Here is a 72,089-nt window from a genome sequence, read left to right as displayed (position 1 = left end):
AAATTGACCAAATGGCGAAATGACCAGGTTGCTATGATGTGCACTGACCACCAGGGGGCAGATGCTCAACACAGGAGCTGCCCTCTGGTGGTCAGTACGCTCTCACGGGGGGGGGGGGGGGGGGGGGGGGGGGGGGGGGGGCGCCACTCAGCCAGAAGCTGGGTTTATGGCTGGCAGAGAACATTCCCCAAGGAGTCCCAGACTGTGAAAGGGCACAGGCCAGGCTGAGGGAGCCCCACCCACAAGTGCATGAATGTCACGCACTGGCCCTCTAGTATATAATATTTTTATAAACTGGGTTAAATAATTTTACTGAAATTAATTTTACTAGTTTCTTTTTTAATGTGTCTATTAGAAAGAAATTCAAATTATATATGTGGTTCACATTGGTGGCTTATATTATATTTCTACTGGACAAAAAAAGATGTTCTCTAAATTTTTGCTGGGTAAGTGAATGAATGAATGATCAAGAAGGCCTTCAGAGTTTTAGAAGGACTAAAACCTGCCTTTTCTTTGTAGAATGCTACCTGACAACTTGATGACATACACAGGTCTCTTTACTAATTGAGAAGTCCAGAGGGTAATCTGGATATTATACCCCATGTTCCTTTGCAGCTAAACCACCAGTAATAGAGTTTGTAAGGCATAAGGGCTTGAAATACCCTATATTTTTCCCTGTCAAAAAAGAAAAAGTGCCAGTCATGTGTGGAAAAGCAAAGAAGATTACAATCTTATTACAAGATTAAAACTTCATAACAGAGTACATCCAAGCAGGCCAAACTGAAAAGGGTACGGAGAACATGCATTATATTAAACCATGAGTTATTTTATGCAAGCCTGAAACTGTGGGAAGGAAATGAGAAGGAAAATTACAGAGGCAATAGAAGAAAACGGAATTTTATAGCATTTGGGGATAATCTTTGAAGAAAAATGCTCAACGTAATGAAAAGAAAAAAATGCCCAAGGAGCTAATAATTTTCTAAGTTATCCAAAATTATCGCAAAATATATAAGAAGGAAAGAATTCAAATAGAAGAAAAAAAGGAAGGAAGAAAGAAAACACACCTGGAAACTCATATTTCAAAATTATTAACAGTGGGGCTTTCTAGATGGTGGCATTATAAAGATATTTTGGTGTCTCACTGTGCTTTTGTACATGTTTCAGAATTTCTAAAACCAAGTGTGAGTTTGTAATCAGAAAAAATGCAATAAGCCGTTTCTTAATTAAAAGAATAAAGAAAAGGATGAAGCTTAGCATAGTGACGGAATGACAAGCCAGAAATAGAATGGAGAATCTGTGACAAGCCTGGAACCAAAAACCATCAGGTGGCTGGGCAGAGTCTGACACGGAAAACCAGCCAGATCAAATAGCTGCAGGAATGATGGAGTGGGTACCAGCAGGGAGTGGGCCAATGAAAGACCACATGCAAGAAATTGGGACTCAACCTTCGAAGCTTGAGGTGACAGAGCTAAGGGAACAAGACAAATGAACCAACTTTCAAAGCTAAAATGATGATGGATAGACCTGGGAGCAGCCTAAAAAGGGAGGAAAGGTCCTGGAAAAAAAGTCCTGAACTTTATCAGATTCTTTTTCTTGTGGTTAAAAGAGAAGGTAGAGAGCGATCAGCTAATTGTATTGTATTTATTATGTGATTTAGTTAGGTATTCAGTTGGAAAATGTTAAGCTGCTCACACACCAAAACCTGTTAAATGCAAGGAAATATATCAAGACTTCGGTCTCCTTCTGACAAGACTGACTGTACATTTGTTTGGGGAATAATTTATTCCGCACATATTTATTAAGACCTTACTCGTTTCTGGGGACTGGGAGGGAAAGGTGTAGAATAGGAACCCAACAGCCCCTGGCAGCTCTGGTTTTGTGTCTCTATGAGTTGGACAAATGAAACAGCACATTATCTGGTAGGCACCAGGGTCTCCGAGCACAGAGCATTGCCCTGGTATGAATGTCTAAAGGGGTTTTAAAACTCCCAGTCTCTAAAAGACACTGGTCGATAAAAGTTCGATCCAAAATGATTTGGAACCACTGAGGAAACCATGGACCATGGTGCAGTCTCCATAGCATCTGTATTATTGTCCGGTGGTCTTTCTTTTCAAGGACAAAGAAGAAAAATCAGATTGAGAAGATCAGTGTCGTTTTCAGTCCTCTCCATGTAAACTAAATTCATCAGACAGAAAGTACATTGAAGCCGGTATATACAGATCTGAAAACCATCCACTTCCTAAACAGTACTGTCAAATACAAATGTACATTAAAGACATACATGCTCTTACTTCAGAGTTATTGAACATGGCTTTTTAATAAGTACCCTCAAATGCAACCTGAATCTTCTTTTAAAGTGTTCATGTGATATGTCCAGCAAATCTTCATTTTGTTTACATGATAGAAACCCAATTAGATACAAGTTCAATAGGAGGGTAGAGATCTCTATTTTACAATCATCCACAGATTTAAGAACAAAGGATCCTTACAGATGAAAATTCAGGAAAAAACCAGGATTGTTACATTTCAAGACAGAATGGCAGTCTGCTGCTGGATAGCAGAACTACCAAGACCTTTGAAGATGACCCAGGGATGTGTCTTTAAATTCCAGAACAGCCACGTTTCCTTCTTTTATTTTAATTTTCATTTTAATTTCTTTTTGCCCATTACATGGTTTGTCCATTAAGTGGTTAAAACTTAAGGTTACCCATCCAAGGAGTAGGAAATAGAGGTTCTCAGTTTGATGGACAACAGCTCAGAGATCCCTGATGTCCCAAAATATTAGGTTTCTCTTCTAATAATGTTGGAAATATTGCCTACTGTCATGATTAATCTGAGCCACAGCGCAAGCTGATTGCAGGTGACACAGTCACAGAGCAGCGGCCGTGTTGGTTTCCACACACCGTCAAATCTGCTACAAATGCAGGGGTGAGTGGGAGAGAACTGTGATACCAGGTCTCCCGGTGGCTAATAGATTGTGACATGAAAGAAGGAAACCTTTATTTTAATTCAAAAAACAAAAGCCAAATAGCAAAACTTATGTGCGTGCTGAACTTTTTTTTTCTTCCTCAAGTGGAAAACATTGACTTGCTAACAACTCTTGGCTGGCATCAAGGGAAAGGGGAGGTATTTGCAGATGTGGAGGAAGACACACAAAACATTTTTCAAATCAAAGGCTTGAATTATTGCACTGGGTTCACGAAGTTTCACAGGCATTCTAGACACACCATTGTCCGCACCCTGGAACAAGCTGCCCTTTCTACTCGGGAAAGAAAACAACCCAATGTTTCTTACAATCAGGTCTGTATGTATCAAGGAGCTATCTATATTTTGGAATTCTCTGCATTGTCTGTGGAAGGGTGTGCTTTTTGGACCCAACAATGGCAACATTGATTTTAGGATTTTTGAATTTGGGTTGTACAGAGCAAACAGTGAGAGAAAACTGCCGGCTTTCAGAACTGCAACAGCAGTGTTCTTACACAAACTCCCATCTCTCCTGGCTGTTTTACATAGCTGAAGATCAATACCGCTCATTCAGCCGATGCTATTAACCCCATTTATCAACTTCTCTCTTAAAGGGAAAGAAAAAAGAATTTGAAAGGATCTTGCCGACAAAGTTATGTCATCTTCCGCTCGCTCAGTCGCAGAGTGGATAATTCACTTTGTTGTGCACCCCCGACAATCGGGCCTTGTTTATGAACTTACATTTACTAAGTGAAAGTATTTGGAAACTGATGGTACATTCAAGCTGGGTTGCCATGGGCAGTAATCCTGGCAGAGAGTCGTGACCTCCCCGTTATGCAGCGAGTAACTAATTGAAATGATACAAATTACTCCGATTCTCTGTCTGCCAATTTAGAGCCTGGTTCTGGTCAAGGGTCAAATGAGCTCCTATTCATGCAGCTATGTTTGAAGTAGCTGCTGCCATGCAAGGGGGTTTCGTGTGGGCATCTCCGCTCCTTGGGACGTTACCACATACTGCGGGGAGACAGGAGAGCAGTAAGGGCCAAAGCCTACCTTAGCCAGCACATCAAAAGCGTACTGTTGTCATTCGGTTTGTGCTACTTGTCAACAGCATGGGACGTGCTTTGCTAAACTTTACTGCCTAGAAATAAATGTTGTATTTGGGAGCCACGTAGGGAAATCCGTCCTTTTTAGCCTGCATAGATTTCATCAGCTCTCCGCTATGCCCACGGCAGAGGAAAGCAAATGCCATAAACTCAGTACTGAGTGATTCTCAACTTATCAATTCCCATCAAGTGTCATCCTTTTCAGCTTCTCTCTGCCCCGGCCCATATACACATAGCTGCCTAATAAATGAGATAAATTAAGGCCTAAGAGGTATATAGCGTGCGAGTTCTTTCTTTAAAGCATAATCAGGATGATTATCTCTGTTTGAGAAATGACACTAAATGTTAATCTAATTGAATCTGGGAAATGTGGCAATAAAAAGTTAATAATTTACAGAGAAATTGTTCTTCAGAAAATTCTAAGTGAATGCCCACTAAATGAATTTCAGGAATTGTGCTCAAAGGCATCTAGGATATGCAACAAAGGAAACGGGTTATTTTGAATATGTTTTTCACACTACCAAAACTATTTGCTTTAAAGAACCATGCTGGAACACATATGTGTTTGGGGGCACACACACAAGTTGTCTGCAAAATACCTAGAGAAAAATGGAAAAGAATCTTCTCAAGCCAGCTGAAAATACATAGGCAGCAACTCGAGTGTTTAAGGGACTTTAGCCTAAAGGCTGGCTTCAGGGGTGTACCCAACACTATTTCCAAAGTCAGATTTGCCTACAATTAATGCATAAAGAAAAAGCCTTATATATTCCCATTTAATTCTTTCTTCTTTTATTTTATTTTTTTAAAGAAGAGGGTTGATTTTTTGAGAGAGCAGATGGGAGAAAAGAGAAATACCGATGTGAGAGCATAACATCCATTGGCTGCCTCCTGCACACCCCCTACCAAGGATCCAGCCCACAAACATGGCATGTGCCCTGACTGGGAAGAGAACCAGCAACCCCTCAGTGCACAGGATGATACCACACCAACTGAGCCACACCAGCCAGGGCTTCCTCTTTTTGTTGTTTTTTGTTTTTGTTTTGTTTTGTTTAATAGCAGAAATTTTGCATAGAATTTTTAAGGTGATTTGAATTTACAAACAAGGACGTGCAAGGTTAGGTGGGATATCCACGGTAGCCAATCTATGCCAGCAGCCCAGCAGAGATTACCAAACTTAGAATATCTCTCATCTCAACTCTCAGAAACCAGAGGAAGGCAACGGCCTTGGTGAATCCATTTCACTTGACCTTAAGAAGCCATCTTCAAATTTGCACTAGAACAAGCTAATAAAAGTAGCTACAATAGCTGAAACCGGTTTTGCTCAATGGATAGAGAGTCAGCTTGGGGACTGAAAAGTCCCAGGTTCGATTCCAGTCCAGGGCATGTACCTTGGTTGTGGGCATATCCCCGGTGAGGGGTGTGCAAGAGGCAGCTGATTGATGACTCTTTCTAATCGATGTTTCTAACTCTCTATCTCTCTCCCTTCATCTCTGTACAAAAATCAATAAAATATATATATTTTTTAAAAGTAGCTACAATATTAAAGTTCAAATTTTCCTTCCAAAGCCCAAGCCACTGTACCTCATGTGTCTGGCCTGCAGACCTTAGTTTGGGTCAAAGGTGGGACCTGGGTGCTCAGATTTGCACTTTTCATCAAATCAAGAGCACTACCCATAAGTCTCTGTGGGAATAATGGGTTCATGTTGAAGAACTCTGTTTAAAGAAGCAATTGTGTACCAGTAACCTCATGTCCCAATAGAATGGAGTGGTTAAAAAAATACTAACATTATACTCAGCCAGACCTGAGTTCACATCCCAAGTCTGCCACTTACTATGAATCCTGGCAGATAATTCCGTTTCTCTTGATATCAGCTTTTTTATCATACACCTACAGACAATTTTAATACAATATCTAACATAGATTAAGTGCCTTTGTCAATTATAGCTTCAATTATTACAGAAACGAAAGATTTCTGCCAAAAAAAGACAGTACTGAAATGCAATCCAGAACTTCAAAAAAAAAAAAAATTAAACATTCTAGTCAATTGCATAGTTTACTATTATTCTAACAGCTGTGGAAATCCACAAACACCATTTCATTGCAAAGATGCTAAATCTCAGAGAAACATTTAATTTTTTGTCCATTTGTTCAATAAACAGGCCCTGAAAACACAACAGTGAGTGAAGCCAGCTTGTTCCCCACCCTCCTCCAGCTTATAGCCCAGCAAACCAAGTAAATCACAAGTGTGAATGCTGAAATGGAGATGTATCGGGTGCTGTGGGAGTTCAGAGCATGGCACCTAATCTGCCTACTTACATCCTGAATAGGGTCTTACCACTTACTGTAGACTAGAAAAAGTGAGAAAGAATTTGTGTCATGGGTTTTCCTTCAAAAAGTCTTTTTTCCATTATAGGGCGACTCTCCCCAGGCACCAGGGGAGACAGTTACATTAAAGATTCTTTCCAAATGCCCACCCAGTCTTATTTCAAGCTGGGCTCTAGGCTATTTCCTGAGCCTCTTCACCTCTCTGCATTTCCTTGTGCCACCCCATTCCCTCTCCCACCCTGTGGTGCCTTTCCCTACCCTTCCATCCTCCAGACTCATTTCCTATGTCACTCATGAAAGTGTTATTGCCCAATTCCCCAAGCAAGTTGCTATCTTTCCTTCCTCTGGATTTCTCATATTCATGAGTTAGGAGCAATAACCTATTATATATCACTCCTTCATTTGAACAGGAGTATGGCCCTTGAGTAGATCTCTATCTCGTATATATCCTAGCAGACCATAAGCTTCCTAAAGGCAGGAATGAAGTCTCATGCCTAAACACCTAACACAGTGTCTCAAATTTGGGGAATTCAAAAAAATGTTCGCTAATGATGATGATAATACTCTCTCTTGTTTTAAACTTGGGTTTTTCAAGTGAGACCTCTGATTCCAAAAGAAATAAACAGACCACCAACATTACAGAGCCATTCCATCCTTCTAATAAATCCATACATCAGTCAATTCAGTCAACAAATACTTATCAAGTGTCTATTTCCAGTAATTGTGGCAGGCCGTGGGGATGCAGTAACTTGTGGAGTTTACACTTTCAAATTTAAGAAAGACATTGTAAAAAAAATGATTAAAACTACCAGAACCCAAATTCTTAAATGGATAAAAGACTGAACAGATATTTTACAAAATAAAATAAACCCAACATCATGAGTTAACAAGAAAATGTAAATTAAAACCACAAGGAGATACCAGCATATATTCATTACAATGGCAAAAACTGAAGCGACTGACAATACTTAGTGTTGCTGAGGATGTGGGAAATTGGAACTCTCATACACTGCTAGCAGGAATATAAAATGGGACAACTTCTGGGAAAATTTGGCAGTTTCTTATAAAGTTAAACATACTTTGTAACACAGCAATTCCACTCCTAGTTGCTTACCCTCCCAAAATGAAAACATACATCAACCAAAGGCTGTACTTGAAGGTTTAAAGCAATTTTATTGAAGGGGAGGTGAAGGAATAGGGGGATAAATGGTGATGGAAGGAGACTTGCCTTGGGGTGGTGAGCACACAGTACAATGTAAGATAATGTGTTGTGGAGCTGTGTACTAGAAATCTGTATAATTTTGTTAACCAGTGTGACCTCAATAAAGACAATAAAAAAGGAAAAAAAGTAAGCAATTTTACTCATAATCACTAAAAACTGGAAACAATCCCAATTTCCACCAGCAGGTAAATGGGTAGCTAAATTGTGATATATCCACACAATGGAATACTAATTAGCAATAGGATGGAATGGACTGCTAAAATGCAACAGGGTGGGTAAATCTCAAAAGCATTGTGCTGAGCAAAAGAAGCCAGGCACAAAAATAAATACATATTGTATGATTCCATTCTTATGAAATTCTAGTAAAAGCCAACTAAGCAATAGTCACAGAAAACAGGTCAGTGCTACCCGTGGCCAGGTATAAAGATAGGATGGCCTGCAACGGGGCATGAGGGAACTTCTGAGGATAATGGAAATGTTCTGTATCTTGATTATAGTGGTGGTTACACTGTGTATACATTTGTCAGAACTCACTGGAGAGTATACTTTATACGGATGCAGTATGTTATATGTCAATTAAATCACAATAAACTCGACTGTTTAAAAACTGCATGAGTATTGTCAAAAAGAAATATCAGATTCATTAATTGGTAAACTAGATCTTAAGATGAATAAAAAAATGCTTGCCTAACTATATAATTGAGGTAATCTGAATCTGAATTGTCTTAAAAAAAAGTTCTTTCCCAGTATGTGCTCCTTTCATAACCAAATTATCCCCTCTTTGAGGGCCTAAGAGGAAAGGAAATTCATGTTAATTAAATACCTTGTATAAGCCTGGCATTGTGCTAGGAGATTTATGTAGGATATCTCACTTAATACTAACATTAATCCTAAAAGACAGGTATTATTATCATCACTTTATTATAGTCAATGAAATTGGGTCTCAAAAATTAAGTTACTTACTCAAGGTCATCCAGTTTGCAAATGATGGAGTTTCAGTTAGAATCCAAATCTGTCTTTCTTCAAAGCCCAAACTCTTCCCTAGCACTCCTTGAGTGATCGTGATCGCATTTCTTCACGACTGTGTTTATCCTAGGACATTCCTTGGGCTCCACCCTTCCACCTGATTTCTTCCCCCTTCTTCAAGATCCACCTTAGGGCTCCTTTCCAGACATAGAGGCCTTACCTTCTCCTGAAGTCTCAGGCCAACAACTATCTGTGTGACTCATTTTGACATAAAATCTTGAAGTGGTTTATTTCAGCATCGAATTGTTTAATTGTATAGGTCTTGTCTCCACAACCAGCCTGTAATTTCCTTGCAGTCAAGAATATATTAGCTGTAAGCATAAAGACAGTGAAATTATAATGGTTTTAATGAATTTGTCACTCATACAAAGTTCACCAAGTCATGGTGGAGGAGGGAGTTTTCTGAAAGTTTGGATAACATAGTTCAACAATTGTGGTGCTCTTCACTGCACACATAATACGTACCAGCAGTGGACTAGATACTTCACAGATGTCAGCTCATATTTTTCTTTTACTTCATAAATTATTTTTTGAATTCTTATTGATTGATTTGAGAGAGAGAGAGAAACATAGATTTGGTTCCACTTATTTATGCATTCATTTGTTGATTCTTGAATGTGCCCAAACCAGCAATCAAACTCACAACCTTGGCATATGTGGACAATGCTCTACCCAACTAAGCTACCTGACTGAGGACTTTTTAAATTATTTCTTAAACGGTTTTATTGAGATATAATTTACATACTTCCAAATTCACCCATTTTAAGTGTAGGATTAAATGATATTTTTTGTAATGTACAAAGTTGTACAACCATCACCATGATCCTGCTTTAGAATATTTCCATTACTCCAAAAAGATCCCTCAAGTCCTTTTGCATTTGATCCCTGTTCTCACTGGCAGCCCCAGAAAAACCACAAATCTACTCTCTGTAGATTTTTCTTTTTCTTTTCTGGACATTTCATATTAGTAGAATGATACCATGTGTGGCTTTTTTCTGGACATTTCACATTAGAATGATACCATGTGTGGTGTGGTTTTTTATTTTTATTTTATTTTATTGATTTTTTTACAGAGAGGAAAGGAGAGGGATAAAAGAAACATCAATGAGAGAGAAACATCGATCAGCTGTCTCTTTCACACCTCCTATTGGGGATGTGCCTGCAACCAAGGTACATGCCCTTGACCGGAATCAAACCTGGGACCTTTCAGTCCTCAGGCCGATGCTCTATTCACTGAGCCAAACCGGTTAGGGCATGTGTGGAGTTTTTTATGTTCATCCATGATGTAGTATGCATCAGTAGTTCATTCCTTTTTATTGCTAAATAGTATTCCATTGTATATACATACACCACAATTTGTTTATCCAGTCACCAGTGGGTGGACATTTGTGTCCATCAAATTGAACTATTTTCCATTTTTTTGCTTTATGAATATTGTTAACTTACAATATCTCTGTTAGATATAGCCTTTGATATTTATTTTACAAATGAGAAAAATCAAGTCTCAGAAAATTAATTATCTTGCTCTAGGTCAAATAACTAAGTAATAGAGTCAGCTCATCCCTCTAATTCCAAAGACCTTGCTTTAAAACAGTCATTTTCAGATTTGCGAATTTTGCTAACATGAAAATTAAAGAAAGTAACACAGACACACACAAAATTTTTAATGTGAGAATAAACCTAAGTTTGCCATCTTTTGTAGTCTATAAAGGGCATCAAGAAGGAAAAACAACTGTCATCTACAATTAGCATCATTTCGTAAAAGAAAGTATATCTTTAACACCTAGAGTAGAAGAATAAATTAGGCTTTATAGAAAAGCTCGCTACATTGTCCTCAATTTTCTTGTTTTTCTGCAAAGAATTATTGAAGAGAAGCCCTCATTTAAGAATCAGTTTTCCTAGACACTAAGCTACATAATTAGAAGGGCCACAAACTGGATAAACTGAATTAGATAAAAATACTTAGAGCTTCTTCTAAAAATGGCATTGGATAAAAAGTCAAGGTCTTATTACCTTTATTTTAATTGTCTAAAACAGATTCCTCCCAAAGGGCTTGTTCTTTTATTAATATAACAGGGGAGTGCCATGAGGTGGCCTCTCTTTTCTAGAAACAGAAGTTTTTAATCCCACAATACACCTAGCAACAGTTCCAGTGCCCCGGAGCAAAGAACCGCATTCCAAACATCCAAAGACCAATCCTCCTGTAACCACACTGCAGCCAGATTCGCTTATATTTTCCTTTCCCGAGAACTGAGACCTATATAAAAGCCTTGCACTGTAATTCCATGGCAACAAATTTAAATCTCGGAGATCCCATTCAAACCTAGCCTTCGTGGAGGCTGAAAGAAACGCCGGAGTCTTGCTGACATTCGTTTTGTGGTTTCCATCCAGGTCCCAGTGGAACAAATGCCATAATTAGTCCTCAGAAGAGAGGCCAGGGATTGACTACAGGGTCCCTCCAGCCATGCCTGCGGGCCTTGCTGGACTGGGACGCTCACACTGTCGCTCTCTGCTTTGTAGCTGTTTGTGCAAGAACAAAAGGACTTCAGTCTCCCTTGCTATTAATCCAACTCCACAAGCATGAAATTTACAGACACATACAAGAATTCATCATTGAAACCTTTTCCCCTTGTCATGTTCAGCTGCTGAAAAGTGGCCACACTCTTGGATATGAATGTTAATAAAAAGAAAGGGGGGGAAAAAAGAATAGACAAGCTCTCTGAATCAGCTACAGTCTCCCTCTACCTCCACCACAACCACAGGTCAACATCTTGGGAGACTGATCTTTTGGGAAAGAATGTATGTCTGCCCACAAAACCTAGTTTGTGAAGATTTTGTAAAATGTTATTATTACTCTGAAATCCAACTCCTTCCACTTAGTAAATAAAATATACCCATAATGTGAGACCAATAATTCAATCTGTAAATTGAATGGGGGAAAAAAATAGCATTAAAGAGTCATAAAGTGAATACTGTCTGATTAGAACCAAACCAGTGGTATCAACTGGCTTTGCTCATTTAACCTGTCTCCTCCTCATCACATACCCATCATTTAGCTGCAGGGTGGATGTGTTCACACTGAACTATTAATCTGTTTCAAAATGCCATAACATTTCCATGAAGAACTTCCTAATTTTTTTTTCCAGAAATTAAATGTCTGTTTAAAGTTCATTCTCTCCTGCTGTAACTAATTGAAATGAGATTTGGTTTATCTTTATGACATGGAAATGGGATAGAGTTTCATAATAATAACAATTAGGATAACTCGATATATTTTAGGAGGAGGAGTTAATAATTGCCGTAATATGGGGGAAATTAGACTTTTCTATTGCCATCTAAACAGATCCCATTATTTGTGAATGAATGTCATGTGACCTACCAGTTCCTGATTTTGTTATTTGCTTGGACTGAATTTTAGAGCAACACCACAATGAACTGGAGTCTAAAAAAAAAAAATTGCCTCAACAATCAAAGAAAACATTATTAGTACAGTGAATGAGAAATAGGTTGAACTGCCTTGCAATTGTTATAGAAAAAAGCTGGTCTGGGGAAAATTCAAAAAAAAAGGCTTTTTTTTAGGCTCTTTTCCCATCACTATATCCAAGAGTAAGTCAAACCGAACTGTAGCACTTTGGAAATCACAATAAAACTTCCCAAATATTGCAGTTTCCCAAATACCAGCCCTCTGAGAGTGATAGTCTTATTTTCTCCCTTTTACAGAAGAGAATCAGAGAGATAAACGTCTTGTCCAAGGTCACAGAGCATGAAAGTGCCAGACTTAACATTGAAAGCCAGATATATCTGTCTCCAGTTTCTAGTTCTCTTCCTTTATCACCCTACCAAGAAAATCAGGGATTGTATATGTTCAGTTCAGAAGTCAATAGGCAACTTAGCTTTCCCTTAAACACTAACCCAAGTCAGCCTCCTGCTTCCAACACGAGGTTTATCTTATCCAGTAAATACACCAAGAACAACAACTTGCAACTGGTTTAGGGTTATACACTGTTCTGATTCATTATTAGACTACTGTCCCCCTCCTCAGGCCTGGTGCACAAAATTCGTGAACTTGGGGGGAGGGGAGGTCGACCTGCGCCCTCTCGCAGTCCGGGAGCCCTCAGAAGCTTGGTGTGTAGCAGGACTAAGCTGTCCATTGGACATCCTTAGCGCTGTGGCAGAGATGGGAGAGGCTCCCACCACTGCTGCTGCACTTGCAGCCATGAGCCTGGCTTCTGACTGAGTGATGCTCCCCAGTGGGAGCGCACTCACCACCAGGGGGCAGCTCCAGCATTGAGCATCTGCCCCCTGGTGGTCAAAGCACATTACAGCGACTGGTCAACCGGTTGGCTGTCTGCCCCCTGGTGGTCAGTGCATGTCATAGTGAGCGGTTTAGCAGCCTTAGCCTATTATGCTTTGATTGGTTGAACAGACAATCTGACGACCAGACACTTAGCATATTAGGCCTTTATTATTAGGATTGTCACCATATATATGGTTAACAGCCCATCATTTACTGAGTACCTACTCAATGCAAGATGCTGTGTATGTATCGTTAACCTTCATTTCACAGATAATTTATGTGGCTACAGGCCCTGTGTGACTTGACCTCTACTTTACTCTGTAGACAACCTCCACCTCATGCTCTTTGCTCCAGCCATAGTGAGCATCTCTGTCCAGTCATCAAAGACTCCAGACTCTCATTTATACAGGCTGTTTCCTCTGCATGGAGCACCCTTTCCCATCTTAGCCCTCCTCACTTCACCAATCTTTCTTCATGCCTCAGCTTAAATGATATTTCTCAGAGGCCTGTCCTGACTCTCAGACTGGGTTAAGTCAGCCCTTATGACATGCTCTCACAGCACTTCAAGCTCCCCCTCCCAGAGCATCTATTGTATTCTGTGAGAATCTGCCTTCCTGCTAGATTAGACACTTCATGGGGGCAGTGACTGTGTCAATTACTTATTGGAATTTTCCAAAATATAGATGGAAATAACACCATTAAAACAACAAATACGTATTGTTTGAATGAGTGGGTGAATGGGAAGAACCAAGGCTCAGAGAGATTAAGTAACTTAAGTGGCATAAGAGTAAGGATTTCTTTATTCAGATGTAACTGGATAGAGTTGAAAATGTAAAAAAAGTCTTTTAGCAATATACTATGATCATCCTGTTTAAGATTGCAGACATGGCCCTCACTGGTTTGGCTCCATGGATAGAGTGTTGGTCTGCAGACTGAAAGGTCCCAGGTTTGATTCGGGTCAAGGGCACATGGTCAGGTTTTGGGCTCAATCCCCAGTGGGGGGCATGTAGGAGGCAGCCAATCAATGATTCTCTCTCATCATTGATGTTTCTATTTCTCTCTCTCTCTTTTCCTCTCTGAAATCAATAAAAAAATATTTCAAATAAATAAAATTCTACATGCATATTATACAATAACTAGAGGCCCGGTGCATGAAAATTCCTGATCTACTGACCTCCCTCTGCAAGAGGCGGCCTGGATGATCAGGGGAAGGCGCTGCCCTCATCACCTCATCACTGCTGCTGCTGCCGGCCAGCGCAGCTGCCTGCCCTCAGCCCTCGCAGACTCCATGGCTTTGTCCAGAGGTTGTCCAGAAGGATATCTGGAAGGACGTTCAGCTGTCTGGTCTATTTAGCATATCATGCTTTTATTATTATAGAATGGGAAATAAAGAGGGGGGAAAATATTGTAAAAATGTTCTGCAGGTCTCCCTAACCTTTTTTTTTTTAATATATTTTATTGATTTTTTACAGAGAGGAAGGGAGAGGAATAGAGAGCTAGAAATATCGATGAGGGAGAAACATTGATCAGCTGCCTCCTGCACACCTCCTACTAGGGATGTGCCCACAATCAAGGTACATGCCCTTGACCGGAATCGAACCTGGAACCTTTCAGTCTGCAGGCCAAGGCTCTATCCACTGAGCCAAACCGGTTTCGGCCTCCCTAACCTTTTTACTTGGCTTTGTGCATTTTCATAAAACATATTACTTTCTAACATGTTGCTACTTCTAACACACATATAACTTTAGCTATAATTTCTTTATTATGATTATTATTTATTGTTTTCCCTCACTAGAATGTGAGCTTCATGAGGACAGAGATTTTGTTGTTACTGATTTCTCATTCTGAACAGTGCTTGCAATATAGTGGGTGTTTAATAAATACAGGAGTGGACAAAAGTAAGTTAATAATAATAATAATAATAATAATAATAATAATAATAAGTAACACAGTAATAAATAAATATTCCAAGAATAAACTCTGTATTTCCTATATTCACAACTGTAAACCTACTTTTGCCCACTCCTATATTCATTGGAATTGAATTGAAGGAATTCTAAGGGTCTAGATTTTCCTTAACATTCTGTAACATAAGGGTCATGGTCCTTGCCCCTCCCTCAACAGAAAGGAGTCAAAAATTTGTCTTAGTCCTAAAGACGATGAACCCCTTGATAATTTTCTACTGAGAGAGAAATAGAAGAAGCTTATTCACCTCAGAAACTCTGCAAGAGGCTTCGAAACCTGGGAATTCAACTAGCTCTCTTTGCAAAAATGTGCAGAGGTGATATTTATTAAGTACTTGACACTCCAGAGAGAATGCTCCTGTACAAATATGTCATGCTGCTTTGAACACAAGCAAAGCAGGAATCAGATTCTATCTCCTTGCTATATCCCAAGCAAGCCAAGGTGACTGTCGTGGCTTCATCTCAATGTATTTATCTCATCACCAGCACTCATCACCAAGGGAGCCAGTTCAGAGCTGAGCTGTAAAGATTGTGTCGGGAGGAGCACTCAGATGCACTGTATGCCATGCCTGATGTATGCCAATGAATTTCAACACTCATGCATTCCAGATGAGCACCAAACTCTGTGATGAATAATAAGAGCAGGAATTCAGATTGCAATGAATGCAAAAATAAATAAGCAAAGCAATACTAAAATTATTGGATGAGACTCCGGTATGGAAAACAGTTCTCTTTTCTCCAACCCCTATGCAAAGGCCACAATTCATTTTCATTGTCTCTTGCCTGAATTACTATGGCAGCTTTCTCATTGTTCTCCAGACCTCCAATTTACTCTCTATTCTGCAGACACAAGACTGTTTCTAAAATGCCTATCTGAACTTGTGACACACTTCAAAATCTCCCCAGCTCTTCCAGGAAAACTCCATAGCATGACCCATAAGCCCTTCATGATTTAGTCCCTGTCCATCTCTCCACACTCATCACCTCCCACTGCTCCCTATACTGTGCTCTAGCTACACTATCTATCATAACCATAATGCACACAGGTGTGGTTTTTTTTATGTTCCTGTGCCTTTGCATATGTTGTTCTCTCTGCCTAAAATGCTTTTCCTATACTTTATTCAACTCATTCATCATTTGAAATATATCTCATGTAATTCCATCCCAGTCTGAATTAGAGTCATTAAACAACTATTTCTTTAATTCAATACATATTATTGCCTGACTACTGGAGATATGTAGTAATTTAAAAAAAAATAATGGAAACTGGAGGTCCCTTACTATGCTAGGCATTAATTGTTTGGTTTTGGGGTCATGTATATATTTGTATGTTCTCTAACCCAAAAGAGACAAAAAGTGCTGGTATGCCATATCCCACACCATCAATTAATTTATTGAACTCTCTGCTTAACAAATATTGAATGCTTATTGCTTTAAGCCATATGAGAGATTGGAGAACCTTGAGCACGTACCCACTGAATCCTAGGTCTTATTGTCCACTGAGGAAGTGAGATGTGTACATGAAGAGTACGAAGCTGCCACAGTGCTAAGTTTCATGAGAATTGTTATATCCTCTGTCTCACCTGCTAGACTGTGGCAATAGGATTGGAAAAGGGAGAGAAATTGAGAAGATCAGGAAAGTTTCTGGAGGTAGTGGGAATCTTGAAGGAAGGATATTTCCATAGGGGACCTTATTCATCTTTGATTGCCCCCTAGTGTCTCAAACAGGGAATGTAAATGTGTGCAAACCACCAGACCCAATAACAGACAGCTAGTTGATGATGGCTCTGTTCCCAGATTCAGTCTGAGAAGCCTTCTCAAGACATTGATAGCCGTCGCTAAGTGATGAGAGATGACACATGAAATAAAACCTGTAAGCCATTTCTGGTTGTTTAACATCTTGGACATGCTAGGTGCTAGTATTCGATAATTAATCAATACCCCACCTAGGGAGAAAGAGAAAACCATTACTCTAGTGAGAAAATGGATGGTTTAGGAAGGATGCTTTTTTACAATGTGAAAACTTGGGTTTATCCCTTTACCCATGAGCTTCTTTCATTCATAGAGACACAGTCTCAGTTTGGGGCTTTGAAGTCAGACTGAGTTAGATTCGGATCCTGAATTTTTCATTTATAATCCACATAATCTAAATTAAGTTAATTCATCTCTCTGAATCTCAGCTTTCTCAACTATAAATGCCTATCATTATACAGTTGCCTCCAAATTTTAAAATCAAATGATGTTTAAGTCTTATTCCACAAATTCAGATATACAAGAAATGGCATATTGATTTATATGAAATCCGGTGTTAAAGCTTCAGCCCAACAGGCTGGAAATTCCATCTTTGTCATGAATGTGGAATCCACTTCACACTCCCATCTCCACAAGGCCACAGAAAGGACTCTCTAGGACACACCACCCAATCTCAGTGTATGACCCTCCACAAGGTCAATCAGAAAACATTCCTCCTGCCACTTCTCAGCCTTGTCACACACTCTGAGGACAGGAAATGCCCACCAGCTACCTGTGAGCCAGGAAAAATACAAAATGCCCACCAGCTACCTGTGAGTGGGCATCAAAAACAAACTAATATGTCAGTTAACGATCTTGCTCCATCTACGAAGCCTCTAACATACTCCCTGACACATGGTCTATGCCAATTATTTTTTCTTTTATCCAACAAATGCTTACAAGTCCCTACTACTTGCCAGACACCATTTCTGAACTGAGGGTTTGTCAACATCAGCACCATTATATTTTGAACTGCATTCTTTATTGTTGGCGGGGTGGGTGGTGAGGATTGATGTCCTGTGCATTATAGGATATTTAGCAGTATCCTTGGCCTTTATCCACTAAATATTGGTAGTAGGCCCCACCCCAGTCATAACAACCAAAAATGTTTACAGACATTGTAAAATGTCCCCTGGGGGCAAAAGTGCCCCTAATTTTAAACCCCTGAACAAAATAAACTAGAGAAAATCACCATTCCCATGAAGTTTACATTCTAGAGGGGAGGATAGACAATAAACAAACAAATACCTATACTTATAACATAAGTTCAGGTATGGAGAGGTGGCATGGTTCAGGTTTCATTCAGGTATGGAGAATTTTTTTTTTTTTTTTTTTTTAAGAGAGAGTGTGAGCTTGGGAGGCAGCCTGGTATAGAGCAGAGGTTGGCAAACTACGGCCTATAAGCCAAATCCAGCCCACTGTCTATTTTTTATAGCCCATATAGTTGATTTTTAAAGAGAAAGACAGGGAGAGGGTGAGGGAGAAAGAAACATTGATGTGAGAGAGAAACATCAATCAGCTGCCTCCTGACATACCCCAATCAGAGATTGGGTCTGCCACCTGGCATGTGCCCTGACCAGGAAAGGGGTTGGCAATGAAATTGGCAACCTTTTGGTGCACAAGATGATGTTCCAGATAGGGCTGAAACTCTTACTCTCTTAAGTCCTCCTGCAACTAAGTAGAATGAAGAGAATTCTAGATGGTAGAATTTTAGACTCTGGCCAGTTAAATAGGCTCAAATTTTTCAGCTGCCTCTGAAGCTCAGCCTCTCCCTCAAAAACCATGTGCAAAACGATGGCCTCTCATCAGTGCCTCTTTAATGTCTTTCCTCTAACCATAACTCTGCACACTGACTTTCAAAAAAGTTCTAGATTATTTCAAGATAAAGTCAGGTGCTAAATAATAAAGTTGGGCCATTCTAAGAGGGCAATTACCTAATCTGTTAATGAAAGAGCAGTCACATATCATAGCAAAATCTCCTCTGGTATATTCATTAAAGGCAAAATTAAGATAAGTGAAACTTGCTTTATCTCCTTATTAAGTCAGAAAAATGACTACATATCTTTTCCAGATAAGAAGCTGTTTAGAAGACGAAGCTCTATGATATTTTATAATGTAGTTTTCCTTTTCTTTCTACCAAGGAAATTCAGAATAACTTGCCTCACTGTAAATCACAGTAACTAGTTGTTTTTTCTCTCTCCAAATGAGACATTGCCTGACATCTAACATGTGGCAAGATCTGAAAAGTTTCCACAAATTGGTAAAATTCTTTTTACATGAATATGTAATGTAATCTTCTTGTTAAACAAGAATAGATAATTTCTCCCAAAATGAATGCAATAAAGGGGCATAGAAAGAATAAATAATTCTAATACTGTTCTTTAATTCTGCTTGTAATTTTCCAAATTCCAGACTGATGGCAACATAGTGGGCCTATTCTACTACACACTATTTCAAAATGTTCCTGTTTGTTGGACAAAAACATAGGGACAGTGGTTACTAAAAAGCCCCCAAATGCAGTAAACTTGCATAATTTTATAGCAAAATAAAAAAGTCAGTAATTTGACATATTTAGTTATATTATTTATGCCTGCATTCAACAAACATTTATTGAGCACCAGTTATAGGCCAGGCATTGGGGATCCTATAAAAATAAAGTTTTTGCCCTCAAAAAAATTACAGTTTAAATTATGAAGATGAATGATGATAACAGTATTGTGTTAATCACAGAAGCACTGATTATGTATCTGGCACTGTGCTAAATTATCTACTTACATAATCTCATTTAATGGAACCATTTCCCACCACCAAGAGGTAGGTGTTATTATTATTCCCATTTTACATATGTAAACACTAAGGCTGAGGTAGGCTCACTAACTAGCCCATGGTTATATAGCTAGTTAGGTAGGTAGATCTGGGATATAAACCCAAGAAGACTGACTCCAGGACCTACTAAACTAGAAGTTGTGCATAGATACTGATACTATTATATTCATTGGTACCTGTACTAAGAGAGAGGCAGATAAAGTGCCACAAAAGTTAAAGAACGAAGAGGTAACTTTAGATTAAGTCCATCAGGGGAGACTCCATGGAGCTGGGATAGAGAAAGCTTTGAAACAGGAAGAAGAGAAGAAGGAAATGCTAGGCAGAAGAAGCAGCACGAGCAATGGCACACAGGTAGGTCCAGTTTGGTGCCAACTGGACATTAATGGGAGAAGCGGGAACAAGGTAAAAAGCCAGGTGAGGCTGTAGTCATAAAAGGTCATTAAAAGTAGATATTTAGCCAAATATGGTTTGGCTCAGTGGTAGAGCGTCGGTCTGCAGACTGAAAGGTCCCAGGTTCGATTCCGGCCAAGGGCATGTACCTGGATTGCAGGCACATCCCCAGTAGGGGGTGTGCAGGAGGCAGCTGGTCGATGTTTCTCTCTCATCGATGTTTCTAGCTCTCTATCTCTCTCCCTTCCTCTCTGTAAAAAATCAATAAAATATATTTTAAAACAAACAAATAAATAAATAAATGTAGACATTTATGGCTGTGCCCTTGGCAGTTCTGGATCTATATCTTGCTTCAACAGTGTCTGGTCAGAACAGACCCAGGGTCACCTTTCTCTGAGCCTCGGTCCATTCTCCTGCACCTTATCCAGTCACCACCTTCAAAATCTCCTCCAGGACCAGCCAACACACAGTTTTGTTTTTCTTCCTTAGCTCCTTGTTGCCAAACAACCATAAGCTCTCAAATTCGTCAGAATTATTCCACCAAGGTAAATGCTTAGTCAATCCCTGGCCAACCTGCCTCTGCGGGCCCTCCACACCTACCTCTCTCTGGGCTTCCATTTTCACCCTGAGGATGTGGCTCTTAGGGTGAGGGCCACTTCTTCCTTGTGTTGGAGGAGAAAAAGCCCAAGAGCGCTGAGCATCTCTTAAAAGTTGCAAAAACAGTGCATTGGCTGCATTCTCTTCCTGGCCATGCTGAGCCTTCCAAGGTGAGGGGGCAAAACTCAGGCAGCCATGGAAGCCGCCCTGGCTTCGGAGAAGAACCTGAACCAGCCCTTGTGGAGCTGCAGGCCCTGGGTTCCACCCACACAGACCCCCATCCCTGTGGCTTCCGGGAGAACCACTTCCTGGATGAACAGGTGGAACTCACCAAGAAGATGGGCAATACCTGCCTCACCTCCACAGGCTGCCGGCCCCCAGGCTGGGCTGGGCGAATATCTCTTCGAAAGGCTCACCCTCAAGCATGACCAGGAGCCTTTGGAGCCCAGAGGCCTTTGAGGGGCCCCTCTGCATCCCCCTGGTGTCTGGCTTTTACCTGAGCTTCTCCCCGAAACTATTGGCCATTCTCTTAACCACCCTAAAGCTGTCTTCCATCCATTGGACCCAAATGAAACAATAAAGCTTTTTGCAGAAAAATAAATAAATAAACGTAGGCATTTACATGATGCTTTAATGTACAGGATCCTGTGTGACAGCTATTATCTTCACTTTACAAATGAGAAAAGTGAAGTTCAAAGTTTGCAAAGTTACCAGCCCAGGGTTATGTAGCCAGCAAGTTTTAGATCTCATTAATTTATTCAGAAGATATTCATTGGGACAGGTACTGTGCCATGTACTAAAAACAACCAAGAACCAGACATAGTCATCATGGTCTTCACAGCACCGCCAGTCTAGGTAGGAAAGACAGCCATTATTACAATCAGCTTTGGTGTGTGCTTCAGGGGAAGACGGGTGAGGAGCTCTGTGCCCCACCTGGAGGCAGGGAAGTCCTCAAGAATGAAGTTCGTTTAAGCCTAGATCTGAAAGATGAACAGGAGTTAGCTTGATATTGATGGTGGGATGGGGTATATGATAGAGAGCATATTTCAAGCAGAGCAATATAAATATGTGTGAAGGCCCAGAGGAGAGAGAAAATGTAGCATCTTACAGACAGTGAAGAGTTTAAAGAATGGAGGCAAGAAAGCAATAGCTAGCAAGATTAGTAGACACCAGATTCTGAGGACAGAGGGGCAGGCTTTGAAAGTTTTTAAGTAAGAGGTGGGTGGTAGGAGGGGGTGACATGGTTAGATTTAAGTATCAAAAGGACAGTAAACCTGTAGAGAGAGCCAGAATTAGATAGGGTAGGACAGGTGCCAATCTGAAGGCATTTGGAACTCAAATCCGAGACTGTTTGATCTGATAATTGTGGCCTCATCACTTTCTATCTACTCTTTCTTGTAAAGCTTTAGAGGAGATGAAGACATCAGCAGATTTGTGTATTGGAAAGATTAGCCTAGAGCTGCATGGAGGAATCAACGTTGATTCATTCATCCCTTTTTTATTCATTCATTAAGTATTTGTAGAGTGCCTATATATTATGCACTAGGTACTATATGGTAGTTTTAGGCCTAGATATAGAAAGGATGGTATAATAGTAGAGCTGCAAAGACACTTGTAAAGTCCCATGTCTAATATTCCTTTAAGAACCAATTTGAAACCCCTCATCCAAAGGCTTTCTTTCCCTGTGTCTACCCTTCCAACACTACTTAAAACTTTCCTTAGTGTAACCACTTAGTCTGTTCTATGAAATCACACAGCCCTGCTCCTACTACTTCAGACTCATTCACTAATTGCTGCACATGTGTCTTATCTCAAGTGTTCCTCGGGCCTTTCACCTGCATTGATTTTAAGTTCTGGAGTGCCCAATGAGTGCTGGACACACAACGAATGCTTAGCTAAGAGGGCTGAGTGACTGGATGAAAGAATAAATGAACAACTCAATGATTGAATAAATGAATTAATGGACAGGATTACATGAGGCCAATCTTTACATGTTTGCTGCTATGTTATATTTTATCATGTTGGGTTCCATTCTCCTATCATTCCTTGAAGACACTAGTTACATACTTTTCAACTTACAATTAAAAAAAAAATCAGCCCTGTACATACCATAGCACCCTCCAGTCATTACAAATTCTTGCTTTTTATAACATGCATTAAAGGCCTGATGACTCGGACTATAAACATCATGGCAGTCAGTATTGCAAAGCAATTCAAGAGAGAAATAGATTTGTATGCTTGTTATTTTTAAATTGTCTACTAAATGTAAAACATGCTTTGTATCTGCTGATAAACACTTATTTCCTACAGGGAAAAGGGAACATGCATTAAAAGATTTAGATGTGCCAATAAATGTGCTAGTTGTATTTGCATTTTTTTCATTTTTAAGTTTGATAGCAAGGCGGCAGAATACATGCAGGAGTTTTTACTGCTCAGATTTTTACTTATCTACTGGATGTAACTCGATTGATAAGGGAACATGTTTTGCCTCATGTGGACCCAATTGTAACAGGGAACTAGCACCTCACCTTTAAAGGCCTGGTATCTCATGGGGGAGCAGTGTTCAGTAGCTGGTTTAACTCATTGGCCTTATGTTCTCTTGTTAACTGTTGTACTTAGGAGCCATGTTGATGTTTAAGGTCTATAAACTTGTTGCTTTCGATCTGGTTCTATGCTTTGTTATAATTTGGTGACTCGACTTTGTTTCTATTCTGTTTTGATCCCTCAATTCATGATGCTTGGCCTGCAGTAACAAAATATTCTTGTATTAAATCCTTAGGGTTGCATGATAAATTACCACAGATTTGGTGGCTTAAAACAACAGCAATTATTTTTCTCACAGTTCTGGAAACCGGAAGTCCAAATTCAAGGAGTTGGCAGAATTGGTTCCTCCTGCAGGCTCTGAGGGAGAACCCATTTCCTACTTCTCTCCCAGCTTCTGGAGCTGTCAGGGATTCTTGTTGTTCCTTGGCTTGTAGCTGCATCACTCCAGTCTCTGCCTCTGTCCTCTCATGACTTTCTCCCCTAGGTGTCTCTTTCTCTTCTGTCTCTTATAGGAAAATGTGCCATTGGACTTCTGGCCCATCAGGTTCACCCAGGACAATCTCATCTCCAGATCCTTAACTTAATTTAATTTGCAAAACCCCTTTTCCAAATAAGGTCACATTTACAGGTTCCAGGTCGACATATCTTTTGGGGTGGGCACCATTCCACTCACTACAATACTTAAAGCTAGCCTTTGTTTTTTTAATGCTGAAAATCTCACAAGAAAAAAAATAAAATAATTATTATTACAAATCTGAGATTCTCTAGCTCCTAACCCCGTTTTCCCATCCAGTAACACAATTGTTTTATACTAAAACTCTCATTAGAAATAAATAACACATATAAAGGAGTAAATAACCCAAACTTTCTTAGAATTTTAACCAGTTGCATAAATGAGTTAATACCTGTAAAGCACTCAGTATGATACCTGACACAGAGAGTGCACAACACAGGTTAGATGTACCGTGTCTGAGGTACAGAAGAGGTATTATTTCTCATGAGCACCACAATGCAGCACACAAGGATGAAATCAGAAAAATAGGAAATCAGATAGATTGTGTTTTAGAGAAAAATGCAAAAAGTAAGCCCTGAAGCATGCAGCTTCTAGGTGAAAGGGTATCATTGCTTGATTGTTTATAAAGATGTACGCTCTTCTACTTCTCTAAATTTTCCAAATTTTCCAGGCATAAAATACTCTCATTTTATAGTAGGAAGAAAATGACTATTGAAAAAGTACTCTATTATAAAGGAACATTCTTTGTAGGCCAAACACTCTGATAGGAACTCACTGTTTCAGCTGAGACTAACAGAGGTCAAAGAAAGAATGGGCAAAACATGTAGAAACATCAAGATAAATAGTAATAGTAATAGAGTCCATGGCATTTTAGGAGGGTGACTATGTCTGTTCTGTTAAGTGCTTTCATTAGGAAAGGAAGAATATTAAATGGAATGATGAAGGAGAGGAGCAGCTAAATGAATACTCTGAATGAGTATTTATTGGAGAAGACAATAGGGACATTCCTGTTCCAAGGACACATTTTATGGTGAAGCAGAGAATGGCCTTGACAGAGATTCTTGGGTCTCTGAGGAGAAAGGGATGGAGCAACTTGAGGGACTCTGTGCAATAAATCACCAGGACCAGATGGTGTTCATCCATGGGTTCTGAAGGAGATAAAGTGGGAAATCATGAGTTCATGTATCATAGATGCTTAAAAACAGCCAATATCCCTGAAGATTGTGAAGTCATTAATATGGTGTCACATATGTATGGGGGGAGAGGGGATATGTGCCTGCACACGTGTGCATGTGTACAAACTCCTTGCATGCTCTGGGGCTTTTGAGAGCAACTTTGGGAGATTTTCTTTTATTTTTTTTAAGAACCAAAAAAGATTTCTTGATGAAACAAAGGACAGAGGATATTTAGGTAGGAGAAAGATTTTGAAAAGATACAAGACTAAATTTTAGAGATGTTTAATAACATTTAAGCAGTTATTTTCCAGGTACTCTGAGAGATGCTAGGGATATAGAAATAAATAAGCATTCCTTCTTACTAATGGGGAAGTTTACAGCCTAATAATTTCAGTTATTTTAATGGTCTTGCTATTGGCTTTGGATGACAATTGGTAATGTAGTATCTTCAAACATGACTAGAGGATACAAGAAACACCTGGGAATTATTTTCATTTAATTTACAATATCTAAGATCTGGAAACAGTCCAAATGCCCATCAGTAGACGAGTGGATATAAAACTATGGTACATTTATACCATGAAATAATATGCAGCAGTAAAAAGGAGGGATCTCTTACCCTTTGAGACAGCATGGAGGGACCTGGAGAGTATTACGCTAAGTGAAATAAGTCAGTCAGAGAAAGACAAGTATCACAAGATCTCATTCATATGAGGAATCTAAAGAATAAAATAGATCCAGAGACATAAAAGCATGGAACAGACTAATCAATCTCAGAAGGAAGGTGGGAGTGGGAGGGTGGGTTAAAAGAGATTAACCAAAGAACTTAAATGCATATATGCATAACCCAAGGACACAGACAATAGTGTGGTGAAGGCCTGGGGAAATGTGAGCAGGGAAGGGCTAGGAAGGGTCCATGGTGGGGGGAGGGAAGAGGGAAGGGTACATCTGTATTACTGTATTTTTCGGACCATAAGATGCTCCGGACCATACTACGCACCAGTTTTTAGAGAAGGGAAATGAAGAAAAAAAGATTCTGAAACAAATAGTGTCCTAAAATATTTTATGTGCATTAAAACCCAACATCACAGTCATAAACACATGTAATCAACCCTGTAAAGTAAACAGCAGCATTTAGAACCATTTTAGAGCCGGGCAAGCACACAGAGACCACACAGAGCCGGGCAAGTAAAAAAACTTTTTTTTAAAGTATTCAATATATGTGTAGGCTATATTTGGACCATAAGACACAGGGACTTTTCCCCCCCACTTCTGGGGGAAAAAAAGTGCATCTTATGGTCCGAAAAATACGGTACTTTCAACAATAAAGATAACATTTTTTAAAAATGATATAGTTTCAGGTTGTTTGGCAAAAGATGGGGGCCTGAAAAGCAGGATAGAGTTTCACCTCCATCTCATAAAATCTAATTTCTATATCCTAAGAATTATCTAGTAATAATAATAACCAAGAAGCAAACATTTATTAAGTGCTTACTATGTGTCAAGATCTTGCTCAGTTCTTTACTTATATTATCAAATTTAATTTTCATCACAGTTCAGTGATAGCTCTAGAATTTTAATCTTTTTTTAAAATATATATATTTTTATTGATTTCAGAGAGAAAGGGAGAGGGAGAGAGATGTAGATACATCAGTGAAGAGAAAGAATAATTGATTAGTTGCCTCTTGCACTCCCCACACAGGGGGTCAAGCCTGCAACCCAGGCATGTGCCCTGACCAGGAATCAAACCAGGACTTCCTGGATCCTAGATCAATGCTCAACCACTGAGTCACACCAGTAGGGATAGAATTTTAATCTCTATAGTCCAATTCCAGAGTCATACTTTTAGCCATTACTCTATACTGACTATATATATATATATATATATATATATATATATATATATATATATCTTTTATTTATATAAGAAAATAAAAAGTTTCACAAAACTGCTGAAAGCGGTTTGGCTCAGTGGTAGGTTCCAGGTTCGATTCCGGTCAAGGGCATGTACCTTGGTTGCGGGCACATCCCCGGAAGGGGGTGTGCAGGAGGCAGCTGGTCGATGTTTCTCTCTCATTGATGTTTCTAGCTCTCTATCTCTCTCCCTTCCTCTCTGTAAAAGTATCAATAAAATTTAAAAAAAAAGAAATGTTTAAAAAAAAAAAAAGGCTTCACAAAACTTCTGCCCTTGTTGCATGTGATTCTCTTCTGTTTCATAAAAAGCATGATTATCCTAAATCCACAAATTGATTCCCCAAGTGGGCCAGAGCCTATAGTTTCTTTAAAGAAATAAGAGTGAATTCTATATAATAAAAGTCTAATATGCTAAGTATCTGACTGTTCATTCAATCATTCAACCAGTCACTATGACAAGCACTGACCACCAGGGGGTAGATACTCTGACTGGTAGATTAGCTTGCTGCTGGGGTCCAGCTGATCAGAACTGGGCAAGATGGGCCAGACTCACCCTGGAGCCCTGCCATGTTCCCTCCCCAGCCCTGATCATGCATCACTGGGGTCCCTTGGCCTGGCTTGTGCCCTCTTGCAATCAGAGATCCCTTGTGGGATGTCAGAGAGCCAGTTTTGTCCCGATCCTCACTGGCCAGGCCAAGGGACTCCACTGATGCACGAATCCATCCACTGGGCCTCTAGTCTACTCTAATAAAAGAGTAAGATGCAAATTGATTGTATCTTCATGATGTCCACCAGCCAATCAGGAGTTGAGCATGCGAATTAACCCAACAAAGATGGTGTGTTAATTTGCATATGCAGGCACCAAGTGGCCAGAGACGGGGCAGGACATGTTCAACATCGCCATGGTAACGATGAAGGCATCCCACACGCCCCAGCTGCTCCAGACCTCTGGGAAGCATGGAAGGTAGAAAGGCAGCTCCAGCAGGAGCAAAGGCAGTGCTGGCAGCTAGGATAAGAAAGGGCTATTCTTGCATGAAACTTCATGCATCATACCTTTAGTAAGTAAATAATCACATATCTTTGATATAGAGGAATTTTAAAGCTTAATGAAAGCTCTGGTGTTAAAATCTCAGTACACTGATAAAGGTAAATCAGACCACTATTAAATTGTCTTGGACCATTTCAAGATGCTTTTTACACGGGGACAGGTATGTCTCCCACTCACTCTCTCATGTTTCTCCCTATGTACAATGTTGAATCAAGTCCTCTGGCTGTATTCATTGGGAAAGCGCCCTAAGAATTAAAAAGTTTTTCCTTATGTTGATCCGAAATATGACCACGTGAAACATCTACTTAATGAATCTAGGGGACACACAGAACATTCAAGTAATTCTTCTACCCTACATCCTTCAAATATTTGGAATGCAGTCGTTTTCCTCCTGGATGCTTCCCTCTTCAGAATAAACATTTCCAGATCTGTCAGCCATGTGTGAATAAAGTCAGAAAATCCAACCCAAACTGGCCTATGCAAAAAGAGGCTTCATTAGCTCACACAGTAGAAAAAGCCAAGAATTGTCCTAGCTTCTGGCACAGTTTGATATGGAACCAAATAATGTCATTAGAACAGACTTTCCATCTCTCTCACCATCGCCTCTTCCATGTTGGTTTCCAGTCCCCTTATAATACAATGTAGACAGCCCCAGACCTTACATCTGCTCATGAATAAAGTATAGCAGAACAATAAGTTTCTTTCCCAGAAGTTTCAGGAAAAATTCTCTTCCATCTCATTGGCTCTGATTGGGCCACATGCTCAATCTTCAGCTATTACTGAGGCTAGTGGCATTGATTAGCCTAGCTTAAGTCACATGCCTGTATCTAGAGATGTACAGACTGAGAGAGAAGAAGGATGGTCTTCAATAGGGCGATTGTTAAATACAGGCTGGGTAACAAAAAATATCTATTAGCTTTGGCCAGGGTGGCTCAGTTGGTAGAACATCGTCCCATGCACCAAAAGTTCACTGGTTCGATTCCTGTGTAGGGCACATGCCTGAATTGCAGGCTCCATCCCCAGTAGGGGGCGTACAGGAGGCAGCCAATCATTGATGTTTCTTTCTCTCTCTCTAAAATCAATAAAAACATATATTTTAAAGAGTGTCTATTAGACACTGCTCTCATTTCATAGTTTCATCAGAGTGGCCTATCAAACACCAAAATAAAAAAATCCACTCACTCTTTTCCTCCCCGGCTGCTTGAACATCAACCTTCATCATGAATGACAGGGTAACTATCCAGACCAGGAAGTTTCTGACCCACAGACTACTTCAGCGGAAGCAAATGGTCATTGATGTCCTTCACTCTGGGAAGGCAACAGTACCCAAGACTGAAATTTGGGGGAAATTAGCCAATATGTATAAGACCACACCTCATGTCATCTTTGTGTTTGGATTCAGAACCCACTGTGGTGGTGGCAAGACCACTGGCTTTGGCATGATTTATGATTCCTTGGATTATGCAAAGAAAAATGAACCCAAACATAGACTTGCAAGACATGGCCTATATGAGAAGAAGAAGACCTCAAGAAAACATAGAAAGGAATGCAAGAACAGCAGGAAGAAAGTCAGGGGACTGCAAAGGCCAATGTTGGTGCTGCAAAAAGTGAGCTGGAGATTGAACATCAGAAGGAATCAAGATTCTTCAGTGACTTTATCTATGGTGATTGTGCAGATTTTTTTATGAAAGGATTAGTAAACTAAACTTTTATGTGGAAAAAAAAAAAAAAAAAAAGATCAATCACTCTGCCTCGGATTGGATCTGCCTCAGATTGGGTCTGCCTCAGATTGGGGCTGGGCCAGAATGCCACAGTTATGTCCGCCCTTACACCAAAAGGATGCCTCAGTGAAATAGTCACTCCTGCTTATTCCTGATGCCTCAGTGAAATAGTCACTCCGCTGTGTAACTTTTCCTGTATCCTTCAGGTGGAATGAGTCCCTCCCTTCACAGAGTTCCTACGGGTACTTACATTATCTTGCAATTGGTTGTGCTGCAGGCTTATGTTCCTCCTGACTGTGAGTTCCTTGAAGATAGGAATTTTTTAATATACATTTCTATATCCTTTGCACCTGGAACAATACCTGATAAAGGAGGCATACAATACCTGTTATTTGAGTGAATTATCTTGAGATGGTGGAAAAGGACACACCATAGCAATTCTTTTTTTTTTTAAATATATTTTATTGATTTTAGAGAGGAAGGGAGTGGGAAAGAGAGATAGAAACATCAATGATGAGAGAAAATCATTGATTGGCTGCCTCTTGCACATCCCTACTGGGTATCGAGTAACCCAGGCATTTGCCCTAGGCTGGAATTGAACCTGGGACCTTTCAGTCCACAGGCTGACGCTATGTCCACTGAGCCAAACCAGCTAGGGCGACACCCCATAGCAATTCTGTGAGCAATAGATCAACCTGCATCTTGCTCAGTCTGTCTGGGCTTCAGTATCCACACCCATAAGATCACTGAGGGAAAAAAATGTTTCTGATTCCCTGACACACTGGGGCACAAGTGATAATAAAGCAAAGCTGAGCATTAGGCATGGACAGGCCTGGAAGGCTGGGAATTATCAGACATACAGACTAAAAACTGCCGTCAGTGATTACAGGATTAGACAGTTAACTTAAAAAGAAAGTTACAAATGTCAGAGAATGCAGTCAATGAGAACTCAGTAGCTCACAGAATTAGCAGGTACTGAGCTAAGTACTAATTCTGTTCACTGTTTCTTTTTAAACGGTCAGTGGTACCAAGAAAGGGCAAAAGGGTAAGAGTAAGTCTGCAGAAAACTGGCCAATCCAAGATCTGACTTTCTATCCTCAGTTGAGGTGGGAAGAAGAGACTCAACAATAGGCTTTTACTAAGCACCCTGTAGCACCAGAGCTACAATGAATGACACAAATACGGTCCCCCATTACTAGCCTCACATACTATTGGCCAGAGCTGCAAGAATTACTTGATCCTACCTCACATGTAGGACTGAGGCAATACTTACAAAATGCCTTCAACTCTCAGATTAACGTTATGTAAATGAAAATACACTGAACTGAGAAAATCTTTGTGTTTATTAACCTTTCAGAGAACCAATGCTTTCTTAGCAAGATGAGAATGATATCAATGTGATTCCTTTGTCCCAAATAGGAGCCAAGCCAGAGAAGCCAACGTGAGAACAGAAGCTATCTTTAAACCAAGACCCATGCCCATGGCAATGCTACTAAATGCCCACTACTCGCACGCCTAAAGGAATGCGATCAGAACCATGCCCCTTGCCACACCCTTCCTGTGCCCCCCTCACAGGCAATGTGTGTTGTCACAGGGGTACAGAATAGCAATGAATGATGCTGGTGCTTTCCTTTCTGCCTCTTGAAGATCATCATTATTTCTGGAATGACAATTTGTAAGCTCAGCCTAATTACGGCCAAATTGATTAAGAGATGCATAATCTAAGGATTAGCATTCAGGCAAGTACTGCTTAATTTGGCCACCAAGGACTCAGGAGGGAACAGCTGTGTGGTTGAGGAAGCTGTTTGGAATAAAAGAGTGATTCCCGCCCCCCCCCCCCAATAAAATGCAGTCTTAGTAAATTATTTATCATCATCACTTTCTTATTTGAACTCTCAAGCTTAAAACTTTCTGGGATCAAATAATCCAAAGATGCGGTTCTTGTTATCTGTGAGGAAGGCAGCAGCATTATAGATGGCAGAGATGGTCTTGGGCTCCACCTTTTTCTGCCTGAATTCTCTTAACCTCAGATAGCTTAGCCACCAAATAGGGATGATCAGCAATACCTTCCGGGTTGTTGGGAGGAATAGATGAGTAACCACACCTAAAGTATCTAGCTCGCTACTTGGGAACGAATGGGTTTTAAAACATTTTTGTTCCTTCCCTCCTTCCTTTGTCTTCTAGAACTTTTAATAAACTTTTTAAAGTTGTGGGTTTTTGTTGGTTTTTTTTTTGTGGTTTTTGTTGTTGTTTTGTAGGGTTTTTTTGTGATTTTTTTTTTTTTTTTTTTTTCTACTAACCTGTTTAAGGTAAGCACATGAGTGAAGTATTCAATTTAGAAAAGGAAATTTTTTCTTTCATTATGTTTCATAACATATACATATACTTTACCAAAGAGCCTAAGAATGATGATGAAAGAAAACACAAAAAAAGCAAGGTGAATAGTTGTGTAAGTTTCCATATAAGTTAAAAAGTCACTGTTTTAGCCAGGCTGGCGTGGCTCAGTGATTGAGCATCAACCTCTGAACCAGGAGGTCACGGGTTCAATTTCCATTCAGGGCACATGCCCAGGTTCCCGGCTCCATCCCCAGTACAGTAGGCAGCCAATCAATGATTCTCTCTCATCATTGACATTTCTGTCTCTCTGCCCCTCCCCCTTCCTCTCTGAAATCAATAAAAATATTTTTAAAGAATTATTTTATAGTAAGTCGATGAGGGAGCAAGGAGGAAGATGGGGCAGACAAAAATGTGGGGTATCTAGTAAGGCTAGCCACTTATTTGGCATATTACGTGCATTCAGCGGGCTCTTGGCACGTCTCTGGCATCTCAGCTCTGCTCCTTAGTAGCTTGGGCAAGTGACTTGGCCTTTCTATGCCATAGTTTTGACATCTATAAAGTTGGGAAGATAACAGCACTTGCCTCATACGGTGGTTAGAATTAGATGAGCTAATACATGCAAAATTCTTAGAACAGTGCCTGGCACATGGTAAGTATTGGATAACTGTTGGCTGTTGTTAATAATCATAGAGATGACCAGAACAGAACGGTGAACCGAGGTGTTTGCCTGGAGTCATGTCTCATGACACCTAAGAATGAGCTCCGTGGACCAGAAGATTTAAGCAAAAGAGTGGAAAATGTATTACAAGCATATTCAAACGCCCCTCACGGGGTGAAGGGTCAATAATGGGCTGCCCCCCTCGAGCTTTGTAGTCCAGGGGTATATATTTGCTACAAGCCTGCGCTATGTCTATCTGTGTGGTCACCTGATTCATTCTTGTTCTTGCCCAGCAATGGACCTGAACTTTCCCTGTTTCTATGTGTTCTTTCTCTGTCCCTATGCTGAACTTGCTCTGTTTCTATATGTTCCTACACCTTGTGACTACAAGCCCTCCCTTGTTTTCCCATGCCTCCCGCTTTGAGTCCAGAAACATTTTATTATTTCTTCTTGGTTGGTTCCTGTGATTAGGCTGGCTCAAGCTGCGGTGTCTGTTCCTGCCTATGTTCCACCTGCCTCTGTTCTCTGCTGGACCCCTGCCCTATCCGCCTGTGTTTCAAGTTAACCCTCTCAATAGTGAGAATAAGAGTAGCAATAATAATATTTAAAAGCCCTTAACATCAAGGGTGGCGCATAGTAGATGGTCAATAAATGCTACCTATTACTGCTTAGATAATAAAAATAAATACGATTTTAAAAGGTATTCTCTTTCATCAAGTTTTATTCCATGTAGGAGCTGCCTCCACATCAAGCAGAATTATAAGAATATCCACTCTGACTTGATTTTTACAGATTATCAATTAGGAAGATAACAAATTGTTGCCCCCTTTTTACTGAATCTCTTTTGGAGCCCCTGTGAGTTGGATAAATGCTCTGATAACAGGCCACGAGGCAGGATTTCCAAGGATAGCAGTTTCTTGGTTCCCTCTGTGCTCCTATCTCCACGTAATGTCATAAAACACCACATCCATACCTAACGCCTCCAGGATGAGGTGTGGAAATGGGATTGTCTTCCTGTTTCTCACAACTCCAATCATCTCAGTCACTCCCCTACTTTCCAGTTCTTGCCACTCCTTTCAGTGCCCACAAAGATTCAGCAAAGCAAACAACTTGTAAAGCTGCACCCCATCTGCCCTCTCTCAGGTTCATTAACTGCTTTGCCTTCTCTCTCCACCTGAACTGATCTATCCTCGCCCACAGGACACACTCAGTCATGTTCACTGATGGAACGAAGGACCTGAATTTGCAAAACAGTGTGTGTGCCAAGAAAACTGTATGCTATTCAGACGTGGGGTCACTGCAAATATTTACCCTTTAATCCTTTCTGCTGTAGCTTTAATTAGGGAAGAATACATGTCTCTTAAACAACTTTCAAAATGTGACACCTGATCATTTATGGATAATAAAGAACATTATAAACTGATGAACCAAAAGATAGATATAGAGACAGTAAAGCAACAAGCAGTCTGTCAAATTACAGCGGGGAGGGTAGGGAGATCTGGGGAAGATAAGAATTCAACCGAAAGACTTGTATTCATCCATATAAGTACAACCAATGGACACAAAACTCTGAAGAGGGAGGGACAGGGGCAATGGAATATGTACACAGATAATAATTTAATAAAAAAAAATTTTTTTAAATGTGACAACTGAAATAGTTCAAGGTTACCATGTAAACAAATACAAAAGGAGCAAATCTCATGATATTGATCATGTAAACGGAATAGAATTGTCCAGATACTTAGAACAGCATTGAACAGGGAGGCTTGATTCCAAGCGGACTTTTGCATTATGCCATTAATGACTCATTCAGCAATCAGGGTGCTGGCACACCTGGGTGCTGCAAGAAATATGAATTGTAAGTTAAATCTGTTCTCTGCCTTCAAAGGGCTTATAGTCACAGTTGCAGAAGGAAAAGATACCTGAGATACAGAATACTTCATTGCTGAGCAGGTGCTTCTGAGAAAGCACCTCTGTAATTCTGAGAAATGAATGTTTCTTTTGAGCTAGATTTTAAAAGTACATCATAAAGAGTTGGAGTTCTCAAACTACAAAAATACTGTAAAATTCACTTTAACCATGTTAATAACTTTCCCCAAAATTTATAATTGCATATATATTTCATGCAGTCTGCAGAATAATTTAGCTATGCTATACTATATTCTATATTCTTATGAATACTATTAAAAAATACATATTCGTATGAGCCACAAAGCTGTAACTCAACATTTCAACAGCTATGGCTTTTTAAAAATCATGGAATTTTAGAGCAGATTCTAATCATTTCTGAACCCAAATAGAGCCAAACTCTTCTATTTCCTTTTCCAGAAATTTAAGAAACACCTAAAACATTGAAAATATGATTAATAATTTAGTTCTTTAGATTATTCACCTTGTCTGCACTGCCCAGCTTTCTTTCTTCCTAATGGGGAGCTGCCTGACCTCTGGTCTTGGCATGGAAAGCAGTAAGAAGAGCTCTTGGCACAAAGCAAGTCTTCATCAGCTATTACTGCTATCGCTGCTGCTGTCACTAATACTGCTCCTGTTCCTGTGCCTGCTGTTATTACTGTTACAATGAGTGCAGCTGAAACGTACCCTCTGTGTGAAGCCTTCTCCTTCCTCCCCACTCGCATTCAAAACAAATTGTTCATGACACTCTTTTACTAGTTATCTGATCTTGGACACGAGATTAAACTTTCTCAAACTTATTCCTCACTTGTAAAATAGAAATAATGGAGTCCATGTGGTACCAAGAATGGTTGTGAAGGTTAAAGATTAAATGCTTCGTGTAATGTCTACAGTAGCAATTCCCAAACCTTTTGGTTTCAGGGCCCTTGTATTGTCTTAAAAATATCTTGTAAGAACTTCTGTGTATGAGGGTTGTAGCTACAAATATTTATGATATTCAAGGTTAATCTGAGAAATTTTTTATTAATTTATTTAAAGGTAACAATAATAAGCTTTGTTACATATTGCATGATGTATTAATGTAAATAATATATTTTATGGGGAAGAAAAACTATACCCCCCCCAAAAGTAGTGGGAAGAGTGACATTGTTTTCCATTTACATAAATCTCTTTAAATCTGGCTTTAATGCCTATTGCTATATGTTGTTTTGATTGAAATTTACTAAGAAAATCTGGTCTCACACAAACATGTAGTAGGAAAAGAGATGAGTATTTTAGTAGTCTTTCCAGATAACTGTGGATATTTTTCTCTGACTCTACCAATCTGACAAGTAGTAGATTAGTTGAGATGCAGAATCTGGAATGATCTCAATAAACTTTTTTTTAAATAAATTTTTATTGTTCGTATTATTACAAATGTTGCTTTCTCCCCCCCCCCCCCCCCCCCCGCCATTGCTCTCCTCCACCAGGTTCCTCCACCAGGTTCCCATCCCACCCTCTGCCCTTTCCCCACCCCCCATTGTCCTCATCCATAGGTTCACAGTTTATGTTCAGTCTCTTCCCACATCCCCCTCTCCCCTTTCCCCCGAGAATCGTCAGTTCACTCCCTTCCATACCTCTGATTCTATTATATTCACCAGTTAATATTTTTTCATCAGATTTTTTTTTTAATTTCCTTGGATTTTAGATTCACTTGTTGATAGTTACGTATTTGTTGTTCATAATTTTTATCTTTATTTACTTTCTCTTCCGAAAGAACCCCCTTCAGAAATTCATATATTTCTGGTTTGGTGGTGATGAACTCCTTTAGCTTTTTTTCATTAGTGAAGATCTTTATCTGGCCTTCGATTCTGATAGCTTTGCTGGGTAGATTATCTTTGACTGTAGGTTCTTACTATTCATCACCTTGAATATTTCTTGCCATTCCCGTCTGGCCTGCATGGTTTCTGTTGAGAAATCAGCTAACAATCGTATGGGTGCTCCTTTACAGGTAACTACCTGCTTTGCTCTTGCTGCTTTTAATATTCTCTCTTTGTCTTTTGCTCTTAGAATTTTAATTATGATTTGTCTTGGTGTGGTCCTCTTTGGATTCCTTTTGTTTGGAGTTCTGTGAGCTTCCTGGACTTGTAAGTCTAATTCTTTCACCAGGTGGGGGAAGTTTTCTGTCACTATTTCTTTCAGTATGTTTTTGATATCTTGCTCTCTCTCATCTTCTGGGACCCCCATAATTCTGATGTTGGTTCGCTTGAAGTTGTCCCAGAGGTTTCTTACATTATCTTCAGTTTTCTGGATTCTCTTGCCTTCTAGCTTCTGCAGAGGAGTGTCTTCTGGCTCTTTATGTTCCAAATCTTTGACTTAATTCTTGTGATCTTCCATTCTGTTTTTAGGACTCTGTATAATATTTATTTCAGACAATTATTCTTTATTTCTTGTTGATCCCTTATCATTTCTCTTTGATTCCTTATTAATTCTAGTTGATCCCTTTTCATATCCTCATAGGTCTTATTGACCTTTTCTAGGAAATTCTTGAAAAACCTTATAAGCATAGATTTGAACTCTATATCCAGTTGCTTTTTGTCCTCCATTTCTTTCGTTTGTGATCTATTTCATTGTCTCGGCATTTTCGCAGCTTCCCTGATGGGGTGGAGTTTCAGGGTGGAGCATACAGCCTTGGCTTCCCTCAGCCCAGCCCTATGTGGCTCCTGAGTCTCAGGGTCCTTCAGTACTCGCTGCAAGCACCTCTGAGAGAAAGGTGCCCTCGATTTTTGCCTGCTACCAACAGTCTAGCCTCTCCCCCAATGAGCTCGGAACTGGGGTTCAGATCAGTTGGAAGTGGGATTGGAGGTGGTGTTCAGCGCAGTCTGGAGCCCCTGTCTCCTTCCTGCCAGGGCAATCCCGTGACACAGCCAACCGTCCCTTCTCTGTGCGCAATGTGCTTGCCTCCGGGACCTCCTTTCGCTGCTTCCCCGGGGTTCTGCCTTACAGCCCAGCTCCCTCTGGATGAGCCTGGGTCCCTGGTGTCTGGCCTAGAACTGGGGTTCAGAGCAGTCGGAACTGGGGCCCAGCAAAGTCTGGAGGTTTTATCTCCCTCCCGCTAGGGAATGCCAGCCAGGCACTCAGCCTCCCTCGTCTTCAGCTCCATCCTCTCCACACACGCCGCATGTCTCCGTACCTTAGGCTTTTACAGCTCCTCCGAGCTTCCTTCTGGTTTTCTCCTTGCTTCTTGTTGTAGAATTTCCAGTCAGTCGACTTTCCTGTAGTTCTGGGTAATGTCCATTTTATATTTTAGTTGTATTTTATTGAAATTGTTGTGTGCGACTGTGGCTAGGTATTTACCTGTGCAGCCATCTTGGATTTTGATATCAATAAACTTTTCATACTCTCACATTTAAAGCTCACTGGTCTAACTTGTACTTTGAATGGGCACATTTCATTACACAGTGTGAAAAAAAATCACATTCATTAATGGGACTCCAACCTCACTGGAAGGTTTTTAGCTTTAGGGAAGCTGACAAGTTCACAGTGCCAGACACAAATCTTCCAAAATTCTAATTTCCATGTGAAAGTTCAAATTTTATCATTGGCAACAAATATTGTCAATTGTTTTTCCTTGGAGTGACAAGCTCACTTCATTCGCTTTTTAGAAAATGTCTGCCAAATACCATTTTGTAATAAATGTGGTTCCCTGTCAGTTGTACTTCTAAGTAGAAATGGTGTTCCGTGAAAAAAAGTGGCCACTCACTCACACAAGACAATTGTCATGTTTTGGTGTGCTTCAGAAGTGCTTTATATTTATTTCCCATTTTGTCATGTGCAATATTTTGTCAATGTGTGAACTCAAGGGTCTAAATTTAACAAAACAATTTTTATTGTTTCATCATTCTTAAGTGAAACTAACATTGTTTTCCCATTTTCCCATGGCAATGATAAATACAATAATATATTAGTGGCAGATTTTGGTGTGACTATTTTGATTCATGTTAAGGCATCAACAGTTTTATCCACTATTTCTTTTGCATCATTGGTGCAAATGCCAACACAGTAAAATAAGCAAGTAATGTCTTAGTATTATTATGAATATTGTTTGGACCTCATAGACCTCCTGAAAAAGTCTTAGGGATCTCGAAGAACACTTTGAGAACTGGTTGTTGACAGCACAGTATATGCTTTATAACTGTTAACTAATGTTATAGGTAACTATAGGGACTGTATTTTTTTATTGTTTTTTTATTGATTTTTACAGAGAGGAAGGGAGAGAGAGAGCTAGAAATGTCGATGGAGAGAAACATCGACCAGCTGCCTTCTGCACACCCCCCACTGGGGATGTGCCCGCAACCAACGTACATGCCCCTGACCAGAATTGAACCTGAGACCTTTCGGTCCGCAGACCAATGCTCTACCACTGAGCCAAACCGGTTTCAGCGGGACTGTATTTTTTAAATGAAAATTCTGGATTTTAATATCTCCCATGATCTGCATGTGAATAGGTGCAGAAATGGAGACTGCCCCTCCCCATATCATTTTTGTTCTTTTCTCATTTTACCCCATTTACTATAGTCAGATGTAAGCCCAACTACCAGACATTAAGGCCCCAAGGACAATGATGATACTTTACCTGAGCCAGTACTTCAGCACAGCACAGTGCTTTATGCAGAGCAGGTGCTTAATAAATTCTTGTTAAACAAATGATATATGAACAAATGAATAAACTCAAATGAGTGCATTCTAGACTTTTCAGCAACTTTGGTGGAAAACAGAGGTTTAAGTGGCAGATGGTTTATTTTTGTTTACTTTTAAGGTAGGCATTTCAACTAGAGCACTCTTGTTTGGAAAATTAAATTTGTGTGATAATCAGCTAAGGTTACGTTTTACAGAGAAATAACATTTATTTTTTCTCCTTGTTATACAGAAAATACATGTTAATTGTAGAAAATACAGACCAAAAAAAAGAAAAGAAATCATTGGGAACTCCACCATCTAGAATAACCTTTATGCAAATTGTGGTATCTTTTTTTCTGTGCAGGTACATTACATCCTGTTTTGTTACCTCATTTTGCATCTAACATTGTATTATGAATATCCTTCTATACCATTCCATATCCTTGTCTAATGTGACATTTGATATGTAGATATCATACTGTATATTATTTGGATATTCTTCAGAAATAATTAGATAAGTGGGTCTTATGTGGCTTTTTCTTTTTTCTTGCGCTACTCCTGTCCCATCTCATCATCAGCAGAAAAACTAGAAATCAGCAGTAAAGTAGAATGAAACTATAAGTAAACTCATAGAATCCACTGAGCATTTTTACCTTTCTATCATTGTCACAAGCACCATAGCAATGAATAATACACCCATAGCAGAAACAATCCTGAAAATAAGAAAGAAATAAAAATTTAGAACACCCACAAATAAGATATTTTAAGATGTATCCAGAGAGAAATAAACCTGGATCATGTAGCCAAGAAGAAGGAATTCCCCTCTTGGGAAGCTGCATATGAAAAGTGCTTGGTGATGGGATGTATGGTAAACTGTTCAGATGGTCCATTGAAAAGTCAACTCAGAAGCTGCAGAAAATGAATGGGCAGAAACATAAAGACTATAATAAGTAGGAATTGAAGTATAAAGAACTCTATTACTGCATTGCTGAAAGGGACATTTATGTGGAGGTTAAGGGCACCCCATTCTAAATTCTGTTTCAGTTCTTTGAAAGATACTCTCAATCTTGAACTTTTTCCTTAATTTCAAAGATAGTCAGTACAGTCAGTTGAGTATAAAAGAAACATCAAACTAAGAACACTACCAAAGAGAAGGCAACAGAATGAGATTGTAAAAAATGAGAGGAAGTAAAAATTGGTGTCTCTAAAAAGAAACTTCATCTATCTATACATATAAAAGGCTAATATGCTAAGTGTCCAACTCTCCTACCAGTTGTTATGATGTGCACTGACCACTAGGGGGCAGATGCTCACCGCAGGAGCTGCTGTGACGCACACTGCCATTTACAGAGAAACGGCATCATGGACCTGGCATTAACAAAACAACACTCAGCTTCCCCCAAGTGGGACACAGGCCCCACCACGACCCCAGAGCAACACCCCACCAAATCACCAACACTGCTGAGACCCCAGGGTTCAAAATGTGGCTTACAGCCCAGCCAACCCAGAAACAGTGGCTGTGGGCACTGGGTAATGATGTCACATAGCAACACCTGGCTTCCTCTCTAGTGACTCACCTCCTTGGAGTTTCTTTAGCCCAGGAACATGACTTGCTTAATAGCCAGGTGGAAACACTTGACACTGTAACCAAATTTCTGTGAAACGTTTTCCTATGCCTCATTTGATCCTCACAGAAGTCCTACAGTAGGTAGATAGGAGACTTGGTGGAATCCTATTTTCTTTTGATTAGCCAGAAAATGGAGATTTTGAAAGCTTAGAAACTTAACTCAATTGAATATGACTTCAGGTTTTCTCACTGTGCAGAATATAGTCAAATACTGCTGCAGTTCGGTTAAATATTTTACCTTTTGTTCTCCCTGTGTTATCTATAAGAATAATCTGCTTCATGTTGATATTTACTGCTGTGTTGCTGACAATTACCTGAAAGAGAAGTTGGGGTGCTTCATTGGGCTGGAAGAAGTTAAGCTAAATCAGAAAGCAGGCCTAATTAAGCAAGTTTATTCTATATATATAAAAGACTAAGTTGACTTGCACATGTGCCATACTAAGGTGACCAGACATCCTGCTTTTTAACAATTTATCCCACATTCCGTGGTGTTTTAAAAAAAAGTCCCGATTTAAAATTAATGATCTCTGAACACATAATAATCTGGCCACTCAGTGTGTGTGTGTGTGTGTGTGTGTGTGTGTACACACACACACACACATACACACTTATACAGTTATACAGAGGCCTGGTGCATGAATTTGTGCATGGGTGGGGTCCAGTCAGCCTGGCTACAGGGAGGAAACATGGGCAGTTGGCTGGCCTGCCTGCTGGTCAAACTCCTGGTCAAGGGGACAATTTGCATATTAGCCTTTTATTATGTAGGATATACACTGAGTGGCCAGATTATTATGCATTCAGAGATCACAATAATATGGCCACTTGGAGTATTCTCTACTGAGACTATTGCTGGGATGAAAAAGAGTTGTGCTACTTTCCTTGAAGGCTAGGTGTAGATCCTTGTTTCCCCAGTAATACTAGTATAGTATATAGTAAGTGCTCAATTTTTATTGTGCAAGTAAATGAATGAATGATTGAACAATGAAATAATATTAATAGAAAGAACAGTAAAAGGGAGACAGGAATCCTAGATGTTTAATTTATTTATGTAATTAATTAAATAACTGAGGACCTGTAGATATTAGATCACTTCAAAGTCTTTTTGGATAAAGCTCAAAAAGCTCCTTTTGGCTCTGACTCTCTTTGATTCTGTTATATTATTTTAAAAGGTGCACAGTAAACATAAATAAATAAATGAAACTCTTAATCTATCTCTGAGAACTGTTGCTATGGACTGTTATGTCCCGCCATCATATATTGAAACCCTGATCTCCAATGAGACTATATTTAGTGATGGAGCTTTTACAGATGTAATTAAGGTTAGATGGAGTCTTAAGGGTAAGGCTCTAAACCAATAGAATTCATGTTCTTTTAAAAAGAGACACCAGAGGGCTTGTTGTCTATACCATGTGAAACTACAAGGAGAAAACAGCCATATACAAGCCAGAAGAGAACTAATGCTTAAGGGCTAATAACTTTTATTATTAATATTAATACTAGATATGGTCTAATATACATTGAGTGGCCAGATTATTATGATCTCTGAACACATAATAATCTGGCCATTCAGTGTGTGTATATCTCCAAAAAAACAAGTCGGCCAGCATTTGCATCTTGGACTTCCCAGGCACTGGAACTGAAAATAAATTTCTATTGTTTAAGCACCCAATCTATAGTATATTTTTATGGCAGCCTGAGCTGACTAAGATACCTGTTATATACCATATTCATTAGAAATATCCAAACCTACATTCAGAGTTCTCTAAGAATATAATTTTTTATCTCCACACTGCCCTCCATTCCAACCCCCTACAAATTTCATATCCAGATGCTCCTTAAATGAAATTACTGTATCACAACAGCAAATCAATAATTCTAATAAACTACTCATTGGGTTGAATTTATAAACACTTTACCACTATGCTTTAGAATAAGATCATTAATTATCAGTTTGAAAAGCAGAGATCTTTTACTCTCTTGTTTATTTGACATTTATTGAGCAAATTTCATGTTTGTTAATAAATTACTCAATGCAAAAATCCCTCAGACACTAAAGCAAATTGGCTGACCAATTTATCCTAACAAATCGAGTCTGTCGTAGTTAGACAAACGGGAAATTCCTTCATATAATGAAGAAAAACAATAGCTTTTGACAAACTCAAAGAACAGGTAGGGTTGGGCATGGTTTCCAAGCGGAGAAGAAATTTCTGAATAAATAGGTCTTACTGGGGAGATATATGTACATTTTTCTCATATATTGTTCAATATGGCAGCTACTAGCCACATGTGGTAAAAGAGCATTGGAAATGTGGTTAGTCCAAATGAGATGTAATGTACATGAACCATATAATTAATCATATTCAGTATATGTTAAAATAATATTTAGATCTATTGGGATAGATGATATATTATTAAAAGTAATTTTATCCTTTTATATTTTTAATATATTTAAATGTATTTTTATTTATTTCAGAGGAAGGAACGCAGAATGAAATAGAAATAGAAACATCAATGATGAGCCCTACCTGTTTTGGCTCAGTGGATGCAGCATCAGCATGCAGACTGAAGGGTCTTGGGTTCGGTTCTGGTCAAGGGCACATGCCAGGATTGTGCCTTGATCCCCAATGTGGGGCGTGCAGGAGGCAGCTGTTCCCTCTCATCACTGATGTTTCTTTCTCTCTCTCTCTTCCTCTCTATTCCTCTCTGAAATCAATAGAAATATATTTTAAAAAAGAAAAAAGTAACATCAATGTTTCTTTTAAATTTTGATGTTTGGCTTTAGAGAAAAGTTCACACAAGGAGTAGAGCGGAAGAGAAAACCACGCTTTGGGCTTATACAGATCTCAATTTGAATTGCATTTTATCCACTGAAACAGCCATATCACTGTGGATGTTACTAAATTTCTCTGCAACTTGATGTCCATATCAGTAAAATGGGAATAATAATAATTACTATGTTTTGGACATTAGTAACAATTAAATAAAGTATATTCAGGAATTGCATCACCATAGTTGCTTAATGAATTGTATGAATACTTCCTTCCTTTGCAATTCAATATTTGCTTGGGAGTTTGGAGTACTTATCATAGAGGTGTAGCTAGCACCTAAGTGATTTTCTCAGTGCCAAGAATCCACAAAAGTGCCATTACTCTATCCCTCAGTGCAAAGATCTTGGGAAAGAGGATATCTGTCAACATTTTTCTTGGAGGCATATGATGGTTAAAGCACTTTTATTAGCTGCAGCTGCATTTTTATTTGTCAATTAGAAATAACAGTTGTTTAACATCTATGCATCTTTCTAAGTCACACTGAATCCCAATAATGGTAGATTTCTATTTCAATTTGTGTCATGTTGCCACTTGTTTTGCATCCCCAGTAGCTCGTATAAATTGCAGAAGCCAAACTTTTTACATCTATAGATACCATACATGATTTAGTACAATCAAGAGTTAAGTATATACAACAGAATGAAAAGAATACAAAAAATGGGAGAGCAAAGATCTATGAAAAAAATGTCTTATATTACAGAAGCTAGGATAGAAAAAAACAGCATGATTTGCTCTGTAGACTTGCCCTTCTTGGCATAAAATTTGTATCTCATTTGAGGACCAGCTTGCTCAATAATAGCTGCTGGCTGGACTCAAATGCCTGCCCTTCATAGTTCTTGCATCATGATTCATAGACTCTTCCAGCTCTTTTGGACTGCCTGCAATTACTTTTGACAAATTACTCTTCAGCGTATTGTCTGAGTTACCTTTTCAAATGTTTCTATGGTTCACAGATAAATTATCTGATGTATATTGGACTGTCTTTTCAACAGTAGATCTAGGCATTGAGGAGCTCCTCCCAAAATTCTATTATACTTGGCAAGTTGGCTGCCTAAAATAAGAACCCTCCTAGGACACACAAATAAATTTCATTTGGATACCACAGTTAGCTATAATAATAAGCAAACAAACAAGTAACTAAATGAAAACTAGAAGAAAATGTAAGTGGATTATTATGCCATATTGGAAAGACTTCTCCAAAGTAATAGAAGAAAGTAAATACATACACACACACACACACGTGCACACACACACACACACACACACACACACACACCAATAACAACAACCAAAGTGGGGGGGGAAAGCCGGTCAAATGATTTGATGACAAATAAACTCAAATTTTTTTTTTTTTTTTTAGAAGGGATCAACCAATGAACTTGTATATATATATGGGCACAGACAATGGAGTGGGGAGGGCTTGGGGTGGGAGGCAGGGGCAGGATAAAAGAGGTAATGGGGATAAAAAGAAGACTTATGTAATACTTTCAACAATAAAGATTTAAAAAAATAAAATAAATAAACTCAAATTTTAAAAGTCTTAAATAATAATCTGGAGAAAAATAAATCAATAAGTTGAAAAAATATGTTACAAATATGAGAAGGAACAATTATCTTTAATATGAAATGAGCCTATAGATATTTTAAGATACACTAAAAATCTTAATTTAAAAAATGAATAAAGAAGATGAACAATTTATAGAACTAAGGCTGAGAAATGACTAATAAACTACTTTAAATTAAAACCTCACCAGTAACTCAATAATTTTAAAATAAGTTAACAGTAAGAAATCCTTTTTTCCCATCCAGCAAATGAATAAAATTTTGTTTCAATAATACTAGCTTGGGGAGCTGGAGGAGTAACAGGTCAACCAAAGGACTTGTATGCATACATATAAGCATAACCAATGAACACAGACAATAGGGGCGAGGGCATGTGTGGGGGTGGGAGTGTTGGGGAAGAGGTCAATGGAGGGGAAAAGGAGACATATGTAATACTTCAATCAATAAAGAATAAAAATAATAATAATAAATAATACTCACTTCAGGATAGGATGTGCTAAAATAACAAATTCATACACTGCTACATTCATGCCTTTTTGGAAAGTAAAAGCCTTTCAACTTTTCTGTAAGACCGAAATTTTTCACAATAAAAAGTTGAGCCCTAGCTGGTTTGGCTCAATGGATAGAGTGTTGTCCTGAGGATTGAATGGTCCTGAGTTTGATTCCAGCCAAGGGCACATACCTGGGTTGCAGGCTTGATTTCCAGTGGAAGACCTGCAGGAGGCAGTCAATCAATGATTCTCTCTCATCATTGGTGTTTACATATCTTTCCCCCTCTCCCTTCCTCTCTGAATCAATAAAGATATATATTTTTTTAAAGTTGAAAGATAATAGAAGAAACAATCCTAATAATGAGAAAGCTAAAAGGCTAATTCCAGTGTAACTCTGATGTTTGGGGGGCTAGCAATCTGAATCTGTGCAGTAATCTAATGTATATTCTTGATAACCCATAATTAAGTCACTGCCCCTTTCCTCCACAATCTGGTCTTGCAAAACCTGTTACCTAAATGCTCATATTTTACAGAGGCCATAAACCATGAACAATACATAACCCCTGAAAGGGGTTATCAATGCTTCTGCCAGGCCAGACCCTTAGATATGATCTCAAGACCCCATCCCAACCCACAGGGCTTTTTGCAAAGCCCATGAAAGGTCCAGAAGTCCCCATCCATATTTGGGGGACAAAGAAATCCAAAGAGGATAAAAGAAGGGCTTCCACCATATTAGTTTGCTCAGACTTAAGAGGCCACTCCTCTGAGACCACCAGCGTAATAAGCTGTGTAACTCCATGTCTCTAAGCATCTCTTGGGTTTCTTCAGTCTTCTTCAAAAATAATAAAACCAATACATATATATTTTAATTGAAATATAATTGACATAACCTTTATTAGTTTCAGGTGTATAATATCACTCAGTATTTGTATGTACAGTATTACAAAATGATGACTACGATAAGTCTAGTTCACATCAATCACTACACGTTGTTATTGTATTTTTTTCTTGTGATGAGAACTTTTGGAATCTACTGTCCTAGCAACTTTCAAATATACAATGCAGAATTATTAACTAGTCACCCTGTTATACATTTCTGAATATATACATAAAGTTGTGAATCTAACCATTCTTTTAAAGGGATCTAATCTTGCCTCAAAAGCAGTGATTCTCAAAGCATCATCTGGAAACCCAAATTCTCCTGCTCTCCCAGATTTACTGTTCCAGCAATTTCTGTTTTAACAAAACCTCCTGGTGATTCTGATACACACTAAAGTCGAGAACCACTGCTCTAAAGTTACAGAAAATATAAAGGATAAAAGAATGTATTAAATAACTCTACAAGAATGCAATCAGATAAAACTAGAGTGTGGAAATTCTATGAGACCAATTCCTCATTTCTTTAAGAAATGGCATGGGGCCTAAACCAGTTTGGCTGAGTGGTAGAGTGTCTGCCTGAAGACTGAAAGGTCCCAGGTTCAATTCCGATCAAGGGCACGTACCTTGGTTGCGGGCACATCCCCAGTGGGCGGGGGTGGGGGGTGGGGGGTGGGGGGTGGTGTGTGGTGTGGTGGTGGTGGTGGTGGTGGTGGTGCAGGAGGCAGCTGATCAATGATTCTCTCTCGTCAATGTTTCTAACTCTCTATCCCTCTCTCTTCCTCTCTGTAAAAAATCAATAAAATATATTAAAAAAAAGAAAAGAAAAGAAATGGCATGGGGCAGGGGTATTAAAAGTTAAAAGAGATTTAAGAGACAACAACCACATCAAAGTGACCTTATTTGAATCCTGTTTCAAACAAATCAACTGTAAAAAGATGTTTTGAGACAATTAGGAAAAGTCAAACATGATATTAAGAATTATTATTTGTTTTATTGTGTGTGAACACTGTAATATGGTCATGATTTTTAAACAACCATTAAAAGTCCTTGTTTGTTAGAGATTTTAAAAAAAAACTATTTTAAAAATAGGTGAAGACAATATGGCAAAAATTAATTACTACAAAATTTAAATGATTAAAATGGAAGCTCATTAGAGTATTCTTTCTATTCTTCTGTTCATTTAAATTTTTTTATAATAAAAAGTAAAAACAAACAAAAAACTTCAGACTTTTTGGCCAATAATTACCATTTTAGAAATTTATCTTAAGGAAATACTCAGTATCAGAAAAAAATTATTGATAGAGATCTTCATTATAGCATCATTTATACTATAAACTATTGGAAACAATCCAAACATCCAAAAATAAGAAAAATATATAATAAATTATGAGGCTTTCATGTAATAAGATAGGATATGACTAATAGAAATGTTATGCTTAAAAAGCAAGATACAAAACACATAAGGTACAATTCCTTTTTTTGTGAAAAATAAATATATGCATAGAAAAAAAGACTAGAAAGAATTATATCAAAATGTTCAAGGTAGTTGCCTCTAAATATTGATCATATGTATTTTCTTCTTTGTAACTTTCCCTATTTCCAAGTTATCTATAATGCATATGTACCCTTTTATAATATGAAGATATTTTTAATATAAACAAAAGTATTTTATCAAATAGTTATGAAAATAAAGTACTATACAATAAAACTAAGCCTTTCTCTTTTTTCAAAGCCTAAGAATTATCTCAGGAATGAGCTATTATGGAGGAGAAAGGGGAGTCATGCCTAGCTGATGATGCACACATTATTTGTGTCATTCATTTGACAGTAACAAACACATCTTTAGATTGTTATGTTTTAGGTCCAGGTACATGTTCATTCAATAAATACTTAATGAGTGACGACTACTTTCTAACAGTTATCAAGACAGGCAAAAATTCCTGTCTTCATGAAGCTTATATTCTAATGAAGGGAAATATCTAATACATTTTTTTCAAACTTATGGCATATCAAATAAGTGTTAAGGAGAAAAATAAAGTAGATAAGAGAAATAGGCAGTGCTAGTTTTGAGGGGTGGGTGCAATTTTAAATAAGGTAGTTAGCTAAGACTGAATGGAAAAGGTGGCATTTAAGAAAGACCTGAAGAGATGAGGGAGTGAACCACACTGTATCCGCTGTATCGGGAACAAGAGGCTTTCAGAGAAAGCAGCAAGTGCAAACATCTTACGGTAGAAGCATGCCTGGGGTGTATCCCCAAAATGTATATACACACTTAGAATAATTATAAAGGCGGTGTTTTTAAAAAAATACATTTCATAGAATAATTATAAAGGCGGTGTTTTTTAAAAATACATTTCATCTTCCAAATCGAGCTACCAGCTGTTAAAGTGTGTGTACATTTTGAGAGACACCCTGTATTTTGTCCTCCTAACCTGACTGCAATTTCTTTGAAAGAATCTTTCTATCTTTTGCCACAACCCTGAGCACAATGCCCTAGAGCAGTGTTTCCCAAAGTGTGGTACGCATATCCCTAGGGGTACAGGAAGAGTTTGGTGGGGATATGCACTGTACCATGCTTAGCTGCGCCTAATTCTACGTTCTCAAGAGTACAAGGGGTACTCAGCGTTACGAAAATTATAGAAGGGGTACACATATGTCAAAAGTTTGGGAAACACTGCTCTGAGGAATACTCAGGAAACATTGATTAGTGAATATGGTACAAGGGCTGAAAATGATTAGAATCTATAATCTTTTCCATAAAAATAATCCTTTATCATTGTGTCTGTCATTCTTTACAAAGAAGAACTTTGTAACATAAGGTCTATTCAAGGTTGGATATGTTTCAGGAGGTGGAAATGTTTTCTTCTCCAAAGATGTTCAAACAGGAGCTATCAGTGGGCAGGGATATTCTAAAGGAGGTTCAAGTACCAGATGGGTTACTGGACTCAGTGGCTCATTATATTCCCTGCCATCAGTCAATATTCAACAAATATTATTAAGCAATGACCAAGACCAAAATTCTTGCTTTTCTGAATTAATAATCTTGTCAGCATCTTTATAGCTGCTATAAGTCTAGTGGATTGGCTAATAGTGCTAGTTAAAAAATAAGAAAAGCACCTTTTTAAAAAAGTGAACTATTTATAAAGTCATAACAGTTAGTTACCAGCTCATGTACACCTTGACTTCTTAAGAGAATATTTTATTCATACTTGAATCTCCAGAACCTGGCATATATAAATCCTCACAAAGTGTTGATCTAAACATATGATTCTGAATAAACTCTATATTCTCTAATATTTCTTCAACTCTTAGTCTGGTAATTAGTAGTTACTCAGTTATTTTGTTAAAAGGAAGGTAAAATATAATATCACAAATGACATTGCAAACTGAAAATGTATTTACAATTAATTTAGTTCTTTTTTAACATTCAACATCAGCCTGAGGCAATGGTATTTACCTCAAGTTGAATATTTTTTGTAGTGAAATTGTCAAAAGGAAGAGCAATACTCATTTGCTCATAAAATTCCTTTTTTTTTTTTTAAATCTCAAAGCTGTTTGTTCTCACACTAAGGGTCCCCATTTCCTAAACTAGAGATCTTTTAAGTAAGGAAAAAACCACAACAAGGTCTTTATGGAATAGTTTTCGCAAACAAAAGCATAGGGTTGGCCAAAGATTAAAGATTAATGCTCATCACAAATGTATTTGTTAGGTAAAACTATGTTGTAGGCATAACTAGAGCCCCCCACATTCAGGGAATTTTAAGAGGGAGTGTATCCCAGCTCACATAACAGCCGGAAGCAGAATTCAGGTCAGAAGCAGCTTGCTCCACAAAGCCACTGAAGGACCCAAGAAGGGAATAGTTCTCCCACTTTGGACATACAGCTCCAAGGTTGTCCTGAGTATCACCACGTAGCAGCCAGAAGGAGGAAAGGAAAAGAGGAACATGACTGGAAGGCTTTATGGCGGAGACTTGAAAGTGAAACATTATCACCTTCCCTCAAATTCCACATCACATACCCACATCTAACTACGAGGTGAAAAAAATACAGTGCAGCCCTAGACCAAGGAGAAGAGGAGAATGTATTTTGGTAGGTTGTCAATGATCTCTGCCATAATGGAATTGTAAATGAAACTCTAATTCTCTCCCCCACCCTCAGTAGTTGCCAGTGGTTAGCCTCTGATTAAATTTACATACTGGAAAGGACTCTTCCAGGACATGCCCTGTCCTATTTCACAATTTATGAATAGATTATTTCCCAAAAGTTCACTTGATAGTTTACTAGAATATATATTTTTGATAGAAGTATAATAATAAGACTAAGCCACAACTTACTGTCCTACATAGACAAGCACTATAAAACCCACTAAGTTTGGGACTTAGGGTAGAAGAAGAAAGTTTCCTTCCCTACTCTTGGGGGATAGGGGAAGTTGATTGGATAAAGCAACTCAACTATTGATTCAACTCCTCACCTCATTACTCTCCTCTCCATAGGATCACCTTCAGACTATGCCAAAAATCGCACTCAATGCCTATCCTCATGCCCTAACCATTGCTATCATCAAGGCTGATGTTCCTATTTGGATGTTAAAACAATAGATTAATATTTTTAAAAGTATTTTCATAGATACACTCAGAATAATAGTTAACAATTCTTGAATGTTCACTCTATACCAGAACCATGTTCTTCGAAATTCATTTTACCCATTTATAAAATGGAGATAATAATACTTACCAAATGAAGTTTATTGTAAGGATGAAATGAGACAATGGCTATCAAGAAGGAAAAAGGATAGTACTTACCAGACGTTAGTAAATTTACTCAGTAAGTGTTGGCTATTATTTTCCTAATTGGGTTTTTCATTACTCAGTGTTAGCGTGAAAATGTGAGGCTGAGCTCAGTTCCTTTTGCCACCATCAATCTCCCACCCCTCCAATTTATTAAGAAAACAACACTCACACTTTTTTTTTTTTTTTTTTTTTTTACTGTTAACATTTGTTTTCAATGCTAATATGCCTGAAGTGCTTGTTAAAAATGTAAAAAATCCCTTTCAGTCAGTAGAAGGCAAGCGGGCCTGCCACATCGAACAACACCAGGAGGCATCGTTCACATTGTGTTGCATATAAATGGGGCTTCCTGAAGCTTTGCAAGTTTGTTATTCTAAAGTTGAAGCCCAGGAAGTTGTACTTTTAACAAATAACCAGGTGATAACTCAAAGTTTGAGGACCATTCTAACAGTCAGGCAGGATTGCGAACCATGGTTGGCATTGGCCGTCCAGAGGCCAGCCTCCCACACTGCACGCTCGAGGACCAGCCCACAGCTGCCATCGTTCCTGCTTCCCGCCAGTGGCATCTGCAGAGCAGAGTGGAAGGGGCTCCGGGAGAGGTGGCTTTGGGTTTGTCAGGAAAGAGCAGTTCATCACTCCCAGGATTGTGCTCCAAAGTGAAATACTGAACATACTCCTCACACAGCCCACGTCAGAAAAATCAGAGCAGTGTCTCCCCTCCTCCCAAAGCCCCCAAAGAAAGCAGACCAGTGGGACCCACCTCCGCACCACACAAAGCAATGGGAATCCCTAGTGGGCATCTTGGGGGCAGAGGCAGAAAGACACCTCTCCCTTCCTCCTGTGGACCCCAAGAAGGAAGATTCATTTTATGTGAACCCTGAGAAGGAATGTATCTGCTGAGATGGACTCCCCATGGTCAACCAAGGGCCCACATTTTATGAATAAGCGTCTGGTGGCCATTTGCTGACAGGGGTCCTCACATACTCGAGAAGAACTTAATACTGAACTCTGGGCCCTGCTTGTTTATGCTTCTGAGTGAACCACTGCGAGGAAAACCTGGTTTCCTTTCTATCACAGGACTGACAGCCTGCCCCGTCCAATCAGAACTGCACAATTTGGATACCTCCTTTACATCAAATGGACATATTTGAGAACCTAGGCAGGAACTTTTGCCATAAAAGGCAGCCTCCCCTTTGTCTCAGTGAAACAAAACTTTGATTGCCACCCAAATCTGTGTCTCCTGGGCTGCAGCTCCTTTTTATTCAAATGAATGCCTTTTATCCTTTATTACGGTCTAGAATTAATTTTGGTTTGCACTCCTATGGGACAATAGCTCGGTGAATTAAAGAACTGTTTCTTGCCCATCCTCTATCTCCCTGCACAACAGACAGGGGGGCAGCAGCACCCCTTTCACAGACCCCAAGGGAAAGCTTAGCTGCTGTTGGCACGCAGGCTTTGAGCTCCAAAGCCACTCTGTGCCTCTGCTTCTCTGCCCTGTTACAGCTCGTCTGGGTGGAGCAGGAATGGGAGTCATCAGCAATAAAAGGAAAGCAGCGGGGTTCCTTTTGTGGTGGGCCGCCTTCTTTCTGAGCAGTGCCTGCACTTTTTAGTCCTCTCTCCGGCTCACGGTGCACTCCTGGTGATGCCCAGACCCTACGTGCCTGAGCCGGAACGTTCTCATTCCCTGCCACCTGCTGCTCCTCCATTAGGGCCTCTGGTTCTTCCCTGCCTTTCTAATTATGCACAGCAATTATAATAAAGAAGCTTTCTCCCTTGGGGAAAAAAAAAAAAAAAGTGTGAGGACCTGAGGAAGAACATGTCCCACCAGCTAGTTCAGTGTCTAAACTGGCTGTAATCAAATGTCAATAAAAATAGCATGTCTTAAAGTCATCGAGTACAAGCTGATCACAGCTTTGTTTTTCAGAACTCTTTCTCAGAAGCTGAATTCAGTGGGATGAGACTTTTGCCTATAATTTCCTTCCAAAGGCTTCACAAGGCTCTTAGACGTTATCTCATTAATCCTCAGGACAGGTCTGTGAAACAGGTGGCAGGCAACGGGCTTTTCATTACAGGTAGCTTGAGGCATGAGGAGGGTTCCTAGCCCCAGAAGACTAGCATCAGTACCTGGATGGGTTTTCCACAACCTTCTCAGTCTTCATCGTAAGAGACTTGAGTGTCCACTTTTTGCTGGAGGAAATCTTCACCAATTCCCATATAAGAAAGTTTGTTAAGACAAATTATATGCATTTGTCCACTTCATTCATTCACACATATTTATTAGCTGCCACTTAATAGGACTAATAATTTTTTTGGAAGTAGATGGGTGCCGAATTATAAATGCACAAGTAAGCAACTGTGTTCTGAAGAAATAACTTTGGAACCATAAAGGAAACACATTACTTGAGCATTAATTACTAAATGCAAGGTATTGTGCTGGTATCTTCACTTAGAGTATTTCTTTTATTCCTTATGATAATTTAGAGAGGTAATTATGTGTGTGTGTGTGTGTGTGTGTATCATCATTTATAAAAATTCCTTAAATTTTTATAATAATTGGTCACACATTTATCATTAGTACATATTACAGCCAGACTTTGAGCTGAGATTTATCTGATTCCAAAATCCATGCTTTTTCCATAGCCCCTACCCTTAAAGAGTATACAACATAATAGTAAAGATAAGTACACTTTGTCAGGGCTGACCCGTAGACCCTGAGTGACAGATGAATGGATTACTCCAACACAACATTTGCTGTGAAAGAGAGGACTAAAGGACTGCCTGGCTAAAGGAACCGGACAACCTTGATTGCCTGCCTCGTTAGGCTTTTATTGTAACAGCAGTTTGAGATAAAGTTCATCTTTTAGATTCAATCAGTAGGGTAAGTAATCTTGGGAGGACACATGTGTCCTTTAAATAAGGACACCAAAAGATTAAACATAAGGATTCCAGTAAACACCCGGGGGTTTGCACGTGCACAAACTTGTTTGAAAAGGTCAAGGAATAATTAGGGCCACCGCCTTTGGCACTCCCCTAAGTCCAAATTCTGATAAACAGAGCAGGAGTCCTTCCACACACTTCCCTTTTCTCAGAGTGTCCTCCTTACAAACTTTCCAACCAAGTCTAGTGTGCTTCCCAACAGTACACAAATACTTCAAAGACACATTATTAAGTGGATATTATTATGTCAAGAATGTTCTCTGCTCCACCACACTGCACTCCCATATCATTCTTCAGATTTCATCCTAAACATCGCTTCCTCTGAGCCGTCTTCCCAGATCTTCCACTCTAAGAGCCTCTGCTGTACATCAACTTAGTTCCCTGTATTTCTCCTTCATAGCGCTTTTAGCTGTGATTGAATGACTGATTGTAGAATTAATTGTGGAAATATAAGTTCTTATAAGGCAAAGACTATGTGAGTCTTGTTTCTGGATGTTTATCTATCCAACACCTACCAGCGTCTGGCACATGCTAGGCGTTCAATAAATATTTGTAGACTGAATGAATAAATGGCTGCTGATGGGTGTTGGACCAGATGTGGATTCTCAGAATGACATTAACTCTGCTGCTCAGCTGATGTGAACATTTCAAAGCTACCCACGCTCATGGAGCCGTTCATCCACTCCATTGCACTCATTCACACTTTTTCTTTGTTTGCATCTCAGTGTCAAAACCTCATCCACACAGGTCCATCCTTATGTTGGATACTGTGTGGCAAAGACTCGCATTCATTTCCAATACCCTTGGCTTCACTGTACCAATTCATTTCATGTTCATCCATGGGCTTTGGCCTGCCTATCTCCTTTGTCCATCTGTTTGGACAGCAATGTGCCTGCTTGTGGGTGGTTAGACTCTTGGCATGGAATAGAATCTCCAAACAATGCAAGAGGTTTACATGGGCAAGCTGCACTGCCTGGTCAGAGACATCTGTCTTGTGAGGAGGGTCTTCTCTCTGGAGGTCAGGGTGACACATGCTCCCTTTGCATTTGATTACACCTGTAGAAATGTGGATGCCCAAAGCAAAAATAAAAAATAAAAATAAGTAAAAATCTCAAAAGGAAAAATAGTCGCAAAGCATTCATTTGACAAACCTAACTGACAGCCCGTTCTGGGGTAGGCAGTGGTGGGTAAGTGCTAAGGCTACACAACCTGCAAAACCAAGGAAGAGCAATGTGTTGAGTGTGGTGAATATAGGAAGTTAGAGGAGCACAGAGAAGGCATGAGAACGCTCAACAGCCTGAAGAGTCCCTGAGAAAAGTCAAAATATACACCCAAGAAAGCAGTGTGAGGACGTTTCGGTGTTGTGTTATATTAGGCAACAGAGGAGAAAAATGAACTGCAACTGGGAGAGAAGAGCTCAGCCCTGAACCCAAGATGTGGCCGTGCCAATCAGTGGCAAGCAGGCCAACGGCAAGGCTTAGTAAGAACTCTGCCAGGGAGATGGAGCCTCTTTCATTTAAGATAAAAATAAACATATTCATTCCATGAAACATGGAAACGTGGGGCATGAGAAAAGGTGAAGTATGGTCTAAGTAGGTAGGCCTCCTTCCAGAATACTGTGAGTACTTACATACATTCCCAGATGAGTGTGTATACACACACACACACACACACACACACATCACACACACATCACATGGCCAAGCCAACATTGTCTGCTCTGGGGCAATGTTTCATAGAATTCTAAGAAGTGAATGAGCCAATTATTATGGCATGTATAATTTTGGCAGAAATATTTGTTATTTCAATGGTTTTTGTTGAATGAGCCAGGGAACTTGGGGATGTGAATCCTCTGTATGAAAACACAGCTCTTTTATAATGACTAGCATGCAGGGCCCTAGGAATTCCAAAACTGATTTAACCTTCCTAAATAGGAGAAGTGGGTCTGAAAAGGAAGAATGAAGCAAGTGATAAGCAAAAATCATAAAGGAGACGGGGAATAATTTTATAATTAAAACTATTGTAGAACAACAGAAGCTGAGTAAGGAGAGAATAAAGTCCTTACTAAACTTGATATTTTATATCCTTATCCACCATCCCAAGTTTTCCACTTAGTATGCATTATTTTATACTCTTTATTATGGTTTTATTTTTGTCTTATCCCCTGAGGTTGCAATAATTGTAACCCATTTATATAATTGTATGTAGAATTTTTAATTCACTTAGTAAACATTTATGAGCACTTATTATATCCTGGTGCTACAGTAGTTCTTTGTTTAAAAAAATATTTGTTTTATTTTATAGTTATTTGTCTAATTGCCACATGTATTTTATTTATACATACACAATTTGTTTCGCTTATTTTCTACATCTACAATTTTCCTTTTAAATGAGTAGTTTTCTCTCTCATTTTGTATATGTTCACTTGGCTTTTTTTATTCCTCTTTCAAATGTTCTTTATTTTTACACAGTAGTTCTGAGGTAGGCAAGAATTACAAAGTTGTTGTTTTGCTTTTTTCATAAAATGCATAATTTAATACAAAGTAGTGCATGCAGCTATTCTTGATGCCATTTTGCAGATGAGCAAATTGAGGCTCAGAGAAGTTAAATGATTCACCCAGTCATAGAGCTAGGTTGAGGATAAACTCAGAGTAGAGTAGTAGGGTCAAGGTTCCCTGCCTCCAAAATCAACCACACTATCTACCATACTATCCTGTATCCCCTGTCTTCCCCTCTGAGCCCTCCTGCTTAGCAGGTGCTTATGTAAGGAGGTGATGGATTAATCTAGTGATGAGGACAACCATGCTCTCTCTCAGTGTATTCAATGTATTGATTCTTTGTCTGTGTATTAGTGTAGTTCTCACCATACCTTAGACTTATCCTATGTAGATTTTACCAAAAATCAAAAATTAGTCAGAAAAGACTAGGTCTCAATTTTTTTACACTTGGATTACTCATGACTCAATTCAAGAAATATGTTATTAGGTGCCTACCTTGTTCCATAAGTATTTCTTGGAAGAAAAAATAATCCTACATAGTATTATATAATCATGAACAGTTATAAACACAATCTAGTTGGAGAGAGTAGACCAAAAAATGAAATCATAAGGCTAGAAAATAATATTAATAAGTGAAGTAATCTGGCATAGTGATTAAGAATATAGTAAGCATTGACCTTTTTTAAGGTTCTGGGGATAGAAAGGTGAACAAGTCAAGATGGTTCTGCTCTCATGAAGTCAAGTCAAGATGGTTCTACTCTTCTCTACTCTCATAACCACTATAATAGCCTTGGAGACTTCATAAGGTTCTCCATAACTAATAAAAATTGCTAACACATACCAGATGCTTACTAAAGTTAGCTTATTTGAGCCTCTCAACAATGGTATAAGGTAGGTAGCATTATTTTCAGTTCCATTTCTCAGACTTTAAATAAAATAAAATAAAAAATAAAAAAAACACAGAAAGACCATCCAGCTAGTGGGTGCCAGAGCTTTGAACCCAGGCAGTCTGGTTTCAGAGTTCACATGTTTGGCCCCTATGCAGGGGGCTATCACGTTTTATGAGGCACAAAGCTTATATAATTCCAGTGATTCTGTTGGGGAAAAAAGAGAATGCAACGCTACCAATACAAAATTAGATACCAGGCCTAGGAAGGAGCCCATGCAAGAATTGCATTTTATTAGCTTCACAGTAATTCTGCCTTTAGTTTCAAGGGAAACACATCTCATCCACTATGCAATACTTTAAAGCATGAGGTATGTTATTTAAAACAATGACTGCCCCAATCCTAATACCTAGAAGGTGGTTAAGTGAGGAGAGTAAGAAAATAAGCATTACCACATTAACTGTAAAACTACTAGATGAGATTTTTCTGGTGCTCCATTTCAAGTTGGTGAGTGATCAGAAAGTAGCTAGGTGCTGAGCATTGTGCTACCCTGCCGCATATATAGATATATGTAATTCTATATATCTATAATATATAAAATTATAGATAGATAGATCTCCTCTCAAGGACTCAGTTTATGTATTCACTGTGTAGCAAATGCAAAGGGAGACTAATATGACATCAATACCCACCCTTAAAGAATTTAAATGATAAAAAAATACTTAATGAACACTTACTGCTTACCATGTAACTGGCATTGCTATAAGAGGATAGGGTAGCTATCAGTGTTATCAGCATCCCTATTTTACAAGTGGAGAAACGAACAAAGAGTGGCAAAGCTTAGTTCTAAACCCAGATATGTTCATTGTACTCTTAACTACTCTACTGTTCTTCTCCAGTCTTTTTAGAAATGCTAAGTTTGAAACGTGAACAATTTGAGATCGGAAGCTTCTAGACTCCTCCCAATCACCGTCTTTGCCACGAAGCCTTCTCAGCCCACCCCTTCACCCACATAGCCTGCACCCTCACTTCTCCTGGGAAGATTAATGAGTCACCGGTTCCATAAACTTCCTTAGACCATAAACTTCCTGAAGGCACATGTCTTCAGCACCAAGTAGGTGTTGAATAAATTCTTGAGGAACCAAAGATTACATAACAATCCATGTCAGAATATGGCCATCTGGCCTGTTGATTCGGTAAATGCATTCTGCTGTAGGCTTTAGACAGCACTTGGGCATGAAAATAAGATTTAGAAAAGGAGAAAGAGAAAGAAAAAGACATTTCAGACGAGGGCAACAGCCTGGGCAAAAGAGCAGCAGTGGGAATGGCCGTGGCATGAAAAGTGAGTTAGTTTCCTATTGCTTCTGTAATGAAGTACCACAAACTTAATGGTTTAAAACAATACAAATTTATTCCCTCGTAGTTCTGGAGGTCAGAAGTCCATAAAAGCAAGGTGTCGGCAGAGCAGTGTGCCACCTGCAGGCTTCCGGGGAGAATCTGTCCTCTTGCCTTTCCAGCCTCCGAAGGCCTGGGCTCTGGCCCTTTTCTCACCCCTCTTCAGCTTCCGGCTTTTGTTGTCACATCTCTAGCTACTGGCTCTCCAGCTTCCGCCTCCCTCTCCTAAGGACACATGTGATGATATCATTGGGCCCACAGGGATAATCCAGGATCACCTCCCCAGTGACTTTTTCGAGGAGAAAATATATATGTAACACATGGCTGAACTAAGCCAGGTAATTTCAGGGGGCGGGATAGTGCAGTGGGTAAAGCACAAATGGCTTTGGCAGCTGACCCGAGTCCAAATAGTAACTCTGCCCTTTCCCAGCTATGTGACTTGGAGCAAGTTATCCCACTTCCTTTTAGAGAAAAAGGAAACTTCATTTCCTTTTCCTCTAAAATGAGACTAATAATAGTTTCTACCTCATAGGTTTTTGTGAGGATTAAGATAATGCTAGCAAAGAAAGTACTTAGCACAGAGCAACTAATAAACAGCACCTATTATTACTACAAATCCCACCCCCTTTCCGGAACATCAAACTCAGATGAGACCATCCGAGATCATAGTTTTAAATCAGTTTACTTTTCAACATAGGAAGTTTCAAAATCTGAGTTTAAAAGAAGCTATTCAAGATAGGTTTCACCTCGTCCTAGCCGGTTTGGCTCAGAAGATAGAGCATGGGCCTGGGGACTGGAGGATCCTGAGTTTAATTCTAGTGGGGGGCACATGCCCGGGTTGTGGGCTAGCTCCCCAGAAGGAGGCAGCCAATCAATTATTATCTTTCATCATTCATGCTTTTATCTCTCTCTCCCTCTCCGTTCCTCTCTGAAATCAATAAAAATATATTTAAAAAATAAAGATAGACTTCACCTCACCCTGGCTGGGTAGCTCAGTTGTTAGAGCGTCCTTCCAACATGCTAGTGTTGTGGGTGCTTTCTCTGGTCAGGGCACGTACAAGAATCAGCCAATGGCCGAAACCGGTTTGGCTCAATGGATAGAGCGTCGGCTTGGGGACTGAAAGGTCCCGGGTTCGATTCCGGTCAAGGTCATGTACCTTGGTTGCGGGATATCCCCAGTAGGGGGTGTGCAAGAGGCAGCTGATCGATGACTCTCTCTCATCGATGTTTCTAACTCTCTATCTCTCTCCCTTCCTCTCTGTACAAAATCAATAAAATATATTTTTTTTAAAAAGAAACAAAAACATAAAAAAAAGAATCAGCCAATGAATGTATTAATAAGTGCAACAACAAATCAGTGTTTCTCTCTCTTCCCCTTCCTCTCTCTCTAAAATTGATCAATTAAAAAAAAATTTAAAGACAGGTTTCACAATATCTTCTATAAACTTTCCAGTTCTTCCCAATTAAAAAGTAATAATAAAATAAGAAGTGTAAAAAAGACCTGTCTTCATAATGTGTCTCAGACAGTACCCTAAAAATATGTTAATAATTTTAATCCCAACTCTCAATTATTCTCAGTGTAATTTCCCATAAACCCTAATTTCTTCCATCAAAGCCTGATTTTGTTCAGCTCAGTTCCTTGTGCAAGACCAAATAAAATAGATGTCTCGTTGCAGTCCATCGGCCTGGACTGGTTGTATAACTCCTGTGAACACGCAAGCCCTTGCCAAGTGGTCTGAATTAACCTTCACTTTATGCCCATTTCCAGGAGGAATGAATGAACACGGGTGGCCTGGCTGGCTCAGGAGCCCCTGCCTGGTGTCTGGCACCCAGAGCCGTGCCTGGCTGACTTTTTGGGGAATGTGCAGCCCCGAGGAAAATGGAATCCAAGAGAAGTCACAGGATGGGCCTTCATGTTTGCAGAGTTGGTACTGCATTGGCCACTGGAGTTAAATACATTCCTACTCCTCAGCTCCGTGCTCTGGCACGCAAACTACTTCAATGCAATTCAAGGAGAACCGTTTGAAGCAATCCTTCCCCTTTTTAAAGATCACCTTTGGCCACTGGGAAGGCTGAGAACCCCTCTGTGGCTCCCGCCGGGGCGCGTTTATCAGAGAGGCAGCTCAGCCCATCGTGGCTGCATTCACAGGCGACCGCGCTGTCCGCCTGCCTTCCCGCAGATACAGGAGACAAAACCAGGCCCAGAGAGAGGAGCTGGCAGCCCCATGTCACGGGCCAGGCTTCTGTTTTTATGGACAGGAGCATGCGGCCCTCGGCAGCCCAGCCTCTGACTGAATTCACGGGCTTCTCTTGCAATGAAAAATAAAAGGGGATCTCAAGCAGAAAAAGAGACTACACATAAGGATCATTCGACAGCAATAACCAAAAAATAAACCCTGGCAGCCACCGTGCTCAGCGGGCCTGGCGAAAGCCAGTCTTGCCTTCTCGGTTCCTGCTCCAATCAGTGGCACGACAAATTATCTAGCTTCCAAAATCCAATGGGCTCTGACCACAGACACAGGAGAGCAAAGCTGCATTTAAATTTGAAAAGCTGTTTGCTAGAACCCTGCTGGCAGGCACAAAAAAGTACTTTTTACATATAAATTTACATAAAAATACGTGTTTGGCAAATTCGGTTGTTTTGTGCTGCTAAGTTATACAATGTTGTTTCCAAACAACAACAACTAAACCCCCCAAATTAATATCCACTTCCCCATTTAAAAAAAAAAAATGTCCTCACTGGTCCCTTCATAATTTTTAGATTCTCTTTAGAAATCAAGAGACATTGAAGTGTGTGTGTGTGTGTGTGTGTGTGTGTGTGTGTGTGTGTTGGGGGAGGGGGGGAATAATTCCCATTACCTTTCTGTTGCTCTTAAAAGCACCTCTTTTTTTTTTTGTAAAGCCATAGATGAAAGTGTGTTTTCAAAGTCAAAATACACGGTCAGGCTCCTATCGTATGTATAGTAATGTGAGTTATTTCCTGTCTCTTTCGACCTGTACCTTTTTTTCCCCCCATTTAGCCTGTTTTTTACAGTTCAATAAATATTTTTCCAAGCTCCACTTGCCAAACAAAAGAGTTTAGCCTCAGTGTTACTCCTCTGACAAATATCCTTATGGTCTCGCACATGTGAGAGCCATTGATAAACAAATTAAAATTCTGTCCCAGCTCAGAGCTCAGCTGGCCCATTTTGTCTTGCAGTATGGGTTTGTAAAGGTCTGGGTGTCTGTCATCCTCCCCTAACCTTGTCTTTGTCAAAGGGATACAAAAGCCTGCCCGCTCGGGGCCCTTACGATACTGATTAGTGTGAGTGACAAAGTGGTGCTGCAAGTCCACTCAGCCTTTCATAATAAATCTATCAAAGAGTAATAGAATTCCATCAATCCTGCCTCATCCCCGAGGGTCGCTGGGCTGGGATGGAAAGTGTGTTCCGTTGGGATTGTACAACTGTTATTATTCAATTACACTCTTTTCTTCCTAGTTAAAGACCATGATATCATTATCACTTAATGAATACATATAATTGGATCTGGACTCTATGTTTGGCTGATGAATACCACTCACTATTCATTCAGTCTCGGCTCATCTTCTGACCATTTATTATAGACTTTTGGCTGAAAACCATGATGACAAAGGGAATTTGAAATTAGCTGTGATTTTATTCAATGCTCAGTTAGACACAAAGACAAAATAAAATTTCGATGCCTAAGTGAGTTGAGAATGGATTAAGAAGTTTTGCCTAACTCAGCAGTCTCTGATTTACCCACACTGAGTACACACAGAATATCCACAGACATACAATCTCTTTCTTACACACACACACACACACACACACACACACACACACACAGTTGGCAACAAAACTATTTTAATAGTTTAATAACTTCTAAAAACAGAGTGATATGTTAAACAACCCTGATTTTTTTTTAATGGAATGAGGGACAATTTCCTATTTTAACCTCATTCAAAAACAAAACAAAAAAACATGGATTCGCTATAAAAGTGTCATCATACACACACTCACACTCACACACGTTCATTAAAATCTTCAAGGCTACCTACCCACCAGACACAATTTTATGATGAAATAACATTTAAATTTGACAAAGCAGAAGTGCTTCCAATACAGTATATTTATTACACCTAATATCGAGTCCATCATTAAGTTTCATCAGACAATGTGCCCCCACAGGAAACTAGCCCTCCTATTCATATTGTTGGGAGTAAATGTAGCATACCTCCTTTGGATCACTGGTGAACAGGCTACCTCATTAATCCTAGTTAGTAGATGCTGCCGGGCATGTGGAGCCGCCAAATCCAGATGCTACCCACAGAGGCTCTCCAGGCAGTTAGGGAATCACGGAGTACCACCTCAAGCCTTCCATACATCACATCAAATTAAATTTACATTAAGTGCTACTCCATCAGAGCTGAGAGAAGCTGACATCTTCGGAAAATGCAGATGATAATCCATTAAATCCTATTATATACATGTCTTCTAATTTTACTTAAGCCCATGCATACCAAAGTATGAGTTTGTGTTAAAAATTAAAGACCCTTTTACTAGAACAAAAGACTTTATGAACTGTTGACTTTGGGAGGTTTTATTACAGGGGCAGGCTAGTCTATCAAGGCAAGTAGACTTTTTCCTGTACAAATTCTAGTTAGATATTTCTTCTGAGGACCTGTGTTGAATTTTGTTTTAAAAACACCCCCTCTCCCTCCCTGCCTACCATTCCCTAGGCTTTCCCAATAATATGGTCCTGTTCAACCTCCATGCAGTATCCTGATAACGAATGCATGACATGTTATGAATGAGACCGTGGAACACAGATTGTCTCCTTTTGCAATTAAGAAAATATTTTCTGGCAGTTTCCAAACTGGCAAGAAGAAGAAGATGCTATAAAATCATCACAGTGAAAAGCGAAGGTTTAATTAGCCTGTTATCACATATGTTAATCCCTTTATATTTTCATAGTCCTTAGTCACAGCTATTTTTACTTTGATGAGTCTCTTCTAATTTCATAGCAGTGATCTGATTATTTCTGATCCTGAGCACTTAAATTTTTATATTTAGCTGCAGTCTTTTATGTTGACATTTCTGTGTAATTTGTTTTTCTACAGTTTAAACCTAAAATAATCTGAAATTGAAAAATATTCCTAAAACTGTGAAAATTATGACTATTTGCATTAAAAAAATTCTACTATTAGCCAGAAAACTTTTACCCAGAAATCACACACACACACACACACACACACACACACACACACACACAATTAATTTAAAAGCTATTTATCAAATCTTTTAAATTTTAATCACAGTTTAGTTTCCCTACACTGGATTTTTACACATTAAAGCCATTTATTTGAGAATGTGCCACTCTATATGTCTGTATTTCAATAAAAGTGCTCTTTCTACATAAGAATTAGAGCCCTTCACTCAAGCCTACATTTTTTTTACATCTATCACTTTTCTCAGACAATGTACAATTCATTTCTTTATTAGCTAATATTTATGGCATTGAAATATTTTGATCAAGTACTTGACTTGATCAAAAAGTATTTGGAGAAAAAAAATCTTTGACATATATGCTTTTATGATCCTTGTTTTTGAAATCAGAAAATGTAGTTCCCAAAATATTAAATAACATAAAATAATAAAAGTACGTACTACATAAAAATTTTATAAGGATTAATACTAGTTAATGTATGTACAGTGTCACACATACTAGGCTTCTCTCACAACTCTCATTCAATTCAACATGAAAATCCTGTAGGGTCTATCTGCAATTATATTACAAATATATTCTCTAATCTAATCCAAGCCACTATCATCTCTCAACTGTATTGATACGATAACTTCTAACTTCCATGTTTCCATTGTTTCTCCACACAGCTTTTTATTTTATTTTATTAATTCACACATATAAAAAAGCAAAACAAACAAAAAACAAGTCCCCATGTATCCACCACCCAACTCTTAAAAATAGTGACATTTTGTCATATTTGTATTAAATCTTTTTCTTTAAGAAATAAAATATAGCCGAAACAGGTTTGGCTCAGTGGACAGAGTGTCGGCCTGCAGACTGAGGGGTCCCAGGTTCGATTCCGGTCAAGGGCATGTACCTTGGTTGCGGGCACATCCCCAGTGGGGGGTGTGCAAGAGGCAGCTGATGGATGTATCTCCCTCATCGATGTTTCTGACTATCTCTCTCCCTTCCTCTCTGTACAAAATCAATAAAATATATTTTAAAAAAGAAATATTATATTATTATATTAATAATATAATAATTTGCACAATTTAAAATTTTATATAAATAAAATCATGCATAACTGAAATTATACTGTTACCTTCTACAATTTTTCTTTTGCTCAATATCATATTTTTTTAGAATCACCTATATTGATATAACAACTAATTCATTTATTAGACCCAGTAATCCCACTCCTAGGAATATATCCCAAGAAACTAGAAATACCAATCAGAAAGGATATATGCACCCCTATGTTCATAGCAGCACAATCTACAATAGCTAGAATTTGGAAACAGGCTAGGTTCCCGTCAGCAGATGATTGGATCCAAAAACTATGGTACATCTACACAATGGAATCCTACGATGCCATAAAAAAGAAGGAATTCTCATCATTTGCAGCAACCTGGATAGAACTAGAGAACATCATGCTGAGTGAAATAAGCCAGTCAATAAAAGAGAAATACCACATGGCCTCACTCATTCATGGATATTAAAGAACATTATAAACTGACAAACCAAAAGTCAGATATAAAGACAGTAAAGCAACAAGCAGACTGTAAAATTACAGCGGGGAGAGTAAGGAGATCTGGGGAAGATAAGAGATCAACCGAAGGACTTGTATACATGCATATAAGTACAACCAATGGACACAAAACTCTGGGGAGGGAGGATATGTATGGGAGGGGTGGGCAATGTTAAAATATGTACACAGATAATAATTTAAAACAAAACAAAACAAAACAAAACAAAACAAAAAAGAACTAGAGGCCCAGTGCACAAAATTCATGCGAGGGGGGGGGGGTGTTGTCCCTCAGCCCAGCCTTTACCCTCTCCAATCTGACACATCCCTCTCACAATCCAGGAATGATGGCTCCAAACTGCTCGCCTGCCTACCTTCCTGATTACCCCTAACTGCTTCTGCTTGCCAGCCTGATCACCCCCTAACTACTCCCCTGCCAGCCTGATTAATGCCTAACTGCTCCCCTGCCAGCCTGATTGCCTCTAACTGCACTCCCCTACAGGCCTGGGTTCCCCCCAACTGTCCTCCCCTGCAGGCCCAGTCATCCCAACTTACCTCCTCTGCCAGCCTGGCACCCCTAACTGCCCTCCCTTGCAGGCCTGGTTCCTTCCAACTGCCCTTCCCTGCTGGCCATCTTGAGGTGCCCATCTTGTGTCCACATGGGGGCAGCCATCTTGTGTGTTGGAGTGATAGTCAGTTTGCATATTACTCTTTTATTAGATAGGATAGAGGCCTGGTGTATGGGTGGGGGCCAGCTGGTTTGCCTTGAAGGGTGTCCTGGATCAGGGTGGGGGTTCCTTTGGGGCATGGGACAGCCTGAGCGAGGAGCCTATGATAGTTGGCAGGCTGGCCACACCCCCGGCGATCCAAGCGGAGGCCCTGATATCTGGGATTTATTTATCTTCTATAATTGAAACTTTGTAGCCTTGAGCAGAGACCTGGGATAGCCAGGGTGTGCATGTAGCTTGGTTTCCTCCATTGCCAGGGAAACCCAAGCCTCCTGTTCGCTCTGTGGCTGCAGCCATCTTGGTTGAGTTAATTTACATACTTGCTCCTGATTGGCTGGAGGGCATGGCTTGTGGGTGTAGCAGAGGTATGGTCAATTAGCATATTACTCTTTTATTAGATAAGATGGCCTCTTTCCTCACCTTTGCCCTTCCAATAGGTTAAAGTGTAGACCTAGTAGCTAGTCATCTTGGACTATGTAGATGACACTCAAGAAATAGTAGAGCAATAGCACAGTAGGATTGCAAGCCCTAGACAACTTGGTGAAGAACCACCAAAAAAAAAACTTGTAAGAAAAAAAATTAACTATCAAGTTTTAAGCCTCTATTATTTTTTTGTCTCTATCACAGTCAGTCAAATCCATACCCAACACATGGTCTTTCCTTTAAAATATATTTTTATTTATTTCAGAGAGAGGGAGAGGGAGAGAGGGATACAAACATCAATGATGAGAGAGAATCATTGATGGGCTGCCTCCTACTGCAGCTCGCAATCCCAGGCATGTGCCCTCACCAAGAATTAAACCGTGACCTTCTGGTTCATAGATTGACACTCAAATCCTCAGCCACACTGGCTGGACCCAATACATGGTCTTGATTCAAATATCATTTCCTCACCAAGCCTTCTCTGACTACCCAACTCTCATATACACCAAGTCACTCTCTAGCTCATCAGCTTATCTTATTTCCTTTATTGAATGTATCATGACCTGAAAGGATTGTATGTATCTGTTTATTTACAATAATCTATCTCTCCCCACTATAAAAGGTAGGAACCTTGTCTTGGTAACCTTTGTGTGCCCTGTTCCTAGGACACTACCTGATATATAAATACACAATAATTATTTCTCGAATAGATGAAAAAAATAAATCAACAAAAAATAATACTGGTTAGTTTCCACTAGACTGTAAGCTGCATGAAAGCAAGGAAAAAGTCTGCTTATTATCATATAACTAGGAACAAACAAACCTCCCAATACATTTTTGTATAATAAAGAAATCTACTGGCAAATAAATGAATAAGAATAAATACATTCCCAAAGATTCTTCTGAGATGAGTCAATAATAAAAATTTCATCATGAGCATAATTTAATTTTTTAAAAGTTGTTTCAAAATCTAGCTTCCTGGGGATTAAGTCCTTTTTGTATGCCAGGCAGTATGCTAAATAATTCCTATTTATTATCTCATTTAATCTTCATAACAATCCTATGAGGAAGGAATAGATATTCCTGATCCTTAAGTGAACCTCTTGGAGCCAAAATATGTTTGGCATTCAAAATTTTTCAGGAGATGAATTGAGTACATAGACTATATGTAGCACTCCTAGAAGGATCTGGGACAGCACCTCAGAGCCAAATACATTAATATTCTTGCAGAGAAACATAAATATTCACCCATTAGTGGGTACATAAAGATTATAAGTAATCTCATATGCATTTAAGTTAAATTCATCTTGAGTTCAAATCATGGCAGGGTTTCCTGACAAATGAATTCCAAAATTTTTTGGCTTTTAAAGATTTTGTATTTTAGAATTACAAATAGAATTTATCCAAGACCACAGCAATAATAAGGGCCAGTGGACCTGAACCCAGAAAATCTGGCTGAAAATCTTCCATGCTTAACCACTTTACTATAGTATGTGAAAATTCCATGTTATGTAAGGCATCCACTCTGAATCATGGGAGATGTTCCTGCAGAGGATATTTGCATATCAGGGTGCTGGATAACTTAGGTGATCCTTGAAGTGTTTTCTCATCCTGAAAGTCCAGAACCCTCTGAAAACATATATCTATTGCTAATCCTAGTTCATGGGCCACTTTTGTACATGGCCTCTTGTGGTGGTACATGTAATGGACCTCTGCTTCACTTATTCATCTTAATATGGTTTGAGCATTCACCATATGCTAAGCAATGTAAGAAGACATGAAGACTAATTGTACCTGGTCTGTGCTCTCAAAAAGTCTCCAATGCAGCTGAAGAGACATGACATAAAAACAGAACCCAGGCAAATAGCCTCTAAATAAGACTACTTACAAAGCCTAAATAAGAAAAAATAATGAGTGAGGCAGATAGTAAATGCCTCTGGAGATCAGAGAAAGAGGAATCACTGTGTGCTAACGGAATCAGAGAAGACTTTGTGGAGAAGGTAAAGCTGGGCCTGGAATGGATTTATGGATATTTGAAAGAGAGGTGGTATAATATTTCAGATATAGGCTGTGATCCACAACTGCATGCCATCTAGTAAAAGGCTGTATTTATAGCCAACATATGTAAATTGTTTTTGGAGACATTCATCTTAAATGGATTCAAGTGTAAGAACAAATAGTAGATACTCTCAAACGTGTCTTTGGAATACATATACGAAAAGGGCCCTCGTATAAGCAGTTTTACACACCCTGAGAAAAGTTGCTTGGACCATTTTCAACCAGGTAGTATTCCAAGCACTTCTGCAGAAAAAGAGCCAGCCCTAAAATCAAGCAGGCACCTAACAAACAAAAGTTGCCTCTAGGATAGAATATTCCAGTGAACTCTCTGGGAGAAACTACCTCCTCCACTATTCAGTAAAATATCCTGAAGCACTGGGTTGATTTATGCTTCCAGTATCCTCCAAGAGTTCATAACTTTAAGGCATCTACATAAATACATCCTATGACAAGTACATACTATTGCAGACGTATAATATAACCAGTAACATAATATGCATGTGCAGATATGCTGATAGAGCTAATATTTATGTATGAATATAGGTAATTTCAAATTTTCACCCAAATTTCAAAGTGAATGATCACCTTTGAGTACACTCTCTGAAACAAACGCCTAAATCACTGACATCATTCCTTTTAATAAAATACTGTTAAACTGACTTTAAGCCCAAAGTTATTTCTTCTTGCCTGCAAAAAGAAAAGGTGTAAATAAGATGGTACATATTTTGAAATTAATATTGAGTCACACCACTTGGTTGCATGTTAAAAGGATCAGGAGAACCAGATGGCAACCTTGGTGGATTGCCTCAGAATATCATAAGGGTGATATAATTCTGTTTTCTCTGCTTCAGGAGGGCCAAAGTAAAGTGTGGGTCCAAAGGAACCCAGTCCATTTCTTGAGGAGCTCATGACATTTCAAGCCATACCCTTTATGTTTGCCACTCCACCGATAAATCCTGATTGAATATCAGTAACATGCATAAAGACAGAGCATCCCTCTACCTTAAGTCTCAATCTGCATTCTGCTTAGAGCCTATCTTTTCCTGTTCTGTCACTCATTCCCTACAACATTCTAAAATGCTTCTATTAAGTATTTTAGAGTCATACAGTATATTCTTAGAGTCATACAGTATGTACTTCTTGGGAGGGGGTGTCTGGCTTTCTTTCACTATATATATATACTGTATGACTCTATTTACATAAAATTCTAGAATGATAACTAATCTATAGTGACAGAAAGCACATGGGTGGACACCTGGGGCCAGGGTAGATACTGAATATTATGGTTAATTCATCAACAGTAGAAATAATTATGGGGAAATTGTGTCTTAATAAAATACATGTAGAATAACATTTTAAATATCACTCAACAAATTTTTGTTCTCAGGAATTCCTTTATTCTTCCAACATTAAACTAAACCCTTGATGTTTGGGGGGGGGGGGGGGTTATAATGTCATGGTCATAAGGAATGTGTGAAATGATTATTGCGTGAAATGTTTGCTGTATGGAGACCCCCAATAGTCTGTTACTTCCAATTGGTGAACACCCCACTATCTTGATGTGAACGCCCTGAGCCCTTAAAGTGTAAACACCCTGCTCCTAGCATAAGCACACTGTCAGGCCCACACTGATAAGGACACAGGTTGTTTACTACCGGCTATATAAGGACAGGACCTTCTTCAGTCAACATCACCTGCCTAATAAGAGGAGGACACACTCCATGAGAGGAGCCTGACTGACTGCTCTGCTGTGCGAGCCTGAACCAACTGCAGGTAAAGTGTCATGATGTTATATATATATATATATATATATATATATATATATATATATATATGCATGAATTTTCATGATCTTTGATTAGGAAATAGTTTCTTGGGTCTAATGCCAAAAGTGCCAACTGGCAAAAGAATAGAGAAAAATTTTGGACTACATCAAAATTAAAAACTTTTGTTCTTTAAAGGATACAACTAACAGTGAAAAGACAACCCAAAGAATGGGAGAAATTTTTAAAAATTGCATATCTGATAAAAGACATATCTAAAATATGTAAAAGACACTTGTGATTCAACCATTTAAAAACCAAGTTGAAAATGGGCAAAGGATTTGAGTAAACATTTCTCCAACGAAAATATACAAATAGCCAACAAATACATGAAATGGGCACAAAATTATTGCTAATGCAAATGTAAAGTTATTTTCCAGTTTCTTAAAAAGGTAAAAACATACCTACTATATGACCTAGGTTCTGCACTTCTAAGTATTCACCCAAGAGAAATCACAGCATGTGTTTTACAAAGAGTGTACACTAAGGCCCACAACAGCAAAGTCTAAAAACTGGAAACAGCCACAATGCTCCAGCAGGTAAATGAATAAACAAACTGTGCTCTATCCATGCAATGAAATCCTCAGCAAGAAATAGGAACAAACTATTGAATATTTATATACACAACAAAATAATGTAACCTCAAAATAATTATGCTAAGTGAAAGAAAGCCAGACACCCCCTCCCAAGAAGTATATACTGTATGACTCTATTTACATAAAATTCTAGAATGATAACTAATCTATAGTGACAGAAAGCACATGGGTGGACACCTGGGGCCAGGGTAGAGGGCAATGAAGGGGCCAAGAGGGATGAATTAAAAAGAAGCACAAGGAAACTGTTGGGGATGACAAATATTCACAACATTGATTATGGTGATGGTTATATAGGTACATACATATGCCAAAATTTATCATATTTTATACTTTAAATAAAATGAAGTTTATTTTATGTCAATTTTACCTGAAGAAGACATATACAAACCATGTTAATATTGAATTAATGGCCTCCCAATTACTTCATCTGAATCACTTCTTTCCATGCCAATCCATTCTTTGTTCTACCCCCAGAATAAGCTTTTAAAAACATACGATATTCCCACAACTCTTCTTAAAAACTTCCATTGCTGCCCAGTAGGTATGGCTCAATAATTGAGCACTGACCCAGGATCCAAGAAGTCATTGCATCAATTCCTGGCCAAGTTATATGCCTAGGTTGCAGGCTCAATCCCCAGTGTGGGGCATGCAGGAGGCAATCAATTCATGATGTTTCTCTCTCACTCTCTCATTGATGTTTCTATCTCTCTCTCCTCCTCTTTCTTTAGAATCCTCCTCTCTCTCTAAAAATCAATAAAAACATTATACAATATATAATATATATAAATATAATAAATTTTTAAAAATTAT

At 39.1% G+C, this 72,089-nt stretch overlaps 1 pseudogene; it reads left to right on the top strand.

The window, feature by feature from the left end:
* The first annotated feature begins 28,908 nt into the window (after positions 1-28,908).
* On the top strand, positions 28,909-29,420 carry LOC118723265 (annotated as a pseudogene).
* Positions 29,421-72,089: the final 42,669 nt, after the last annotated feature.

This window comes from Pipistrellus kuhlii, unplaced genomic scaffold, assembly GCF_014108245.1.
Source record: "Pipistrellus kuhlii isolate mPipKuh1 unplaced genomic scaffold, mPipKuh1.p scaffold_m20_p_2, whole genome shotgun sequence".
NCBI classification, from domain to species: Eukaryota; Metazoa; Chordata; class Mammalia; order Chiroptera; family Vespertilionidae; genus Pipistrellus; species Pipistrellus kuhlii.
Note: the sequence above shows the minus strand (reverse complement) of the source record. Positions and strands in the feature narration are given on the sequence as shown.